Source organism: Anser cygnoides, chromosome 5 (assembly GCF_040182565.1).
Source record: "Anser cygnoides isolate HZ-2024a breed goose chromosome 5, Taihu_goose_T2T_genome, whole genome shotgun sequence".
NCBI classification, from domain to species: Eukaryota; Metazoa; Chordata; class Aves; order Anseriformes; family Anatidae; genus Anser; species Anser cygnoides.
Window position 1 is genome coordinate 23,384,148 of NC_089877.1, and position 70,999 is coordinate 23,455,146.

The 70,999-nt window shown below is 36.7% G+C and overlaps 1 long non-coding RNA gene across 4 annotated transcripts; it reads left to right on the plus strand.

Moving 5' to 3' along the window:
* Positions 1-16,523: 16,523 nt before the first annotated feature.
* LOC106031782 (uncharacterized) lies at positions 16,524-57,749 on the plus strand. Of its 4 annotated transcripts, XR_010831690.1 has the most exons (7): positions 16,570-17,006; positions 17,237-17,536; positions 19,483-19,516; positions 21,473-21,602; positions 24,142-24,263; positions 56,078-56,164; positions 56,360-57,749. It is a non-coding gene; the product is annotated as an uncharacterized lncRNA (long non-coding RNA). The 4 variants fall into 4 exon arrangements; XR_010831689.1 differs by having other exon boundaries at positions 16,524-17,006; positions 21,473-24,263; XR_010831691.1 differs by lacking the exons at positions 21,473-21,602; positions 24,142-24,263 and having other exon boundaries at positions 16,577-17,006.
* The last annotated feature ends 13,250 nt before the right edge of the window (positions 57,750-70,999 follow it).

The following is a 70,999-nucleotide window of genomic DNA, read 5'->3' on the forward strand; positions in this document are numbered from 1 at the left end:
TAGACGTGCCGAGTTTCTTTTTTTCCAGTTTGTTGTTTTTTTAGATGTTTTCAGGGTTTTGAGTTTTATTTTATTTTATTTTTTTTCATCTTGAGTCAGGCTGAAAATTTTTGAATAAATTTCATCTTTCTTCCAAAAATAAAGGAAATATTTGATATCCAGTTCTAATCAGTTCCTTTATATATATTTTTTACACTTTAAAAGACTCTAATACCTATAATTCAATTGCTTAGCTTAACAGAAATTGCAGACATCAGAATGTAAAAATAACTTATTTTATAAATGTTTTCTTTTCAGCATTTTATTTTGTAATTCTGACAGTGATCTATCTGCATTAAGCTCTAAGCATTCTTACAAAATGTGATTTCTTTCTGACCATATCTGTGCTGAACAGTGCCATATGTTATGACATATATGACTCAGTCGAACCATATACAACATTTATATTTTATAGCTTCACTAATAAGAAAACTTCAGGGAAGCCAGTATCAGATTTAGCTGAGATTTTCTTTTAGGTACAACTACAGAAACCTTGTTTCATGAAAAAAAAAAAAGTTGAAGGCAATCAGAATCTCTATTCAGTATGTATTTTGCAATACAGATGCTTAGTTTATCTGCAGAATAGGATTTCATTTTATTTTGAATTAAATATAGCACAGATGTAATGAAAAATGTGACTGTTTTGTTATTGCTTTCATTAGTTTCAGATATGGATGAAAATTATTGAAAAAGATTATATTTCAAGAGTACCATTTCTCCTGAAAACTTTTAAGAAAAGAAAAAAAATACCCTATGACTACAGAATCAGTGAAAATGAAAGAATTTGAAATTCTGTACTGAAAGAGACATTTAGCACAAAACAAAATGTTATCATCATTTTGCCCAATTCCAATGTAATTGGTAATTGTGAGTATATTCCTTTTACATTAGCAAACAAAAGCATAAATGATCCAATCTCTAGAAGTTTTCTTAATAGCTTGAGATTGGAAAAAAAAAACATTTTTAGTTATAGTCAATAATCATCAGAAAAAAATTATTGACAGTGTACCACAATCTGCAGTCTTGAAAGCAAGATGGTACATTTGTTTTGAAGGTATGCTTTAGGTAGAGAGAAATGAAAGAAACATACTGGACTCTACTCTGGATGACATCCAATAGGGCAGCCAAAGCAATCTCTTCTGCGTTCAGATTCTGAGAAACTGCAAGTCACACTTGATTCCCCCCTGAACGATAGTTCTTGTATATCACAGTTAGAGACTCTTGTGTTATATTATTTCCACGGCAGAATAAAACTGAAAGTGTTGCATGACACGTACTAAACAGAATGTGTTAAGATGTCTGTCTTAGTTACCCAGAAAAAAATCTGGAGTAACTCAAGATTTTGGCTCATTGATTTTAGACTTTACACTTAGCAAAATGTAAAGGCAAGTGTAACTGAAGAAGTATCAAAGTCACTTGGAGTTAATCTGTTTTAGGTAAACTGATACAATGTTGTTAAATCATGTTTATAAAAGAACACAAAGGGCTCAAGAGAATTGGTAGAGAGAGCCTAAAAACATGTTTTTTTTTTTTTTTTTTTTTTTAATGAGTCAGAAGAGCTGTCCTTTCTAAATATTCTGTTGCTTCCAACTGCCTAGCTTAGTGCCTACTGACGTGATGCAGAGATTTGGCAGAGCATAAATATTTTTTAAAGCTTACTCATTAACACCTTGGGCCTATCCATCAGCATGATTGACATCAAAAGACAAAGCAATTTTTTTCTTTTTTATAGGACACAACACGTACGAAAGGCTTTCTGTGGGCTAATGCAGCACACCTGACAGATGTGTGAGTCATTTGACACAATGGGTGATATTCATGAACACTCTATCACCTCACAATCAACTCAGTATAGCATTCCTCCATATTTTCTAAATTCCTCTTTCTTCAAAATAAGGAGAATTTAGGAATAACTACACAGGATTCATAGCAAAATCATTTGCGTGCTCCATCTCTGAGATGCTACTAATAATGTTGTTCATGACATTATCTGAAATGTTATTAGGAAAATAATAAGGACTTCCTGAACTGTGTCTAAGATATATGCTTCATGTGTTCCATGCCACGCACTTTATATTATTACACCAAATGAATCCATAAAGATTAATTGTCGTCAGTGAGTTACATAGCAGTTCAATAAAGATAACTTGTCACCTTTTGCTAGTCTGCTCAATATTGTCTCTAATGGGTAATAGGCTTCATTACATCCTGCTGTATTTCATGGAGACTCAGCAGACAATATGCAAAAGTGAGAGAGCCAGAATGGGTTTTAAAGTAATATTACCTTTATGAGGGAAGAGAAACAAAGAAACACCCAAAAGAAAATTTCTTCCAAACAGGGGGTTCCCTGTTTGGAACCCCCACCCCCCCCAAACAAACAAACAAACAAAAACCAAAAAACCACCACAACAACAAAAAACAATCTATGAGAAATAGGCACTAAGAATGTGGAAACTTTAAAAAAAATCAGTCTTCTTTTAAGTGATCTGAAAGTCGTTTGATAAATATTTCATAGGGCTCCTCAGCCTATGTAGAGTAGCAAATGTGTCTGTATTCTGTGGCTTGACCTGCGAGCTCAGACCTCAAGCCAGCCTGATTCACACTCATATTCATTGTATTTGTTAAGCCCTGCTTCCCATCTTCCATCATGTGCTTTCTGGATTTTTTCCACAGTGTTTGAATCTTATATTGAATCTTATTTTGATCCAAACAGTGGCATGTTTTCTCTTACTCTGTAGCTCTGAGATAACTTTTTGCATTGGTTACAAACCCATTTCTTTCTAATGACCTAAGCATTTGGAATGAGTAGCCAGTTTATTTTGAAAGACTAAGCTCTCTTCTGCTGTGGCTAATGAAATCCTGTCTGGACAATCAATATATGGCTGCCCAGAGCACTCATTTATACTTGCAGCAATTGAGGAATGAGAATGAAGAGCTTATCTGAAGGAGTGAAGACTAGAGGACACTACAAATTATTTAGCTATCAGTCTTGCAAAACACTGTACGGGTGACTGGTGCCTGCTGTGTTCTCAGGCTCTTGAAGTGGAATTGGTATATTGATGAATGCTTTAATCAATTTGCAAAACCAGAAAGTATCCATGAAGGTGATATGACCCCCAAAGTCCAAGGAAGATATGGAAATTAGGAATGATTTCTGTTATCACATAATAGTAGTCACGTTAAAAACATGTGAGTAGAATGCCATAACAATGGTGCTTTATTTAGCACAGTTTCCAAGCAAAGTCAAACGTTCAGAACAATACCAAAATAGAAAGAAATTTAAAATTGCTAAAGCGGTGGAGAAGGTGGAAGACCACATTTATGGTTATAATATCTGAATCCTGATTTGTCCTCTTGTTCTCCTTTCCCCTTCTAAGTCTCTGAGCAGGTGCAGTTTAATCCAAGAAAGAATGAGGGGTGGCTGCCTAGATCTTTAAAACTTCTGAGCTGTTGAATTCCCAGTTCAATCACCTTTAATATCTGCAGGCTGTAATAGCTTTCCAGAAAAGTTTGAGAAAAAAATGATACGAAGTCTTAATACTTCATTTTGTAGCTGGGAAGCTTCAACACAATGAAAGGAAAGTGAACTTTGTCCACGGGGGACAATCACTGCACAGCGGTTCCTGCTATCACCTCCAGTGGAATCAGCACGTGCTCATTGTTTCTGCAAAAAAAAAAAGGCTTTGAATTTCAGAGTCTTTTGCTGGCATTTCAAAAATGTCATTACCCAGTTCCATGGCATCTCTTTCCACTGAAACTCTCTGAATTTTGCTGTTCCCTTCTCCATTCCTTCCGTGTGAGGAGATTTCTCTTCCCACAGACACAGTGCCAGTGGGAGTTCCACACTTGGGTGTTTCAGGCTCAACTTGTAGCCTGATTTTTTTTTTTTTTAACCTTATTTGCTGGATGGCTGGTTTCCTGTCTAGATGTCAGGGGGAAATAACACAGTCCATGTAATATTTTTGTTTCTTGGTGTTTCTTGGTGTTTCATAACCATATGGGCAGGAGTTTTTAGAAGCCTGAAAACAATCCTAGCAAATTAGAGGATTTTCTCATTTCTATAGATAGTATACCATAATCTCAGCAGAACTAATCTGAACACTTAGTGTCCCTACTACAAGAAAACTCTGCAAAAGGATGTTAATGGGACCTTTGCAACTCCCACTGACATTTCAGTGCTTGGTATAGTACTAGAGTGGATTCAGTCGCATAGGTCATGTTCTCATTGTGTCTGTTGCCAGGATCCAGTTTTTGACTGCTTGCATAAATGGTGTTCATCCCCTTCAAAAATGCTCAAAGACAGACTTTCCAGGGCATTTCAAAAAAGAACAGCCCTAAAAATCTGAATTAGTTCAGGTAACATTTTTATCTCATCCATATTTCCTTCCAACAAGATGCTACTCGCCACAGGGCTTTGTCCTGTATGCTGGGAAAGACAATGGCAGTGGTATTAGGAGTATGGTATTTCTCAGCTTCCTTCAAATACCATCCACTATTCTTTAGTTAAAAGCCTTACAAAGATGTGGGATACCCTTTATTTCAGAGATTGATGTGTGGGAAAGAACAGAGTAAGAGGGATCAGCTGCAAGAGGGTTTGATTCAGTTAGAGGTGGAGAAGCTAGGGGTTGGACTTTTAGCAGTGAAACCAGGCCTTTAAAGCCTTGTGTTGTTTTTGGCAGACATCCTCCTCCTCCCCATCTTATTTACACTCTCTGTTCACGTCAGCTTCTCTTTGCAGCCTGTTATTTGCAGAGCAGAGCTTCTTTGCACTTCCTTCTGCCAGCCTCCAGCTGATCATGAGCTACAGAACAGTCACCCAGAAACCTGTCACCACTGGAAGGGTGCACCAGAACGGGGGATATGGAGTTGGATTGCAAACCCTGTGCGACAGGCTGTGGAAGAGGCTGAGTCAGCCCCTTGCTCAAAAGGCCATTATAGCATTCAGTCGCTGATCTACTTGCCATGTGTGATTGCACATTGCTGTTAAAATGGCATATTGGCCCTAATCCTGAAAAGCTTTCAGACATGTATGCATTCAGTGAGATAAAGGACTATAGGGAGATGTCTACATTTCCAACAAGGACATCATACTGTTTTTTTTTTTTTTAAAGGTGGGTGCAGTGATCTATAAGCATTTTGTGACACACAAGTGTGGGCTAAAACATAAATGTACATATATGTGATCTGCACATATATACAGTATATCTCTGTATCTGAGGGACATTACCACATGGATAATAAGGCCTACAAATAGCATAGTCAACAAATTTAGATTGCTATTTTTGTGTCTTTCATTCGTGAACTGCCAAGAAGTAGATTGCTATATCCTCAAATTTATCTTTGAAAATCGTCTACAAATAACACGTCTGTGAAACTTGTTTGACAGGGTGCCTTACGTGATCACCTCTCTATCGATCCACTGAGGCTGTGAGTTTGTTCTAGTCTTTAAACTAGCAAGACTAATTCTTTAGCTCAGACTGTAGCAGTTAATGCTCTCAACTCAAAAAAAAAAAATAAAAAAAATCCAGAGTTCACTTAGCATTGTGGCCACTGTGCAAAATTCTTACAAACCTAAGAATTTTTATTCTGCAACTTCCTGAGAGTTTGATATCAAATTTCATAGAATATTATACTTTTCCCACTGCTTAATATATAGCAAAGTATAAGGAGAAAGACTGGGAACACAAGGCTCATCACAGCTCGACGAGCATGCTAATCATACTGTGCTCCTCTTACAGACTTTGCTGTCAATATGAAGCAAGTATGTCAGTGATAGACTTGCTCAACCACAGTACCCAAACTACATAAATATAAATGAATTACATATACTTGCCTGTTTACTATGCATGAATGTATATATTTATATTTATATACACATATATAGATTTACTGGCAACAACAACATTTTTATTTTACTAGATTATCAGTTCTTTACTTGAACTAATCCAAGGCACAAATACTAATGTTTTCTTGCCTAGTCTCTCTCTCTCCCTCAGTTCAAAATATTTCAGTGAAAAAGAGGGAATTCCAAGGTAAAGATTTCCAAGAAAAGTCCTTTTTTTTTTTTTTTCAGTTGATGAGTCTCATAATTTGGGGCAAAACAATGTTTCCTGAAAGAGAGGGACCAAAGGGGTTGTTACCTCATTAATTTTACCTTAACAGCAGCTGATGCAGTATGTGCATTACAGTCCACATTTTCTTTATTGCAACACAGCTGGTACACTCTGGACTGCTTGTCTTCCCACACTGAGTCAAGTTTGTCCATCTCATTAACAGTTATGTACATCTCAATGCTTGTTGTAGAGGAAATTCAACAAAACTTTCTGAGGTAGTAGGTACTCCTGGTGCTCAGGGCTTAGTCGCTTCAAACATGCCAGGGTTCATTGCCTAGGGAATATGGAGGGAAGTTCTGAATCAAATCTCTCTCCTCTTTTTTTTTCTTTTTTTTTTTTCTTTTTTTTTTTCTCTCCCCTCCCCCCCCCATCCTTGAATGCTTTATCAAAGCCTCCAATTCCTTATATTTTATCGTTTCTTCAAAGACAGCCAATCTTTTTTCCTTCTGACTGATCTTGAATGAGTGTGGCTATTGGGCAGCAAAAGAACTGCTCTGGCAAGTCACTAAAGAGGGTTTTTGTGCAGGGCATTAGCAGGCTGGGTACCTCCTGAGGAGCTGAAAACCTACTGGCCTGCCAACTGCACTGTCAGTTCAGATCAGCAGGTATCATGACTTTTTTTCTATTTTTTGGTTAAGTGAAAGTTTAACAATGTTTCTTGACGAAAATGATGTTTTGAGAACACTAAAAGCAAGATGATTTGATATTTTCACCAGCAGTGTGGCTGGTGATACGGAGAATGAATTAGGGCTAGTGCCCCATCACACCTCATCTGTATCTTTGCAACCTCATGCTTTAATCAAATTGTTCTTGCACCCTCTTCTTCATCAAAACCTGTATTCTTTGAAGTGAGATTGAGTCTGAAGCACTCTACAGCAAAAGGGCTATATGTGTAGAAGTTGCATTGAACTCTACAAGCCTATGTTTTGTCCTGACTCAATCAGTCTATTCTGTTTGCACATGAGTGGGCAGTACTGGAAACCAGATTCACTGGAAATCACAAAACAAAAAGAAGCCTGAGATGACAAAATCAGTAGACTGTACCTTGAAGATCACGTGATGTGTCTAAAAATCGTTCAGTACGCATTGAAAGTGGCCCTACTTCGTTATCCCTGAAAGTGTGTAAGGGCAGGCTAGATGGGGCTTTGGGCAACCTGGTCTCGTGGGAGGTGTCCTGCCTACGGCAGGGGCGTTGGAACTGGTGGTCTTTAACGTCTCTTCCAACCCAAGCCATCCTATGAGCCCCTTTTCTTTAATACAGGAAAGATATACACAAAAAAATCTTTAGGAAGATGTTGGATGTGAACAGGCAGTGTTGGATAATGAGAACATCTCATCATCAAAAATAAAGGAAACTTTTCTGACATCCCAGACCAGTGTTTTTTAGCTCACCGTATATTGGTTTTACATACATAAAGCTAAAAGTCTTGCATTTTCTTAGATCAGAAGAGCAATATATATTCATAAAATTACAACATACTTTAAAAAAAAAAAAAGGAAAATGGAAAGGAAAATATTCAGAGATGGAGAAAAAAATTATATATATATATTATATTATGGACATGTATATAGTATATATACTATATATATATTCTATATCATGTAGTCTTGACGTTTCAAGTTTCATGAAGAGGTTTTGCAGGACAACTGAACGAATTGAACAGAGCCCGGAAGGCTCATATTCAGACCTAAAATGCGTTCCTCCCCGGGGGCTGTGCTTCTTGCATCCCCGCTCCCCGCGCCAGCCGGGGGTAGGGGCCCACGGCCGCCCACCCGCGCGGGGCGCCGCCTGCAGTCTGCCGGGCGGCCACGAGATGGCGGTGCGCCCCCTCTTACCGCACCGCGCTCCGGCCCCCCCCGACCCGGCCCCGGCGAGGCCTCGCTGCCCCCCAGCCCTCCCGCACTTCCAAAATTCAGGCGGAACTCAAGCGGAAACACGATTAAACAAAAATACAGTTTCCTTCTGTTGGGTGTGTGATGTTTGTCACTGTGTAGCTGGAACAAAAGGCGGGCGGTGCCAACAGGTATTCGGTGCTCGCGAGGGCAGGGAGGGAGCAGGGCCGCCGACCCGCCGCGTTCGGCTGGGGGTCCCCGGCTGCAGCCCCCCCGGGAGCCGGGAGCCGGGAGCGCGGCGGTGCCCGGCCGGGGGCGCTGCCTTGGCGGCGGGAGCTGCCAGCAGTAAGGCCCCGCGGGGGGGCTGCTGCTCCCGACGCCCTTCCCTCTAGGTCTCCGAGTAGCAAAACGCTCCCCAGAAGTCAGACAGCATCGTTTCAGCCTTTTGGTCCCTTTCGGGACAAGCACAAACTGCAAGCCTTTCAGTCGTAAAGGTTTTACCCAACTTTAGTCGTGCTAAAATCTGAAATTGATTTTTTTTTTTTTGTCAGAGGATTACTATTTGAGTGAGTCTGGCAGTGAGTGGACAAAGTTCTCACAAGCTGCCTCGTCAGGCCTGATGATTCAGCCTGGTGCAACAGCAAACTTGTGATTTGTCTCTCAGTGCTTTGCCATATTGTATTCTACGAACGCATGGAAATTAATCCTTAGTGACAACAGCTTGGTAATCATCAACGGGGATGAATGTTCAGAGTTCAATTCCTAACAGCGTTTTTGTATCAAGAAATTTCACCTTCTAGCATCATTTCCTCACCCAGTGCCCTTGAATTGATCTTTTATACTCATCTGTTTCAGCATCGATATTGTTCAGGGTAAAGGCTGTCTGGTAATTAATACATATGCACAATATTTACACAGTGCCTGGCACGCTTACATGCTTTTACATCATAAAGCATTCAGTAACAGTTATAAGTATGACCAGTGAGCAAAACCAAAGTAAAACCATTAGTTTCATGTGTTTGTCTTAATGGTGGCCTTTGACTAGTTGTGTTCTTTGAATGTGAAACTCAAGGAACGTGAATATAGTAAAGGATTTCAAATGGCCCTTTCAGTTCTGTTTTATATGGCCTGTGTCTACAAGCAAGCTGTTTACACAAACTCTGGAAATTGGGTAAGTGCTTATATAATGGTTCAGGATCTGGTTTCAAAAAGAGGAATGTCTGATTGGGTGCGTAATATACTGCTGTAAATGGAAGTCATACCAAGGGTGAATGTTGGGAAAAATAACTGTTATGAAAACCCCTTCCATGCCCCCATTTTCCCAGAAGTCCTTGGCTTTTTTAGAAAATGTGAATTTCCAAATGGGACTAAGGTAGTCCTCGGTGGAGGAGCTTGGAAAATAAAAACACTGCCTGTTATTGCATGAGTGTTTCTAGTAGATTAAGTGAAATATGGCTGAGACATTTTGTTCTTTTCTACTTAAACAGGCCGTATGAATTTTGAGAAATAGCACTTGGTATTTCACTCCCATGTATTATCTCTGATGTTCTTTTTCTCAGGGGGTCTAGAGATATTAGGAATTATCTACCCAGCCAATTCATTTCCTTTAGAGCCAAATCATTTATTCTGAATAAACATTCTTGTCCTGGATGTATATGTATACTCCTACATATCCACACACATAATTTTTACAATCGAGCTAGTAAAAGAGGCTAAAGAACATATGCAAACAGCTGAGAGTGGGAGGCATTGATTATTAAATGAAGCAGTTGAGTCCAGAGTACAAGTAATTGTGTAGAAACATCCATTTTTATAAGAGTTGGATGACACACTGAGCTTGGCTTGTGAAAAACATTTTAAAGTCATTTATTTTCTCTCTTTAAAAGATAAACACTTTTGTTCAAGGTTCTGCTTATAATAGGAGGTCTGTTCTACCCTGGGTCCACCACTGATGAATGTTGGTTGTTGTTGAGCTGGCAGCAGAGTAGAGAAGTCTTGATAGAGGTGGGTTTGCTTTGGAGATTTACAGAAGTCTCTTTTTTTTTTTTTTTTTCTTTCTTTTAATGAGTGCATGTGCATGATGGTATTGAGAAGCAGGGAACAATTTTAGAGGGAAGACTTTAATCAGTGGTTTTCACCTCAGGAAAAGGTTTTTTTTTTTTTTTTCCCACTTATAATAATAATCTCTGTAATTGCTGGAACAAGATTTCCTGAGTTCAGCCATTACAAATTCCAAAGACTTGGGCTGAGTCTAAGCCTCTTCCCTATGCGTATGCTCTGAGTTGTGGGATGGAGACAGAGTGATTCCTTGCATGTTCCCTGAGCTACAGAGCAGAGTAATGGGGACAGGCAGTAATTTGCAGTACTGGCAAGAGCCCTATTCTCTGCTGTCCCAGAGAAGAGATAATCAACATCTGTCAGATCCCCATCAGGCTTCTGCTGAAGCTGTATATGTCTGCTGAACTTAAGTTATGATGTGTATAAGAAAAAGCAGCTTTTTGTTCAGGTCCCAAATATGTTCAGTCTCTATCATTGCTGATCAGATTCCCATTCCCTCTTTGTTCCCCTCGGGCTTCTTTTGGGTAACAAGGGGCACTGCCAGTGAACAGGGCACCTGGTCTGCCGTGTGTGCTCCAGCGCGTAGTCTCCCATCATGCCTTCAGACTTGCAGCAGGAGCATGAGCTGGAGGGCCTTTCCTCTTCTGATATTTCAATAGGATCAGCCCCAGTCTCCAGTTTCCTTCACAGCAAGCAGCCTTCAGTCTTCTTTGCAACAGCAGGTAATTAACTATCTTGCCACTCACCCTGTTGGAACATGTTGCTGTGTTCCAGCACTGGAAGTCTTAACCAAAACATAAAAAAGCATAGTCATCTATGAGGAAGATTTAATCTGCTAATGATATTACTTCAGTTCTCAGTAGTGAAGATCAAGCCTTTTTGTATTACAACTGAAATTTTATTTATTTATAATCATTACTTTTCTGTGGTTTAATATGAAAATCATTGCCTCAGGAAAAAAACAAAAACAAAAACAACTTTTTTCTTGTTGACTACTAATTTTAAGCAGCACTTCAATGTCTGACAAGGGGGAGTGCTTGATGTTAATTATTTTTTGATGTGAGCATAATCATGTACAAAATTTGCTTTCATGCACAGTCTTCCATGTAAGTTTATGTTTTTGAAATCTGAACCTTAGCAGGGAACAAAATAAACACTTACAGTCTTCAGAGTTATTATAATCTGATTGTCATAGAACAAAATACCTTGTCATCTCCCACTACATGGCTCTTCCATATAACTGTTGATTTGCATCATTTATTCTGTTATACTTCATTGATTACGTTACTTCAAAATTGTTGGTTATTCAGCCTAACAGCCATTCCAACAAGAAAAGGTAAATATGGGATAAACTGTATTTTAGATTCTTACAAACAAAGCCCTCAAAGCTGGAATTCTAAATTCAAACATGTAGTGACATTGATGACCTCTGGGATGAAATAGAACTGGATTCTGGATCAAGAAGGAGGAGTAAATTTGGACTAAAGGAAGAGTTTATATCCACGCTAAGCTGCCACTTAAAACATCTAGATCTGGGGAAATTTTAACAAATTGAATTTGCTCCCTCCACTGGAATAGTTTTGGCACACATATTTTATGGAAGACAGTGTCTAGATATTGATATACAGCTTTCTTACATACAAATGCTTTTAAACTGTATATAATTGTTCTATTTTTAGTAGTAGCTTTCAGAAAGTTATTAGAAGTCCTTTAGGAGAAAAGTTTTACGCCAGTGACCTTAAAATTGTTTTCCAGGTAGCTAGTTGTGTTTTCAAGTCATTTGTGCCATGAGTATCTCTTTAGAGATAAGATGTGTTATATAGGAAAAATAAACTTTGTAAGAAAAGAAAGTAACTGATTTACAAAAGCTGTAGACATCCCATTCTTTTGTAAATACAGTGCAGGTCATAATGCTTAGCTTTACTACATTGTTATTCTTTGTGTGTTTTCTCATTTCAAACCTATCAAGAGGATGAATAAGACAGGAGAAGCAAGAGCTGTATCCGCATGTATGTCATTCAGCCAATATGTGTATACACACACACACACACACATATATATAAAGTAAATGCTTATAATTTCAAAATGATGAAATGCTACAGAGAAATTATAACCCTACAAGTCATTTACAGCTATTGCAATTCTGGTTAATATGTTCCCGAAGCTTTATTATTTTTTTTTTCCTGGCACAGATGGTAACATCATAACTTCAGATCTCATTCCCAGCCATTGCTGGCTGTTCTTGGGTGTGGGAAGAGGTGATGATTAGCTAAGACAAAACTAGCTGTTCACAACATCTTGTTGGAACTTTGTTGTTATTGGTGATAAAAATGGCTTTGGAATAAACTGAAGACTTTCATAGGAAAATGCCTGTTTCTGTCATTTTTTTTTAAAGTCAGCTGTATGTGCAATTATATAATTGATGTTTCCAGTGCTATATATTTCTTTTGTTTACATGCTTTTACACATTAAGGATATGAGAATGTTTCAAATAGGGAAGACAGCAGGCATTACCATGAGAATTTGTAAACATAACAACGTTCTTTGAGAACATAAAGTGTCTACATTTGTGAAGTTCTTAGATACTATTGTGCCATTTCAGCCTTTCCATACAGTTCTTTATTTTTTCTATGACACTTTCAATGGATTTTAGTCCACAGAAAGCACATTTGTATCATTTTCCATTCTGTTACTGAAAGGACTATTGTGTTTCAGCCCATTTACAATGTATTCCTGTGCTTAATCACTGAGTTTAATTTAAGAAAGAACACATGAAAACTGGGTATTTCTCATCCTTCCATAATTAATTGCAGTTAGGCGTTTTGCTGCTTCTGCTTTTTAGTCTTATGTGGAATTGGGTAAGGATCTGTTATGCAGGAGAAGGTACAAACATGGGAAGACCAAAAGAGATCACAAGTGGAATAAATCAGAATAGTGGATTTGTCTTGCCAAATGTTGGAATTGATGTCAAACATACTGCTGCGATTGCTTCTAATTCAGCAGGTCAGTCTTGCCCATGAAATTTCCTCTACATTTCTCAAATTGTTTCAGCTCTTCAGTGACTTTACAGCATCCTTCCCTGACACCTTGACTGATAAATTTATTACTGGCTGTAAGTGTGTGTTGTGAGGTAAAGCTATCCTCTATGTTTACATTGATCTCATGTTGAAAGGAGAAAAGAGAATAGTTCTGAAAGCTTTGGATCTGGGAACATCAGGAATGTCAGCTAATACCTTTCCAAATTCTCTCTCTCTTTTTTTTTTTTTTTTTTTTTAGTAGTCCAAAAAAGGTTTTTAAGGTCTTATTTACAGCTAATGTATATAGAAGGACTTGAAAATTAAAAGCAGCTCTGGCATGCTCACTTTCAATTTTTATGTAATTTCAATAGCCTAAGCCTCTGGCTACTCGGCTCTGCATTTCACCGTCTCCTTACCATCTGGAAGAGCTACAGGACTCTGCATTCTGTGCATGTAATCCAGGATGCTTATGACCCCATTTTCCAAGGTTTTTGCAAGCTCTTTCTGTGTAAAAATATCAGCCTCCAAAATGCTTGCTGCAACTGACATTTCCATAAAGGCTGAAGTATAGGAATATAATGGATTTTCCACATCAGCTGACAATTGAAGTGCTTTATAGTGTTTTCTATAGATATTTTTTCCTTTCCCACTTTATCCATGTTTTTCTACTTTGATTCACTTAGTGGCCTCAGCTTACTGTCCTTGCCAGCCTCCTCACCTGAGGCCATCTTGAGTTCTTCCCTTTGGGGAGTTTCTATGGAATTCCTTTCCCAGCCTGGTCTGGTCCTGTCAATGCAACCAGCTTCCGTTTGCTCTTACATTTGGTCTGTTAGTTCTTTAATTGTTGGGCATTGTGTGTGTTCCCGTGAGAGCCATTACAGGCTGGTTTAGGTGGGTGCAATGTGTGGGATGGAACCCCAAACAGTTCTGGAGGCAAAGACCCTTTCATCTAAGCAGCAGCTTCTGCTTCCAAAGGATAGCAAATCCACAGGATATGTATTAATAGGATTTTTCCATTGTGTCAATAGGATTTTTCCATTCTTAGCCTGTGGAATTCTGATGATTTTTTGTAGGTGTTAGAGCTAGACTGGGTCCAGTTGCTGATGTATCAGCCTCTCAAATTTTCACTACTATGCAATCCACTTTTGCTGGTTCTGTGCTGGATTTCTCAGCTGGCTGGCTTTGATTTAGGCAGTTCAAGTTTCAGGGCATTTTCATGCATGCAGCTTAAAGTGCAGCAGGACTCCTTTACGAGCAGGATACCCCATCATCAAGCTCTGTATATCAAAGCAGCTCTTGGGCCTCTCACTGTAGGCCTGAAAGAAATGTGGCTGCCCGTGCAGCATGCTGCGGGTGGGAGTACTGCTGTGCATGTGTAGGTCCCGACAACCTGCAAGAAAGAATGCTACAGACAAACTGTTTAATCATTTTCTCAAAAAAACAAAAAAAAGTGATATGAATGTGATGGAATGATTAGTCTTAAGAATGTTTTGTTCTGGAAACTAAATTTAGAGCTCTTTTAGGATATAGGACTCCCAGATCTGCAATATGTTTTCCAGGAACCCCAAATTCTCTGTAACCTCATTTTGTTATTTATTAGATATGCTCATACGTCAACTATAATTTGGAAGGACAACAAAATTTGCTTATGTGGCTAATACTGGTAATATTTTGACAAGCAGTTGCATTTTTTTACTTCAAATTATTATTTGTAGAAATAAGAGCTTAGTGTCCAGAATCAGTTTTGATGAATTTCCCAAGAGAAGAAATTGTTAGAAAAAAAGGTTTTAAATAGTCAAAGTACCTGTTGACATTTTTAATTGAGGAAATTGAATTCACTTTATTTTATTTTTTATTTTAGTGAATTTATTATTTATTAATATTTAGTGAATTGGCAGTCACTTTTTTTTTTTTTAATCACCAAAATATTCACAAAGATTCTGTCTCTACTATTTATCTCTACAAATAACATTTTACTGTAATGTATTCAGACTGATTTGTCAACCCCATTGCTCGTAACAGACAAGGTTCACTGAAATACGTGTTTGAAATGGTGGTCCTGTTATGCTCCCCTCTACCATGATAGAATGGTAGTGTGAAAGTTCTGATAAAAACTATTTCATATACAGGATATGAGACTAAGAGTTATTCAAGTAATATACAGATTTAGCTCTTGGTCCTTTCAGTAAAACTGCTAGCAGAGTGTCAATTAATGGTGTTTGCTCTGGTGTATTATGAGAAGTGAATCTGTGCTAATGGACAGACTGGACCATGGCCAAATCTAGAACACCTTGGAGTTGGCAGAAGTAGCAGTACTTGGTCAATTACCAACATGAACTAGTCTCAAACTAGTTCTGAGCTCCTTATCAACCTGATGGGCTATCTTGCCTGCTTTGTGAAGATTTTAGACTTATGAGCAGTTTGGCATGAGCTGTGTCTTTTCATTACTTCTGTTTGATTTACATGCTGCCTTTGAAACTGTTAACCAAAGTGATGGCCTTGAGCACCTTGCAGGACTCTTGGGCTTGCTCAGGACCTGAGACCCGAATGTTTAATTTCTGTGAGCAGTACCGGTGGTTCTTAACAGTCCTCCAACCTTGTTTAGCACGAGTTTTCTCTGAGTCCTCTGGAAAGTCTCTAGATTTTCAGATGCGGTTTGACTTTGCACTTTCAGTGAACTGATATTGATATAAAAAGGATATACAACTTTACCCTTTTCATTTTGCTTAAGACTGTGTGTGTTATATCCAAATGCTTGTCCTCTTCATTTCAGTATTTTCCTAAACAGATTTTGTTAATTTACTCTCCCATTTTTTGTTGTGAGGAGCTTTTGAGGAAAACCTCAGTGTTTTTTAGTTTATGTGATTAAAATTCTCAAACGGCTTTCCAGTCAGCTGTTAGTTCTGCAATAAGCTTTAATAAGAAAACAAAAGGTGTTTGATGTCATCTCAGAATGTCACACAGGAGAAGGAGATGTGAACTTGTGATTAGCATCAGGCCTGAGCTTCCAGTGAGTGGTGTGGGAGCTGCTGCTGTTACACATATTGTGCTGCTGCACGAGTGGGAGGAGATGAAACTTCTGCCATTTCTATGGCATCACTCAGCAAGGTGTAAATGAAGTATGAAATAAAAACTCTCAACCCACTCAGTGCACAGACAGAAAAAAGATAGTGCTTTATACTTGCTGCTGTGATAGGCTATTTGCTGTAATATTAACCTTACACAGTGCCAAAATGCTCTCTAAGTTTTACAATCTCAGGTCAAAAGAGAAATGATTTCTTGTTAGTTCTCCTCCTTTTTCTCTCTTTCCACCAACATGCTACTGCACGTCAAAGCTGGTGATGCAGAGCAGGAGTGAGGTGAAAAGACTGACAAGGGGATTTTGTTCTCAGAGAAAGAAATTCTGTAAGTGAATCAGTAGGCGCAATTTGAAATGAACTTCAGGGTAAAATGATAAAACACCACACACTGGATGCAGCTACAGATTTAGAAACATTTGTTGTCTTCATTTTATTGAGCTCAACCGGGTGATTTGGAAGGAAGGAGCCATAGGTGGTAATGTATCTGTGCTATGTTTAAATTCATTAGCACCAGGGAGTCTGTTTGTGTTGCTAGGTAGCTTATTTGGTGTGGTAGCAGTCTTTGGAAGGAAATGCTTTTCAGGTCCAGATTTGCCCCTAGGTCTTGCCCTCATAGCTTAACAAATTGCTACCTAGATCCTTGTGGGATCCCACTCATTATTTTTAAGCCATAAACAAGTCTCCTGGCAGCCTTCTTTTTATTTGGCTGGAAATGTTCAGTTGTTGAAGCCTCTGAGCTAGATCCTAAGCTGGTGTAAATAATGCATCTTCACTGATGTCAATAAAATCAGGCCAGTTTATACCAGCTGAAACTCTGTCCCTTCAGAAGCAAGGCAGCCCCTAATCTCCATGCCATTCACATAGAGGTGAATATTATATTTTCCTTTTCTTTTTTTTTTTTTTTTAAATCTTTGTATGTCCTTTGTAGAACTAAGTGATTTGTGCTGCAGACACTGCCGAGAAATAGAAAGAAGTGAGATGGGTGCTGATTTAAAATGCTGGACACCTGGACCCCTGTCTTGTTCTGCTAGAGACCTCTGCGTGGCACCATTGTTATTTCTCTTTGTGCTCTCATTCTTCCCCTTTTATTTTCCAGTCTTAGAAAAGCATGGGGATAAAGCTGGTAAATATTGCAGTAGATACTGCAGTAACAGGAGCTGCAGTGTAGAGGGGCATCCAGTACCATCACTGCAGAACAAGCATAAACTGAGAAATGGAGCTTCTGAACAGTGACCAAGACCCTGCTCAGCTACTGGACAGCTGCATAAAGGAAGGGTCATACAGGAAGCATCATATATGGACTTGTGTGCAGAGTCGGGTCCCTGCTGATTACACTGAGTAACAAAGTGACATGGATTCATACCAGGGATGAGCTTTCTGTAAGACTGCACAGAAGGTAAGGGGATGCGAGACACCTGGCGCTGCATTCAGGGTGATTCAGCCTATAGAATCAGCTTTGGGAACAGAGGATAAATTCTGGTGGGAGGGGTTTATGTAAATACCATTCTGATTAAAGCAGGGAGCATGAAGGTAAGAAATTACAGCCTGCTCCGTCTTGCAGTGCTTGCTAGTGATACCATGTCCATAGGGAAAGCTTTGTGATAAGAAATGAAAACAGAAAGATTCAAAGAAAGCCAGGCACCTTTGTAAAGACTTGAAGGAAATTGGGTCATTAAAACACTCTTCAGGCTTTCAAGAGGTATGGGGGAGACCAGAATTGTGCATGTGCAATGTCTGTATTAAGTCTTAAGAAGGCCAATAATCCTTTTGGTGCACAGAAGTGAATATCACCCACCTGGAGAAAAGTCTGCAATACAGTCAGGTGAGGACAAAATTGGAAGGCCATTTGAAAGTAGGACAGTAAGGGTCTTAGGCTGGCTGGTAGAACTATATTCCCCATTATGTTCCTTAATGCAATTTATTACTTAATTTGTTGTGCAATTGCTAGAGAGTGAATTTTCTCTATTTCTGCCCTTCAATAAATTCTAAACAAAATAAAGCTTCCTCATGGTTACACATTGAGAGGGTAGTAGAAATAAGGCTTACACTGCTGCAAAGTCAGACACAGGAGCAGTGCATTAGGTGGGTTAATAAAAATCTCAGCCTAATCAGGTAATAGGTGCCACAATAAAAATTACTTTCCTATAGAATAAAAATGTCTGTGAAAGAATGTTTTAGATACCCCATATAGGATCAATATAGGGCAGGACTTAGATTTATCATGTCTGTATCTGTTTGGTCACAAAAGTATTGCACTGTAATATGTAAGTTCTGGTCAGATGCACATTTATAAAATAATGCTACATTGTTCTTGTAAGCAAGTTCAAAACCTAAACATATCATTTGCATAAGGATGAGTCCTTGATGATCTTACTCTTTATTTATAGTTTGCAAATGAATGCTTACAAAACCAAGAGATATACATTCACTCACTACTAATTTATAGCCATGTTACTTCAGAATTGTCTCTGAAATTATTACATGCAAGTTAAATTCAAACTATTCATTTACACCACTGCTGACAAACAGCATTCTGATTTTTTTCTAGGGAAAAGAATGGATAATAAAGAGAATCAGTAGGAAAGCTTTTTAAAAACTTAATTTTATAATATTTATTGTTGCTTTTACTATATTTATTTATTTACTTTGTTTCTGAAAGAAATAAAACAGGTGATAGAAACCAAACAAAACCACAGAGGATTCTGGGTCATTTAAGTAAGTGAACTACCAGCTAGCAAATGCAGTTTAATGTAGAAAAATGTTAAACAATTCATCTGGGAGGAAGGAATCAGTCTAAGAAATATGTACTAAATATGTAGTCATCCAGCATACTGATTAGGAAAGAGGTAGAATAGTGATGGAGAAATGACTGAAAACATGAGTTCCAGTGCACTGTAGCATTAAGAATTTTGAACAATATATTAAAGAAGAGAAGGCTGCATACCCATAATAGAGGATGAATTGAAATTTCATTTAAAACAGGATTACAGTTCCTCAGATTTTTTTCCTCAGTGGTTGAAGAATAAGGAAAATAGTTACTCGTAGCACTTTTCATATTAATGAAACATTCCCTGCAACTTTTGCAAAGAAACAACTGCTTCTAGAGAGTCTGCTCTCATCAAAGACACTGTTCCAGTTAGAAAACAAATACCAAACCAGAAATTTCAAGCTGTGCAGATGCACGTGTGTGCAAACATGCACCAATGGGTATTGATATTTTAGGCTTATTCTCCTATGAAACTGCAGCGTAATGCAAGGAGTGCTGCACTGAGTGGTTAACTGCCATATATCCAAATTAATGACCAGAATGATAAAGAAATAATTTCTGCTTTTCGTTCTCAGAGTCTGCCCTGCAGCTTCTTCACAGAGACCAGAGGTAAGTGGGAAGGCAGGCTGGATGGCAGGGGCTGTGCATTCAGCTTGCAGGCACGTTAGGGTAATGAGTTTTTCCTGAGTATCAGGTGTTTTCAGATGTGTGTAATTATTGGCAGTACTGCAGAAAATGCTCTACTGATGCTGTGTGGGTATAGCTATTCACATGCCATGCTCCCTTGCTCAGGCTCTTATCAAGCAAAATATTTTTTTCCATGATTCCAGCATGGCCATCTGTATCGACATGACTCCTATATTCCTATTTAAATCCTTCTATGCTGTCTCAAGCCCTTTTTTTTCTATTGGGCTGGGATATACAATCAACAGCTAGAAAAGCGTGATGCATCAGTGCTGAGTGGCCTGTGTGTTTGTATGTGCCTGTGCAGGGCTGCGTGGTTCTGCAGGGAGGGAAGCAGGGCCATGGCACTGCTGCAAAGCTCACACCCAGGGCTCTGAAAAATATCCTGTGGCCAACAGACACGTGGCGATTTCAGTGGTGCTGTACTCACTGTCTGCCTGGCAGGGCGTCAGGGGCTCTGCCCAGAGCTGGCAGGATGGAGTATGTGCCTGTGTCAGCTGCTTCTGTTTGCAGTTCATTGTTTTAGCACTATCCTCATTTACACGGACAATTTAACCTCTTAGACAGGGAACAGGCATCCTTTCCTTTCTGTCAGCATGACTAGAAAGACACTATGCCCAAATGAAGGGTGAGCCGAGCAGTCATGAGTAGGAATATCTCACACTGGAGCCTGATGTAATAGGTGTTTTATGCATCACTGCGTGAGAATGGGAGGTTACCTGGCAGCTGCAGTAGTAGGGCCGAACGCTCTGTGGCATGCAGTCCACCAGTTGTCAAAAGCTGCACTGCTGCAGCAAGAATGCCAAAGAGATGCAGAAACATGCAAGGCGTCCATGCTCTGCCATGCAGACATAGCACATCCTCAGGCTGTCTGTGCAGTCCTGCTTCCCAGCCAGTTCTCTGACAAAAAGCCCACTATCTTGCCGTTCAGAAGAATCGCATTTTGGTGGAGTTGTATGATGTGGTCCATACGTGTGTCAGAATCTCTATAATATTATTCCATTGTCATTTATCCTCATCCCTGAAATGGCAGAACTTTGCATTATGCAGATGCCACTTAACATCTATCACAGCAACTCCCTGCACAGCTAGACTGCAACAGGTGACCAAATAGTTCGGCTTCGTTTTCAAATAAATGCTTATTTATGCAAATGTATGCTTTGAATATGCTTATGAAGAGCGGGCTGAAGAAAAATATCCTTTGCTTTAAAGAAAGAGCAACTGCGGGGATCCTCACTGAAATCCCCTTTGCCTGACTTTAGGTAGAGGCCAGAGACCAGTAGATGGCAATCTCCGTCTGTCACAGAAGAGCAGGGTTTTAATGCAGGGGCTCTTGTGTGCATCTTCCCTTTGCTTATTACAGTTTACTTGAAGGTCAAAATGACCTGAAAATCGTAGGCAGCCTTTGTTAGGCTCAGAATGTCAGAATCTGGAAAAGCACAGCTGAAGTTCTGCATTATGCAAATCCCAGCTAGCTGGATCTGTAAAAAGGAAGCTAACCTAATGGCATGAATTTGTGCTAATCTTTTTCATTTTTAAGTAGAAGACAGAGAGTTATTTTACAGCATTGTTGTGCTTTTCCTCCTGTGGGCTGCTAATCTTTTAATGCACCCTTTAGAAAAAAGAAAATGGCTGTTTTCTCTGCACCCCACATTTTTTTCCCCCCGTGTTTAAAATCAGAAGAAATAACGTGATCTTCAGCTGACTTAAAAAGGAGTCAAGACACAAAAGAAAAGCATTTACCTGCTATAGTGACAAATCTGCCATGCTAGAGTAATGTGTCCAAGCAGCAATGTGATAGTCTAGTTTAGCATTTGAAATAGAAAATGGATGGTATTAAAGCTATCACTGTGTAATTTTTATACATTTTTTTTATTGCAGAACAGAAGATTAATGCTGCTAATTTCAGTTATGTGAAAACTGTGAGCTGATAAAGGACCTGGATGTTTTTCTAAAGCAAATATTAATAGCAGAAAAAGGAATATTCCTATCCTGTGGTGGAAATAATTGTGTCAGTAATCTCACCATGCTGCTTTAAATGAGTTTGCATCATTTCATGCAGTATCATACTGCAGACATTTGATCATCTATAACATGATGATGGAATGATGAAAAAGAAGGCTAAATTAATATCCTAGATACAGTGACACTGGTAACAATATAGGAAGGTTTTACTGGGAATGCAGGATTTTCTGTACCATCCTTAAATGCAATTCTTGCACTGCTTTCCCTCTGCTGGCCTCTGATAGTGGATTGCATTCCTGATGCACCCTTTATGTTACATGCTAGTAGTTAGCTGAGTAGCACAGAACATACCTTTACGAGTAACATTCATTAGGGAGAGGAATTAACTGCAAACTGGATCTGTCCGGTGTCCTATAGGATAAAAGATGAGTAGAGAACTACTATGCTAGCTATGCAAAACCTGAATGCTCTCAGTGTGGAGCAGGAGACCTGGAGGTCCATGTGAACATGTAGCTCAAAGTAGCTAAGTTAAGGAGAGATGCCCTAACATGAGTATTGGGGGCAAGACAGATTCTTGCACTTTGTTTCACCCTAATGAAAGGATTTTTATCTGATGATGCAGATGTGGTATGATCTATGAGAGGTAAGACACAAAAGCTTTGTGAGAAACCTTGACTATAACCAGACACTAAGGCATGCGTAGCCTATTCCAACTTACAGGTACTCCATTTTATAGGTCAATTTTTCTTTTAAAAGAAAAATTTTCTTTTAAAAGAAAAGAAAAGGGAGAAGAATCCAAGCAGTGCTCATAGCAACACTGTTTTGAGTGAATGATAAATGATGGACATGCCATAGTAGAAGAAAAACCTCTTATATTAGGAGAGGTGAAAAGAAAATAAATAAGCATGTTTATGGGTAGAAGGCACTGATTTATGAGAAAAGATTATAAAAATGAATTTTTGACATGATAACTTCTACAAGTGGTTGAGTACATGCAAATATGTTTTGGGAAATGTGGGCTCAATTACAAGCACAACAGAAATTGCTGGAATTGTTTTTCGTGATAGAAAAGACTATCTTTTGTAATTACACTAAATAAGGAAAACTCAGATAAAAATCTTTGCTGCAAGAACATTTATGTTGTAAAGCAACTTCCCAAAGAAATAATATGCATCCACTGCTTGAAACAGCTAAAAGTTCATTAAATAATATCAAATGGGAATATATAAACATTTTCCTTCTCTAACACACATGATTAAAGGACAAAAAAGTAGAAATGCTACATGCAATTTCTTCTTCTCAGTGGGCTGAGTGCATGTTTACACTATAGTGGCAGAGGGAGAGAAGTGTTTTCAGTGCCTACAGCAGAAGCCTGTTCAGGTGCCTACACTCAGCACCTCAGTTACACTTGTCCCTGGTGAAGGACAGGGTACATCTAAGTGGTTAATCAAAGGTGCCCATGAAAGGCAGCAGCTAGGTTTTACTTAAATGTTCCCAATCACTCTTTAGAAGCACTTGTTTTTTGTTTGTTTGTTTGTTTCACTGGTTATATGGGGAACCTGCACACCTTTGAGGCCTGGGTTAAAGGCTTAAAGCTATAGGTAGCACCTCAATGTCTTTCTGAATGCACGCGTTTTTGAAATATTTGACCTTATCTCCATAGACAGTTACCTACTTTTATTTTATTCAAAGTCAGCAAACAAGAATATAATTCAAAATTCTTTTTCCTCAGCTGTTGGGGTGATTTTACACCACATTATGTTCATGCAAATAACTACAGAAGGTGCAAAGATTAAAAAAAAAAGTTTGTCTTATTTTCTTCTGCAATTGTGAATCTTTTAAAAGCAGTAGTCTGTGTTCTTTTTTCCCCTTCTGGTAATCAGGGACAGAGAATGCCAGGGCTCCCATACTGGTCTCAAGGCTGACACTGGACCTAGCAGCTGCAAAGGTTTCCATCAGCTGTCCTTGTTTCCAAATTTTTGAAATGCTACCAAAAACAAAACTTCTCTTTTCTGACAAAGAACTAGGGATGGCACTGCATGTCTTTCTGGTATGCTAATCATTTTTGGATTTCAGCACACAGCGATAAAAATTTGCCCAGCAGGATAAAACTAGTCCATGGATTGTTTCATTCCATCAGCCCTGCCATGCATGCTGCGACATAAATGTTACCAGAGTAGTTTTGGTGGGATTTTCTTTGCTAGAACATTAGGTCTGGAACAAAGTATTTCCAACTGTTATCATTGACATTTGTAGAAGAATTCTCAGACCTGCAGTTCCTCTTGGTTCTGTATCAAAAACATGTTTTATGGGATTACCATTCAGTTAGGGATATTTTGGTGCAGCAAAATAAGCTAAATTGGTTAGGTGGCATTGCTTTACTGCAGATTTTTTTTAAGCTTAAATATCTGCTGAAAGGAGGATGAAAGGATTTTAATGAAGTATAGCAGGTAATAGCTACCATGCAAATTCAGTAGTGTTAAGAATGTGTTCCTGAATTTTAGTTATCATCCATACTTTGTACCCAGAAGGAAATTATTCTGAATTGATGTTTTTTTCTTGTTTTTACTCATATTCCTTTTAAGTCCTTTACCAGCAGAGACCTAGTCTAATCAGCAGCACTGCTTCCAGTGAGAACCGAACTCTCAGAAACCATCACATTATTCTCAAAATCTTGTTTCATGGGCAACAAGAAAGTTCACCTAAGGTATACATACGCTTACATGTATATATCCAAACATTTTTTGTTAGATAACTGAAATTTATGAGTCTAATAGTTATTAACCCAGAACTAATTATTACAGAAAAGGAAGGAATAATAAGACAGTACAAATTGCTGTTATACATGTAGTCAGTTTCTAGCCCTTATCCTGATATTATACTCACCTTATCTCTGCTCCTCTGGGTCCTAATGTCAGCATTTTCATTCTGGTTGGGTGTGTTGTAATAAGTTGTCAGCACCATAGCCCTTCACTGAAAGAAATATGATACTTGCGTTGATTTCTTCGCTCTGTGATACTTGCGTTGATTTCTTTGCTCTAGGATCCACATGGGGTTCTTTCTATATGCTTGCTAACACGCTTTTACCTCTTGCTCTTTTTTTTTTTTTTTTTTTTTTTTGGTCCAAAGGTCAGTGTTGCATCAAAATTTGCTACATATGGTGCATTTTACATACTTCAGATAGTACTTCTTTGTTCTTTGTGTTACCACTAAGCTCAGTTTTGGCCATCTCCAGGTCTGCATTTCATAATGGACTGTTGAGGTGTTGTTTACAGTTGTGGGGCCTCCAGTGCCAGTCTGTGCCCCATCTTTTATCATCCCGTGCCTGTGTTCCTCTGTATCTAAACCTACCTCTTCAGCCCTTAGGACCCCTATTTACATATTAGGCTTGTATTTGCTACGCTACATTATTATGCTAGGCTTGTAAAAACTATGGTGATACTAGGCAAATATAAACAAAAGTAAAAAATTACCCACAGACATCTCAACAACTAAAAAAAATTGCTGTTACAGCTAAACCAAGTAAAATGAAGTTGCTGGCAAGTCAAGGAAGTTCAGACAAAGCAGGCCTTGCAAACTTCAGCCCTAAGGCCTTGAAAATTCAGTACAAATCTTATAGCTTGCTACCAGCCATGAGAATAATGCATTACAAAGCTGTATGATGATAGAACAGGTGGCACTGAGCAGATTCCTTGCTCTGATATCCCCTAATGTTGGGGCTGCAGTCTTTTTATATGATTTGTTTAAACCAACTTTCTGACAGAAGACTGTACAACTTATGAGCTGTTGCACTCAGAACTTAAAAAATACAGGAAATAGTGTTGTGGCAGGATGACAATGATAAAAAATGTCTTCACACAGCGCGTTCACACTCCACAGGACAACTGGATGGTGTTTTCCTGTTCAGTGATGGGGAAGAGACATTCACAGCATGTATGGGAGATGAAGTCTATGACTACCCAATCACAAGGGAAAATAGTAGAAATAAAGCTGGAATCTTCCACTTGGGGAAATAAAAATCATTTGCAATGACCAGTAATTCTGTGCAGTTTAATTTGCAGTGGATATTCACAGGTATCTGTGTGAATGAAGTGATTCTTGTTTTGATCTGGCAGTATTCTGATTTTTAATTTGTGTCCTCATAAAGTCTGGTCCTCATGATCAGTTTACTTGCTCTCAGATTAGGACCTGTAGGGAAGGATAATGAGGTCATATGTTATCTTTGCACTATGAGAAAAGAAAGTTGGAGTGGAAAGCAAGGAAGGGAGACTCATGGCTCTATAAGCTTGTCTATGCAGGACCAGGGAGACCTTAATTCTGATTCTTGCTCCCAGCACAGCTGTTTTATTTTGCACTGAAAATGTACCTATATTACACTGCAGAAACATGCATTGTCTTCCTTTTTTTTTTTTTTTCTTTTTTTTTCCCCCCACCACCATCATACATTTTTATCTGCTTCTGGCACAGCTTCAGTAATGAGGAGTAGGGGACTATCTGTGTTTTCTCAAAGGTGAACTCCATAATCTAGAAGTTGAGTGTTTCTGTGGAAGGTGAGAAATATGGTCATAAGACTTTTCCCCAGGGCTCACAGAAGCAATGGACCCATCCTTCCCCTCTGAACAAGCTCTCTGACTACAACATTATTATTTTGTAAAAGTTGATATAATTCCCAGCTGCATTTTAAAGGAAACCCCAAATAATCCTGATAGCTGCATTTTTTCTGGAGTTAGGAAATGCCAGGAAAGCTCTTGGAACACACATGAGATAAGACCTTTTAGAGGACTTAACTGAAAGAAACATGATTACTGATCATAACTGGATGTATGTGTGCTGGTGAAATTGGAGCAATTTTGTTCCCAGCTAGAAGTGTACTTCTTGGCATCTAAAGAAATTTAAACTCAAAATAACTTGATGTTTTGGCAGCAAATGAGCATTTTTTTAAGACTAAAATCTCAAAGAAGTCTGAGTTTACATGATAATGTCCCACTCTGCAAAGCCCCTAGTAACCTTAAAGAAACCTTGCTATATCACATATTGATAACAGAAACAGACTTTTACAAGCAGCCAGGCAAAAGCAAAATATCAAACTAGATGCCTCCTTGCAATTTTTCTTCCCTGTTATGGGCAGAGTAACACGTAGAAAGGGAAAAGAATTAGAGTAAAACAGTCTGTTCTAGCGAAGAGTGTACTGGCTGCAGTGCGTCCCACTGCACTGCAGGTTACCCAAAGGGAAGCACATACAAGTTCCTCAGGCAAAAATTCATCCATTAAACTCTTTTGAGGGGAAAGGGTAGCAGCAGTTGGTGAGGGCAGTACAGGAAAGGGCAAATGCAGACTGTACTAAGAAGAAACTATAAAGGGTAGAGAACATATTTTTAAAATTTTATTATTTTTTATGAAACTTGAAAACAAGCCTTTAAAAAGCGTCTTTTTAAATATAAGATCACTCTGCTGAAAGTGAGCAGGTATGGATCTGTCTCTAAATATTGCTCTGCTTCACATATGAAATGCTCAAACAAAGCTAAAAAGATGACTCCAGGTAGGCCTCTAAGTCAGAGACAACAAAATGGTGAAGGTCCACAATACTTAAAAATGGGTAGGTGCATTCTGTACTACACCAGTATATCTCAGGATGAAGGAAACATACTCATATGTTACATTGTACGGCTGCATTGTGTTTTGGAATTCCTTTTCATGCCTCTCAAACCCACCTCTCTCTTCTCTTTCAACTAACTGCTAAATGTTGTGTTAGACCATGTTGTGGGTATTGTGAAGTGTGTTATCTGCAGAAGAGCAACTTTTTGTTACCTTGCTTAACTGTCACTGCTACATCCATGAGTTGAAATAATAATTCAAGCACAGCTATTATTTATGTAATCCCACTATATTGCCATTTCCTCAAAACAAAAGTATTATATATATATATGCATGCACACATAAATTTGATTTTCACTATTTTACCTGAAAACGATCCAGAGTGGCTCAGGTCTTCATACAATGAAATATACATCTTTTGGGTGCTGGATTTGTAAGGCTATTTGTAGACATTAAAATTAAGATTCTTGATAGTATTCAATTAGATACTTTTTTGGGTAAATGTCACACATATTTGCCTTTTTTGGCTGGTAAACTTTTGTAAATCTGCCCCTTGGTTTATTATCTGAAACGCATCATCACTTAATACAGGTAAGATATTTCTGAAATTTCACCTTATATTTTGGACTCTCACATCACTGCTTTCCCTTTGGGTTACATGTAAGAAGGCAAAGAAGTAAGAATTACTGAAGTGTCTTTGGAAGAACAGCAGGACAGTGAATCAGAGAGATTAGAAACAGAGAAAAAAGTCCTTTGGGTCATCTGGTCTGACCTTTGCATTCTGCGGAATTTACTCATATATCATACTTACTAACCTCTTAATCTAACCTTTTGTTTGACTTTTTAGTTCTAAGTTGGTGAAGTTGTGACATGCAGCTACTTTCAGCTCAAATTTAAGTAGGAAGAAATAGGTATGGAAAAGAGTACAGAAGTTTGCAACTTAAATGCTTAGCAGTTCACACGTAAAATGCTGTTGTAGACATTTGTTTTTGATTAGTGATACCAAAGTTATAAAAAAATTTAAAAACACAAGGATAGTACTGTGGATGAAGTATCCCCAGATATATTCTTTGTTGTTACAGACCTCCCATAGGATCTCAGAACTGATCGAGATTCTTGAAAAATGATAGTAGTATAGCATAGAGATGACAAGGTACATGTGGCATAACAAATCTCTCTCTGGCATAAAAGGGAGTTGCTGTAATTTTTTCTAGGTCTTAGGTCATCATCAGATTCTATGTTATTCCTATTGTTGACTGACAGCAGTACTTCTGGATATTTCTATTTTCTCCATGAACAAAAGTAGGAAGGGGGGCTAGGGATCATTAAAAACAAGGATATCCGGACTTTTATTGTTAAGAATATTTTTTTAATATCTCAGTTAAGCATTTTTTTCCTTAGGTACAGATGTCTTTTTTGTCATCTTTGGATAACGTGATTTACAGGTTTAAGGCAAGAAAGGTATTGTGATGGTCTCTTAGTCTGACCTCATGAGTAGACAACAGAATTCCATCCAGAGATGGAATTCCTTTCCTTCATTCATTCTGAAAAGCTTGAAAATATTTGCAGATTGTGATCTTGCCTTTCTTGACCTTTCTTGACCTTTACTTTTCAACAATATATAAAATTATACTTTCTTGTTGGGTCTTTCATTTTTTATTTTTTATTTTTTCTCCTGTCTTTACATTAAATGTACGAGGTCTTCAGGAAGTGCAGGATTCATCAAAAAAAAATGAGGCTGCTTTTTTCTTACTTCAGAAAATGTATTAATTTTCCTCTGTTTAAAATATAAGAGGATAATAATGCAGTATAATTCTGATTTTTGTAATTTAAAGAAAATGGGCACAGACAAAGACAAATTACAGAATTCAAAATGGGTGAAGAGATGATTAGATTCTTCAGAAGTAATGTGTCAATGATGTGAAATTTTAAATAATACTAATTTATTCATATCCTGGAAATCTCAAAGGAGCAGTAAAAAGCCATGTACAATAATTACATGACCTCCTCTTTGGAGAAAAACAATAATCCAGCAAGAGTCAAGAAAAAAATAGGATTCCAATTTTAATAAGTCTTTGATCTAATTAAGACCTTGCATAACTTTCAATTTGAATTCAACTTACAGGCTATAATACTAGGAGCTATTTTCATGTTGAATCGTGTGAGTTTCCTTTCCAAATACATCTTCCAAATTTATAATAAATATTATTCTAAATTCATATTGTTAACTATATAGATACTATTGTATAAACCTCAGTTTTCTTTATTCTGTATTCTTTCTGATCACTCAATTCATTAAGTCTTCAAGTGAGAGCAGAAACTCTCTGGGACATGAACCAAATCTTTATAGCCATAGATAGGCTATAATGTGTCTAGCACACTCTGTATATAAAGTTAAATGAAGTTTCTTGAAATGAGAATGTTATGGCTTGTATAGCTGTTGCCAAGCCCTACTCATTTCTAGTGAGTTTAAGTTTTTTAAAACAGAGACATGGATACAAACAAAACTACATTTGTCTAAGCCTTTTTTCTACTGAGTGATAATTGATAAATTTAAGCAAAAGAGTCTTTGTCTGTTTAGGAATTTGAATCGTCTTTTTCATTTTTATAATATTCATAATGAATTATAATAGTTATAATCTAAATTAGAAATTACAGTTGTTACAATAAATTTTTATAGTACTTTATAATTGTCTCTGCAAGAGACTCTAGAAGCATGGCACTTCTGTAAGAATGTGTTTGTTTTTATTTTGAGCGTAGACATGCCCATGAGTCCTTGGAGATAATTGTAATGTATGACTTATGAAGTGAGTAAAATCAGCTGTTTCCCCCTCCTTCTTTTCTGTTAAGAAATAGTTTCAGAAGTTTAAATTTCAACTACCTGGAGAACAGTAGTACTTGCTATTTTCTAATTGCAGCAAGCACAAGAACATTGTGTCAAAATGCTACCACAGAAGTGAACTCTATTTAGCAACCTACCTTGATCCCCGCATTGGAAAGCAATCTGAAATTAAAGACCCACACAGTATTTTGTTGATATGTGTGGTTTGAGTAGCCTACACGTACATCATGCCTGGCACAGGCCCATAAAACAAGATCAAGCTATTTTTATACTTAAAACTTTCCTATTTATATTTTTTCTTTCAACAATATGTTTTATTTCTGTTACAAGTGCCCTGTCCTACTAACAACATTCCTTCATTTGGCTTTCTTATTTTTACTTCCCTGCATACACTATTTTCTATACTACTAGCAATTGATAAAGTCTGGGCTGGAGGAGGAAACCATAGCCCGAACAGGTCATGTTCAGCAGGTGATCAAATGTGCAATTCAAAACTGGAACTTTTGGGAGAAGAGAGTGAAGGTTGTGGTGTTCGGTTTATGGTTATACTCATTTAATTCAGCTTTGTTTTGAAAATAAGAGAACTTGTCCTCACTGGAGATAGATATTATTAGATACAATATAGAATTAGATATTGATTGTTCTGGAAGGTGATGTTGCTGGTGCATGCCTGCAGCAGAAGTACCATGAGTAAGAAAGACCACCAACTGCATATCAACCCTGTTTCTCAACCAGTTCAGTGCTGAGAGGCCTGGAGGATCCAGGAAGTCTAAGAGCAGTGTTACGAAGTTCTGCCAGCAGATGGTGATAAAACATGAGGTAGAAGAAGAAAAAAAGCTGACATATTGGCTGATGAGAAGACGTCAGCTATTCTTTTATCTTCTGAAAGCATTCTTTCATTCTTTGGGACATGTAGTGCATTTTGAGGATGGCAGTCTGAGAACCCCATGGAGTATAACTTTGCAACAGCTGCCACTATGAGTCTCTGAAAAGTCATTGCAGACTCTGCTAAAGACCTAAAGTAGGAATATTAGAAAAGATGAAAGGAGTGCTGGAGCTAAAAGGGGAACAGTGCAATAAAGAGAATTTGAGACTGAAAAAAAACAACAGTGAATTCAAGCTGTAGGGATTAGCAAAGCCTTAAATAGTTTAGGATAAGGGAATTAGGGAAAACGGAGAGAAGGAAGTTGATTAAGGACTTGGTTGGTTTGCATGTGGAAGGCTGGAAAAGCTTTTGAAGTTTGTCTCTTGTTATTTGCAACGTGCGTCACATGCCTAGCAAATTATTTAGAACACTATAAAGTGTTTGCAGTGTACTCATATTACAGTCACGTACTCTTTTCTTACCCTTTTGCAGTCATGTGCATTTCTCATAAAAGTTTGTTAGAGCAAAAATACCTTTGTTTGTACCTTTTGGTAAGTGCCTTTCATGCCTGATATTCATTCAATGCCTGATAAGTATTTACTACTTCTTTTGCTCATTTTGTAAATGTCCTCAGATTTGCTAACCTTACATTTTATGCACTTATAAATTGCTTTGGAATGTATGCTTAGCAGTACATTTCTGAGACATCTGAGTCATATTTAGGATGTTACTTATAACCTGCAATGTGCATGCAGTTTGTGTAAGCAAATACATTTTTTTTTTTTTTATCAACAGAGCTAATAAAGACCTAGAGCTTCAGCTAACAGTCTTCAGAAAAGCCCATAGGATAAAATAATAAAATAAATTGCCTTTGTGAATTTTACATTTTGGCTGGCACCCAGGCTAGCAGCTTCAAAGAAACAAAGAGAGTTTTAATATATCTGAGATTTATATTGTCGTAGATACAATTGCATAATTTGCTAGACATTTCTGCATAATGGTGCTATAATTCCTGTTGTTAAAATTTGCTGTTGAGTTTAGCCATCATTATAACTAAATTCTCCTGCAGACTATAACAGCAGGAAACACTGGAACAATGTATTAATCACAACAAATTAAATTAGCAAATAGTTTCCAAGATTCTGAGACAGTAAAGATAGAAAAGACACAGCACAATGAGCCACTTTAGGTTTCTGCTGATCCAAGGTTATTCCCTGCAGTGTTTGAGATCTAAGGTCTGAAGATGTGTTCGAGTAACAAATGGCTAGCTAACCCTTACACTACTGCTCACTTGTCTTCTAGTTCCCAGATGGGTAGAAGACAAATATATGGGAATTCTCAATCAGAAAGTAGTATTCTACTGAAAAGTCAAAGTCATTATTATACTGACTAATCTTCAGTCTGAGTTAAAGCAAGCACCTACAAATGAGGGTGCTTGTCCCCACTGTGAACCTCATTCTTACCAAAAGTGATTCATAGAATAAGTACCAAGAACAACTCTAGTCTAAGAAAAAATGAGATAATGAGCCTTCTGATCAAATCCGAGAACTGTACTACTGAACATCTTTAAAATCTCATCTTCAACATCGGTCAATGAGAGTCAGTAGCAATTTTGGCCAGAGTGTTTCATGGGATAAAGATTAATTTCTGTTGGTAGGGTATGGCACATTAAAAAAAAAAAAAAAAAGGAAAAAAATCTCATATTCAGAAAGTTGTTCCTTAAAGTGAGAACTTAACTTTTCCCATTTTAATTCCAGCATTATGGATCCATTCTAAATAATCTGTCTTCTTCCTTCTTTAATATAACTGAAGTTAGACAATAGTGCCTGCTTCCTTTCACTGCTGCTGAGGGATCCCACTGATGCAAAAAATACCAGTGTATTATTAGTCCAATTTTATTTCATCATCAGATAAAAGTTTTTTTTTTTTTTTTTTTTTTTTTTTTTAGTATAAACTGGATGTCAGTTTAATATTAGTTGCATTTCTTCTTTTATATCTTATGTATGGACACACACCTTCTGATCTTTGGCATGATTTGGACGGGAAGAGTAAACAAATTTATATTGGAAAAAATACATACAGATGGATAATATAGGGACAAAACTTCAGATCAATTTATGAAATCCAAAAGAATCTTCTTTCTTTTATATGTGAACAAATTATGCTATCGTTGTGAAGGAACAGTTTGAGATTTCTAAAATTTTCAGAAAATTAAAGATGTGAATTAGATGGGAATGCTTTCTCTCACTCAAATAATGGTCTGTGATAGTGAATATGCACTGGATTTTCTGTTATAATTTTAAGTGATGTCTTAAAACCTTAATAGGAGATACTTTTCATGGAAGATGAAATCCTTGTCTAGAACCTGATTTCTTTATTTGATTTGCAAAGTAATAATGGGACGTTGGAAATCAGGGCCCTTTTGAAAATATTATTGCATATTAAAATTGTTTCCACCTAGTCAAAAAAATCAGGGATGAAATATATTTTTTAGTTTATTGTATGTAAATGTGTATAATTACGTATGTACATATATATATAAATGACTTACTCGATGTACTAAAAAAGTAAAGTCAAGTATATGCTAAGGTTTCTTTTCTCAAGTACCTTCTCATTATAATCATTGTAGAGGTTGACTCATATCACCTGACATACTGACAGACATCCAGGACAAATCTAGAATATGTGAATACTCTTCTAACTCTCTCAAGTCATAATTATTAATATGCATTTTTCTGTCTTTCTAAGTGAAAAGTGTTTGTGGGGGGAAATGAGATTGTGACTTTGGGAAACAATCCTTCTGTCAGATTTCATTTTCACTTGTAATAGAGCATTCTTTATATACAGATTTTAAACTTACAAGGAAAAGGAAAAGTGCTTGATTCGTAGTTTTTTTTTAGTGATTTTAGTTTTTTTTGTTGTCAGTTCCTTCTTCAGAATGTTGTTTTTGTGAAATTTAGTTTTTAAAAAGCCTTGCTTTTTAAAGGGTGTATTTTCTTCATGCAATGCATAATAAATTATAAAATGTTTTGTCAGTTTCCTTATATTATGTGTATATAAATGCACAAAATTTTAATTTTGAGGTTTAAATCAGCCAAAATTAAAACAAAGAAGGAAAGGGCTATTTGAATATAGGATGGTGATCCTTGCACTGGCACATGAAACCATCTGAATGTGAAGTCAAACACACCTTTGCAGCCACCTGGAGCCAACTGATCAAGCCAGACAACTTTCTAGGATTTCTTGTGCTAATAGAGTGGCCTGGCCATGATTAGGCGGATGTCATTTTGCCTCTATTTTTCATTAAAAAAATACAATTTTGAAATATCGGTCTTTAAAGTAGATAGCGTAATGGATGAACTCCAGTAGCAGATGAAAGTCCAGGTGGCCTGAAGATAATTCTGTAGATGATTTTAAGCTATTTTTCTGACTAGTTATGGGAAGGAATCATTAGACAACTTCTGCAGATCTACAGGAAATGAACTTGTTCGAGCCCTTCCAAGTAGGTTTCAGATTTGGAGGGCTGAAATATTCTGAATACCAAAACTTGTTGAGGAAACTCAATCATTTTGGAAAAAACAAAACAAAACACTAAGCAAAGGTTCTCAAATCTATTAAAAAAGAGATGAGACCCATCAACCTCACATTTTTTTCTTCTCAAACCCCCAGATTTCTGCTTACCTTAAAAAAAAAAAAAAAAGTAAAAGGTAAGTAAAAAAGAAAGTTTACCTGGATTTCTTCTTCATATCTTTTCTCAGAATTTGAGAGTGCACTCAGAATTGCTCTACTATACCATAAATAAAATCCTTCCTTTCTGGATATTGACTTTGATAAGAGTTAGTTTTTGGTCCATGAATAATAATTGTTCAAAAAGTGTTATTTTTCTTCTGTAGGTAATAATGAAGAAGTTCTAAAACTTCTTCAGAAAGTTCCATTTTTTTTTTTTTTTTGTGTGTGTGCGTGTGTGTGGAATGTTTTCTAGATGGTTCACTTTCTGAACTAGATTAGGAAGACCTTGAGAATTTTGTACCAAATGTAATTCATATGTCACTGAAGAATGTAAAAACTTCACATTTGAATGAATGTGCTTTTAAAGTGAGGCTATTGTGGGTCCACGAGTATGGTTTGAATTTCAATGAATCTGAACATACAAAAGTTCAGTAGTTCAGAATTGTAAGTAAAATTGGACCTAAGCTTCATAAGAAGGCTCTGATACTGTTCAAAACTCGTTTATTTTCTAACACTGATTTTTAGAAAGGGAATAATTATTTAAATCTAGGGATATATGAGATTTATATGCATAGATTCTGACATGCTTCAAAGATAAGAATGTTAACTCAATTAGAGAACTTCATCATTGACAAACTGATTGAAAATGGCTCTTGCCAATAGGACTTCAAGATCTCTTTGTTAACTCTGAATTTTTTTAGCACCTTTCTAATATGCATCTATCTCAATGAGGTATCTGACTCCCTATAAGATATATGGCTTGATGAGTTGCCTAGCAGAAAGGCCAGTTTGCTGAGAACAGTAATTAGGAAATGGCTGCAGAGTGGGCAGCCTCTTTCTAGACATAATCTAGAGAGCTCTTTCTAGACATAATGAGATTTCAAGCTTACTCCTTTGATCTGAAATCCACCATTCTGAGCTGTGGCTCTCAAAGGTAGGTAAGTGACTATTTATTTTTCATAAAGGAGAGTGATACCAGCCTCTTCAGTGCATTGGTAATTCTGCCTGCCTGCCTCCTAGGCAATACAACACTTGAAAGATGAGAAATATAGCACGAAGTCTCTCTTACTGTGGCAGGAATCAAACTCATACTTTTGGTGCACTCATCACGAGATTACCTTTGAGGGCTTTTCTGTTGGAGCAGTTTCTTCTTTCATGAATAATTAGAAAGAGCAAAAGCAACTATTAACATGAATTTGTAACATCAAGTTGAGACCACTCAACTTATGGAGAAAAGGTTATGTCTGTTTCATGTTATGCAATCAGACAATGTTTATATATCCACTGAAGCACAGGTCAGTACCTGAATGTAGTTCTTTCCAGGCAGGAGCCATTGCAGCTGGAATAAAGAGACATTGATTCATACTTGTTACTTTTCTTCATTGCAAAATGTTTATCTGTTACAGATAACATTGTATTTATACAAATGTTCTATGGAACTATAATTATATAGTAATATAATAGTAGTGTTATAGGGTATTTTATGCCAGATGCGATCTACTAGACTTGTTTTAGATGAGTCTCTCTTAAGTGAGAGAAATAGAGAAATGTTTAGTTTGCAGAGTTGAATAGAATTTAAATAGCAGACACCCAACCTTTTGAAAATGAAGGCAGTCTTGGGCAAATACAGAATTTTATTGCTGAAATCTTAAGTGCCCTGGGATTTTAACTGCCTCCAGAGCAGAACAACAACAAAAGTGATATTTCTTAGGTTTTCATTTCTTTATTTGTGCACATAAAATGGCAGGTTGGTATAGCACAAACCTAAATTCTTATTTAATTCTATCTAGATTTAATTCCATCTGATCTCCAAAGTAATAATTGACCTGTATGAGCTGTCTTGGTGAATCAGACTCATGCTCATGCTTCAAAACTTCAAATAGCAAGTGAAAGCCCAAACAACAAAAAAAGCCAAAAAAATATAAAAAAAATAAAAAGCCCAAATAAAGCCCACAGATGTGAGTTTTCACAGACTTTTCACACTATTCTCAGAGGATATTTTAAAATGGGAAAACGTATGAAATTACCAAATGATTGCTATAATGTTAAGTCCTCCCTAATTATTATAAAGAACAACAACAATGCAGATCTTTCTCTGAAAGTATTCCTAGAAAAAAGTCTGTTTTCTCTGGAGACCATGATAGGTACACTCTGACCCTTCATACTCTCTAGTCTCTTGTCCATCCTTTGCTTCTTTATGAAGACATGTTTATTTACATACCATATACTTCTATGATTTCAGAAAATATTAGAATATATAGGATAATTCATTGTTTTATTACGCCCTCCTTCCCTCCCTCCCTCCCTTTTTCTTCCCTCCTTCTCTCCTTTTTTATTTTCTTGCTGTCACAGTGTTCAAGCATACTAGCTATTCTGTTTACAATAAGAACTTCCTCATATGTTGAATGATTTTTCTGTTTGTTGGCAGGTGGTTATTTTTCAGGTATCATTGCAATCTGTATTTACTAGTTTCTCAAAATAAGGAAGATGGTGACCTCAGTTGCTATAACAAAACTAATGGTCAGAAAACATGAAGGTCTCTTACAATATTCTAAGCATGTATATTTGTGCAACTACTGAATAATATACAAATGTCTTTTTTTTATTTAACTAAGCCATAATTTCAAGTTAATATTAGATCTGAACAGATGTGCACAGTATTTGGAATAAATTGTGCAAGTATTTCAAAACACAGTCACCATAAGTTGAGTTTGTCAGAGCAGAACAGATGTGTCCACCTGTTAAGAGACTAGGGTATCATCTCTGGGAATGCAAGATGTGATTGAAGTCCATAATGAGAACTGTTTAGGAATGCATCCAGGTTAGCAGGAGGTAGTAGAGATTCTGATTACTGAATCATTCCACTTTTTCCCAAAGCGATCAATGAGTTGAATTAGGCAAACAGAATGGCACACCCAGGACTATTGAAGGAGGGGATGAATGTCCCACACTGTGTAAAAACAGTGCAGAAATTATCCCTGTTTTTCAATAACGATGAGAGAAGGAGAGAACAAGAGGTTCCACAGGGACTGCAGAATACAGTGGACTCCAACAATCTTTATTTATTCTGTTTAAATTTGACATCCTGAAGAGCAAGCAAAATCATTGATTCAACTACCATAGCACTGTTAGTAACTGATTAATTTCTCTTTGAGTCACTTCAATAAGCTGTGAGAATAATCATCCAAAAGTGCACCCAATGTAGAATATATCACATTCATTTTAATGTGAATTTTGTTCTGCCAGGATTGGAAATTACTTCTACTTCCATGTATTTCTTAATAAAGAACAGAATTATAGCATAGAAGGGATAAAGATCAAAATCAGATTTTAGGTAGTGTAAAATGCAAAGAGAATGAGACAAGGTTTGTGCTGGGTTTGTGTTTTCTTGATTGTGCAGAAATACAAACCATCACATTTCTAAAATGGTTTAGATTTTTTTTCTTCATAATATGTATATGTATTTAAAAGCTCAGTAATGTAATTTCTTAACACTTGTTTGCCAGCTTATATCTCCTAGGTTTACTGACAACTTCATACCATTAGTACTGTACTCACTGTAGACCAATATATCTGTGGAAGAATAAACTGTAGATTTGTTTTACTTTTGCATTTTCTTATTAAGTGCAAATTTTATATTGTTGATTATGAGGTGTGAAACGGAAAAGACATGGCTTGGTCTTCAAATGCTGGCTTAAGGATATAAAAAGTTAACTTCAATGATAAGTCCAATTTTGATTTTCTAAATTGAAATAAATTTTATGTAGAAACCTGTGAGGAAGAATTAATGTGCCAATGTATTATTTCTAATTCTATTGTTGTTGCTATTTAATATTCTTATTAAGATTGATATTATGCTATTCACCTGCAAAAGTCCAAACAAACATGCATGAAATTTGAATGCTTACAGGTATCAAGCAAATTAATATCATATCTAGTAAAAGTCAAATAAAGTTAACGATGAATCTTGCCTAACAATAGAAGTCTTCAAAATTTAGACAATACTTTCTGACATTTATAACTTATGTGAAAAAATACTTTAAAATGCTGTGCAGCTGAGGATAGGCATATAAATAATAGATTTGTGGCAGACCTTGCATTGAAGGATGAGGAATATAAATAATATTCTGGGTTCCCAGTTATTGTTGGGTTACAGATAGTGTTCCATGAGACTACCAAAGTCATTTTCATGTTAACCAGAATGAAACTAAAACCAAATCCTAAAGTAAAAATCCATGGACTAACATTGACAATTTTTAGTTTCAGAGCATAGTGTAAGTGAGTGGATAATATAATGAGCTAGAAAAGGGGGAAAAATATTCTCTGCCCTTAGGTTTTGGCTATGATAATTTCAATCAGAACAGTTGACAGGCTTTTGAGTCAGAACAACAAACATACTGCAGGACCATGGCCCCAAAATGATGCATTTCTGCTGTTGACAAGTGGGTAAACAAGCTGCTTTTAGTAATGTTTTGTCTATTGTTAGAATGAATAAAGCTGTGGTTGTAAACACAGCCGAAAGACAGGATGGGTTTTAAATGATACTTTTGTTCCTGCTGAGCCATTACCAACACCTGCAGTTAAAATAATTATTTCAAATGTTTTTCTTTTTAAAAGAAGGAGTAGTTAGCAGTAGACCTGTCTTGTTATGGTAAATTAACATCTGCAGTTAATATGATTCCCCTTGGTTGTAAACATCCTGAATTAAAGCTTGTTATCTCCTTTAGAAGGTATGTTTTATGATTTCGCCTGTTTTGTAGAGAGATAATTAAACATTTCACTGAAGTACAGGTTGGATGACTATGATCTTATTTTAGCCACCACAGAAATTATGGAATGTTTTTACAGCAAATATTGTGAGTATTTAATTAAAACCTGCCCTGAAGTAAAGCAAGCATAACCAACGATGATAGTGAAAAATGGTTTAGGGGTTCTGAGATTGAAAACAAGACAAGAGCTGAATAGAGCTTTTGCTATCTTGTGATTTTTGTTTTTAAAGAAAATCTTATATTAAATTTTAAAAATATTGTGAATACACATTAAATTCTAGGTGAAATAAGAAAAAAGAGAAAAAGATATGGATTAAACAGGTCATCTTTGAGCCTTATTTTGACATAGGTTTTAAACTGTAGTTAGTAATGGAGCTATTCTTGGTTTATACATCCATGGGTCCTGAGGGAAGGGGTGGATGTAGTTTCTAAGCTGCTATCCATCATATTTGAGAAGTCTTGGCAGTCCAGTGAAGTTCCTACTGACTCCAAGAGGGAACATAACCCCTATTTTTAAAAAGGGAAAAAGGAAGACACAGGGAACAACATGCTAGTCAGTTTCACTTCTGTGCCTGGCAAGATCGTGGATTAGATCCTCCTGGAAACTGTGCTAAGGCACATGGAAAATAAGGAGATGATTGGTGACAGCCAACATGGCTTCACTAAGGGCAAATCGGGCCTGTCAAATCTGGTGGCCTTCTATGATGGGGTTACAGCATTGGTGGATAGGTGAAGAGCAACTGGCATCATCTACCTGGATTTGTGCAAAGCATTTGACACTGTCCCGCATGATATCCTTATCTCTAAATTGGAAAGACATGGATTTGCCAGATGGAGGACTCAGTGGGTAAGGAACTGGATAGATTCACAGATTCACAGATTCACAGATTTCTCTAGGTTGGAAGAGACCTCAAGATCATCGAGTCCAACCTCCGACCTAACACTAAGTACTCCACTAAACCATATCCCTAAGCTCTACATCTAAACGTCTTTTAAAGACCTCCAGGGATGGTGACTCCACCACCTCCCTGGGCAGCCCGTTCCAATGCTTAATAACCCTTTCGGTAAAGAAGTACTTCCTAACATCCAACCTAAAACTCCCCTGTCGCAACTTTAGCCCATTCCCCCTCGTCCTGTCACTAGGCACGTGGGAGAATAGACCAACCCCCACCTCTCTACAGCCTCCTTTCAGGTAACTGTAGAGAGCGATGAGGTCGCCCCTGAGCCTCCTCTTCTCCAGGCTGAACAAGCCCAGCTCCCTCAGCCGCTCCTCGTAAGACTTGTTCTCCAGACCCCTCACCAGCTTGGTCGCCCTTCTCTGGACTTGCTCGAGCACGTCCATGTCCTTCCTGTAGCGAGGGGCCCAAAACTGAACACAGTACTCGAGGTGCGGCCTCACCAGAGCCGAGTACAGGGGCACAATCACTTCCCTCGACCTGCTGGCCACACTGCTTCTTATACAGGCCAGGATGCCGTTGGCCTTCTTGGCCACCTGAGCACACTGCTGGCTCATATTCAGCCGACTATCCACCAATACTCCCAGGTCCTTCTCGGCCAGGCAGCTTTCCAGCCACTCATCTCCCAGCCTGTAGCTCTGCTTGGGGTTGTTGCAGCCCAGGTGCAGGACCCGGCACTTGGCCTTGTTGAACTTCATGCAGTTGACCTCAGCCCATCGCTCCAGCCTATCCAGATCCTCCTGCAGAGCCTTCCTGCCCTCGAGCAGATCGACACACGCACTTAGCTTGGTGTCATCTGCAAACTTACTGAGGGTGCACTGGACGCCCTCATCCAGATCATCAATAAAGATATTAAAGAGGACCGGCCCCAGTACCGAGCCCTGGGGGACTCCACTAGTGACCGGCCTCCAACCAGATTTGACTCCATTCACCACAACTCTCTGGGCCCGGCCATCCAGCCAGTTTCTAACCCAGCGAAGCGTACGCCAGTCCAAGCCCCGAGCAGCCAGTTTCTCGAAGAGAATGTTGTGGGGAACGGTGTCAAAAGCCTTACTGAGGTCAAGGTAGACCACGTCCACAGCCTTTCCCTCATCCACCAAGCGCGTCACTTGGTCATAGAAGGAGATCAGGTTCGTCAAGCAGGACCTGCCTTTCATAAACCCATGCTGACTGGGCCTGATCGCCTGCTTGCCCTGCAAGTGCCGCGTGATGACCCTCAAGATAATCTGCTCCATGAGCTTCCCCGGCACTGAGGTCAAACTGACAGGCCTATAGTTCCCCGGGTCTGCCCTCCGGCCCTTCTTATAGATGGGCGTCACATTGGCTAGCCGCCAGTCAACCGGGACCTCCCCCGATAGCCAGGACTGCCGATAAATGATGGAAAGCGGCTCGGCCAGCTCCTCCGCCAGTTCTCTCAGTACCCTAAAATTTTGAGATGGTTGCACTCAAAATTTTGTGGTTAATGGCTTGATGCCCAAGTGGAGATCAGTAATGAGTCATGTTCCTCAGGGGTCAGTACTGGGACTGGTGCTGTTTAACATCTCTGTCAGTGACATGGAGTGGCGGTTTTACCTTGTTAGGCAGCTACACTCCATCACAATTGCTCTCTCAGTCCCCCTCCTCAGAAGTAGAGGGGGAGAAGAAAGTATGATGAGAAGAAAAAAAAACACAAAAGGTTCACAGGTTGAGATAAGGATAATTTAATTAGAGGGAAAAGGAAGAGGGGAAAAACCAAACCAAACCAAACCAAAAAAACAACAAGCAAAGAGCACGCAAAAACACAGAGAGAGAGAAAAAAATATCTCTCCTTCCCATCAACAAGCGATGTTCAGCCAGGTCCTGGGACACAAGGTCTTGATATGTGTAGCAGTTTAGGAGGACAGATATTTTCATAACAAAAACCCTCCTCCTCCTCCTTCCCCTTTCCCACCTTTTATTGCTGAGTATGACATAATATGGTATGGAATATCCCTTTTGTTGGTTTATGTCAGCTGCCCTGGTGATGTACCCTCCCTACTTCTTCCCTACCCCTAGCCTACTGGCTCTGGGGGTTTGGGAGGGGATCTTGATGTGCCAATATTGTTCACCAATAGACCAACCCTTGGTTTAATATCAGGGCTGTTCTAGCTACAAGTGCAGAGCGCAGCACTATATGGGCCTCTACAAGGGAAAGTTAACTCCATTCCAGCCAGACCCAGTACACATGGAGAGTGGCATTGAATGCACCCACAGCATGTCTGCTGATGACACCAAGCTGTGTGGCGCTGTCGACACACTGGAGGGAAGGGATGCCATCCAGAGGGACCTGGACAGGCTTGAAAGACATGTGAACCTCAAGAAGTTCAACAAAGCCAAATACAAGGTCCTACATCTGGGCTGGGGCAATCCTAAGCACAAATACAGGCTGAGTGGAGAATGGATTGAGAACAGCCCTGAGGAGAAGGACCTGGGGGTGTTGGTGGATCAGAAGATCAACGTGAGACTGCATTGTATGCTTGCAGCCCAGAAAGCCAACTGTATCCTGGGTTGCATCAAAAGAAGTATGGCCAGCAGGTCGAGGGACGTGATTCTTCACCTCTACTCTGCTCTTGTGAGACCTCACCTGGAGTACTTTGCACTCTTGGGCCTCCAGTCTAAGAAGGACATGGAGCTGTTAGAATGAATCCAGAGAAGGGCCATGAAGATGATCAGAGGGCTGGGGCACCTCTCCTGTGAAGACAGGCTGAGGAGTTGAGGTTGTTCAGCCTGGAGAAGAGAAGCATCTGGGGAGATCTTATACTGGCTTTCCAGTATGTAGAGAGGGCCTACAGGAAAGCTGGGAAGGGACACTTTGTCAGGAAGCATAGTGATAGGACAAGGTGTAATGGTTTTAAACTAAAAGGGGAAGATTTAGATTAGATATTTGGAAGAAATTCTTTACTCAGAAGGTGGTGGGGCACTGGAACATGTTGCCTAGAGAAGTTGTGGATTCCCCATCCCCGGAAGTGTTTATGGCCAGGTTGGATGGGGCTTTGAGCAACCTGGTCTAGTGGGAGGTGATCCTGCCTATGGCAAGTGGGTTGGAATTAGATGATCTTTAAGGTCCCTTCCAAACCAAACCATTCTATGATTCTATACGGTCATCAAAATGGCAAAGAAGGACTTCTGGGTTTAAATGCAAATTAAAAAAAAAAAAAAGAAATAGGAGAATTGTTTTTAGAGTGTTATAACTTCTAGGTGTTTCTATATGTTAAATATTTGACCATGCACTGTAAGTTGACTGAATCAGTCTTCTGTCTAAACATCAGGAAGCACTTTATTGTGTGGGTAAGGGAGCACTGGAACAGGTTGCTGAGAGAGGTTGTCGAGTCTCCGTACTTGGATATTTTTCAAAAGCCATCTGGACATGGCCCTGGGCAACTTGCTTTAGATGTTTCTGCTTGAGCAGGGTGGTTGGACCAGATAAACTCCAGAGGCCCCATCCAAACTCAACAATTCTGTGATTCTGTGATGAGAAATACTTGAGATCTCAGTCCAGTGGTGTTTTCTCAGCCTCTGTCAGAATTCAGCTCTATCAGAATAAGCTCAGTATAAGCTCTTTCAGTTTGTATATTGGAATAAGCTCTATTAGCTTAAAATCTGGGGCAAAATAAATTGAAATCCTTGGGTAGTCTCAGGCTACAGTGATTTACATCAGCTGAAGGAACTGTTCTGTATTTTAAATTGTTTCCTAGGCTTCATGACTTTTTTTTTTGGGGGGGGGAGACTTTGTAATACAAAACCTACAGCACTCATGTTTGCTTAAGGTCATGTTCTGCCACATCCTGCAGCTCATTCCTGTACCCATACTGTGGAATATCACTTCTGCATATCTGTGACTGCACAGATATTTATGGGTCAGGGTGTGAACAAAAGTACCAATCTGTTGTAAAAACAACAAAAAATGTGGGTAAGAATATCTTAAGGGACACTTCCAAAGTGCTGTGTCATGCAATCATGACATTATTACCTGTTTGTCCAATTTTTTTTGAAAAATACAAATCCACAAGTACTTTGTGGAATAAATAAAATTACTAGAATCAGTTTCCCCTTTAAAATTTTTGAATTTATGTCTGGATAACTATTTCATAAAATTTTACTAAGTCTGTGAATATTCTCACCATTAGATTTTTGTATTTATTTTCTGCAGATACCCCAATGGCTAAGAGTTCACCACAATGTGAAAAGTAGTCACCTCAAAAATTGAACATTCAGGGCTATTGGTCCAGCACAAAAAGATCTTTTCCTCTAATGGTTTGCTTAAAACATCTCTGTTTTGGAAGAAAAAAGATGTGAGAACTGCTGGAGCCAAATTAATATCCATGTTTTTCTCCTCTGTGAACTTGATTTAGAAAAAGCCTCCAGCAGAGCATAGACAACATTATATGAAATGAAACAGAGAACAGAATGCACATTTGCAAGTATTGCTGTTTCCTTATTTTTTTTTCCCGACAGTGATGTTGTAGTAATTTGGGGGTGGTGGTGGTGGAAATTGCAAGAGGTATCTGGACAAGTTTCTAATCAAAACATCAAGCATTTAATGGATTTCCCCAGCATCAGTCAGCTCTGAAGAAGGGCAGACCATTTCCTGACCCCTGCATCGAACTGGCACCCTCCCATATTTAATCCTGCTTCTTATTCTTACATTCATTTAACTGGATTGTTCAAGCTCATCTTACCTTTGCAGGAGTTTTTAGTTTTCTTCAGGACCAGAGTAGTACTGCACACTTGCTCCTGAAGAGTGCTTGTGAGTGATGCCACACAAATCCGTTCCTCAGAGATTGAGGGCATCACCCCTATTATAAACCAGCTACTGTTGGGGACCAAGGTTAGCTTCCATCACCTGTTGCTGGGTCTCCCACACCACAGTTTGAATACAGCATTGCCAAGACTTGGGGCAGATATATGCTTTTCATGGTTAATTTTGTACTTTTTTTTTTCCCCTCTCAGTGAATTCTAACTTGTGCTTCTTTGAACGGTACATGCTGCAAAGCTGCCACTGTGGGCAGCCAAGCTCTTTCGGTGTCAGCTACAGGAAGGGTCACTATTTCCTTTTAAAGGAAAAAGCACAGTGATGACAATAATTAGGTAGACTGTATTTCAGGGTTGAAGGAAAACAGTTCTTAAACCACAGCTTTAATTTAAGTGCTGAGGCTGGCATTTTTTTTTTTCTCAGCTCATTCAAAAAATGACTGGAGAATAGTGGTGAAGGTTATTAAAAGGAAGTAGTTAAAAGTTCAAGCTGTTAGAATTCATGTCCCCTCTACTGTGAAATAAAGCATTTCTTTCTGATTTTAAGTACTGTTTCAGCCAATTGTCAGTCTGAGAATATACTGATTTTTGAAGGACTTCTGTGATGTCTTATATTAAAGGCGACAGACATTGAATGCTTTCTTCAGCTTGTGTAATAGAACTGTGCTCTCTTTAGTTCACCTGTGATTTATGAGATGTGTGAAGGAACTTTAACTCCTATTGCCCCCTGTAAGCACTTACCAAATAGAAGAAAAGGAAAAAAGAAGGAAAGAAGAGCCTGTTATATTAAAACTTGTGTCCTCTGTAATTCCCTTGTGACTCAGTTGGAAAAGACTGGCTTTTTGGGGGAATTTCAGTTTAGAATAAAAATACATGCCAAGCTTAAACTATTTTAAAATAGTCAATTTTCTCATGAATAACCAATATTTTACATCAATTGGGTCTTTATCTGAGGCTCACTTTGAGCTGTATCCGAACTGGTACAGTTCTGTTAGATTTGTAATAAGTTAGGACATATTCATACCAACATAGCTGAATACTGTAGATCAGAAGTGGGCCCCAGAAATTCAGAATAAGGATAAAATGTGAGAGGAACAAAGTGAAACCCCAATGGAAATGCATGTGCTTTGCTTTACTGACATTTTTTGCAAAGGAAATAGTTTTGCTTCATTTTAGTTTAAATTTAATTACTTTCCAGAATTCTCAGTTAAGGAAATTCAGAGAATTGATTGCTTCCAAGACAGGTAAGCAAAAATGAAGAATTCTGAAAATATTGAATGTTTTGAAAATATTGCCTAAACTTCTTAGATAGACTAAGTTTTTTTTTTTTTTTTTATCAACCTTATCAAGTGTTCACAGTGAAAGATTTACCTTGAACTTCTTGTGCTGTTACAAAACAATGACATCTGTTTAATGTCAAGTACAGAAACTTGTTTTCCTGCTTCATGAATGCTACAAAATCTTTTATAAAGCCTTGTCAAACAGACAGAAAAAATGTGATTAGACAATCCAACTGCATCTTAATCCCCAGCAGACTCAACTTTTGGAGCATCGTTTTAATGAGATATTATTAGCAGCTTGAGAATTGTTTAAATGGAATATTTGCGTGATGCTTAGATCAAATAAAAGTTTTTGATTGTGTCAGTGATATTTATTTTCTACATTTTTTTTAATAAACAACCTCATGGTTTTGAATAGACAAAAAAAGAAAAGGGATTTTTTAGAGAAAAGGGATAAGTTCCTGTCCTTACTAACTCTAATTCATTCTTCATTTGGCACTGTATTAAAAGGCTACAGCTAAGTGTTTTTGTGCTATCAAGAAATCAATTATCCTTTCATGATTTGTACCTTATCTGTCTAGCATCACATACATCACCCTGACTGATAGCTCCAGCCTTCTCCACAAACCTTGCTACATTTTTTTTTCTATAGACCTATATTCATTCCAACATTTGGCCTTAATGAACCCTCTGCATGTAGAGATTTCTGCAAAAAGGCTCAATATGGTAATGCATGGCTGCCATATTTAAGGTAGCATCTGCCTCAAAGTTACCGATCTGCAGTCTTTTGGCTCATCCTGCACAGTTTCATGTAAACTTTGTAGATGTCAAGAACAGTCTGTAGGAAAAGTTTTGTACCCTGTTTTGTAATGCTTTTTTTTGCTGGTTGCAAATATTGAAGTAAAGATAGGAAACACTATGAATTTTAATTTCCTTCTGGTTCTAGTTCTTTTCTGTTCAGACATATGGAGGAGGTTATTGAATTTCTGATTTTGCAAGTTTCTCTTGTCATCACTTGAAAATGTTGTTAGTAATGGAAAAGCCCTGTTAGTTGCAGGACATTCTGCCCAGATCTTTACCTAAGCAAGACTGAATTGATGGCATGCACTTTCCAAATACTCTTACAAGTTCACTTCATAAATATTTAAAGCAGTGCCTTTCTGCTAGTTCCCAGGAGACAGTGCTCCACAGTAGAGTATTTGGAGAACCATTTTTTCTGGCCTATTCCGTGGAATGCTCACAATATATAGTGTGTCTGCACCAGAAGCCAGCAAAAAGAGGACTGAGGTTTGTTGATCTAGATATCAAATTCAGACATTCAGGTACAGAGGATGCACAAAAAAATGCCCTTGAATTCTTGTAACAAATCCGCTTTCTGCAGGAAAAGTAATAAAAAGAGTATCCTTGTAGTCCAGAAATGCAGAGAATATGTTGCTGCTATCAGACCACTGGCTCTGTGTTAAGTGAACAGCAGGCCTGTGGCTGTCATGCTTGCTTTTCCTGGACTATTTTGGCTTGATTGGAATTTGTTTTAACTTTTTTAGTTGTAACAAAATGGCTTAATAATGAAGTGGATGTCATCTAGTTTGTTTTAGTTCTACTTATCTTTCTTTAAACATGTGGAGTAAATCCAATCATTAATATTTTTGATGCTAGTAGTCATAACAACTAATTATGCTCTGTAAGAGTGAATTATTTCTCCAGTATAACTATGATGCTGCATAAATGACTGCAGGCTTGGGTTGAGAGCAGGGGCTTTGTAGCTGTAGGCACAGGCTGATAACAGAGGCTCTATGAATATGCATGAGGTCAGTTACTGAAAGTAATACCAACTTAGTAGGTGGACAAAACCATTTTTGAGTAACAAAAAAGTAGAAGAATAATTATCTAACATTTACGATGCACCATATGCAAAAGTTGGCTGTAACATGATGTTAAAAAAAAGAGCAAGGTCTAAAATGCATTAAAAAACTCCAGAAGTATGTGCTCAAGTGGACACAAGAGTGAGGAGGAAGGGAAAGCTGTTGGTAGCAACATCTCATGTCTCTGTCATTAATATCACCCTCCTGCTGGAGACCCCAGGGTTCTGCCAACTTTCCAAGCCTCTTCCCTTGACATAATCTGTTGATCTTAAGATAAGAAGAGCAGTGGATGGATGAGAATAACACACACAAAAAGAGAGGAAATAATGTGAGATTTTGACGTCTAACAACTTTTAACTGTAGTACCATTAATCACATTGTTTTGTGTTGAGACTGTATTATTATCTCTATAATTGGAGTAGTAGTAATATTTGTTGCATTTTGGTACACCTTTACAGTTTTTTTTAGATTTTAATAATTTAGGTTCTTCATTTGACGTATAAATTGTGCTACACTTTTTGTCCATGAAAGGATATTGAGTTTAATGAAAGACATGAGAAGTTAAATTCATTAGGACCTGCATTAAAGAAATGCAAAATGCTAATGCAAAACACTTTTGGGCTGTAATCCCACAAAAATAGATTATTTTATCCTTTTGCTGAGGAGGTGTGATGACTGTGTATCAGCATTGCCATCTTTAAGTTTCTTTCTGTCTAGTTTTCCTAAACATGCACTTATAAACTTAATTTCCAAATTTAATTAATGCTAGTGCACTCTTTAATAGTTATATTTAAATTCTTTGGCTTCTTTTGGAGTTAGTGGTGGTGTGAGCAAATATAGAGACATGTAGAAGTCTTGGTAAATTAAGTTTTCTCTATTATCCTTCTAACTTCTGTGAATAGCAAGTGATTATCTTTTGCTGTTAAAACAGCAATCACTCTTTTATTTAAATCCCTGCCTCTTCCAAACAGCAATTAATAAAGCTTAGATTAAACCTGCATAAGCCAATCCTAAGGTCACTGGGATGGTAACCAAACTGTAAAAAGGCATCTGTATTTCCACATACATCTGAGTGAATATACGCAGAAACACAAAACAGTGGGGTTATCAAGCTGACAAGGTCTTAAATTTGTTACGTTTTATTAATTTGGAGGGAAGAAAGTTGTTGTTTACAATACCACAAGACGTGGCATACCCATGTTTCATGAGCATTTGAGAGTATTATAAGAAGAAGCCCTTTGTATTCTGGCAAAGAACACCTGCTTTCCATATTTAAAGAAATCCATGACCTGTTGTTTCAATCAAATGTTCTGTGTCGTGGTCAGAGTCAACACACATATGCACACAAATTCACAGATTTTAAAGCAGTAGGGATAAACAGAGTGCTTTATTTGACAGAAGCAATTATTTATCTGAAGTAGTCCAAATCAGAGAATCCATGCAGTTACTCCACTACTAAATTTAGATAGAGTAATTTATTTCTATAAAATTATGCAAGTAAGAGCTAGATAGAGGAAATAGAAGATTATCTAGGAAAGCAAAAATATGTGTTTAAATATTTTAATAATGAAAAAAACAGTTTTGTTTTGATAATGGTTTTATTTTGAAATTGACACAAGTTTTTAGAAAACTTTGAAAAGAGTAGTAAAGAACATTTTATTTTGAAAAAGCTAAACAAATTTTTTAAATAAAGAATCATAAATTTATTTTAGGAAATTTAGGAAAAATAGTTGTTTTCAAAGTTTTGACAAGTGGAAAATCTACTGCTGTTTGTGATTTTAGTGGTGAATCTTGTTTACCCTTGATATAGAAGGGCTCACTTATCTGATCTGAATTTATCTGATCTGATCTATCTGACATGAGATATATTTGTGCGTCTTTCTACTCTTTTTTTTTTTAAGTCAAGAAAGACTCTCAAGCATCTGTTTGATAAGAGAACCAACTTTTTTTTTTTTTTTTTTTTCTGTAAAGTTGTCTCTCAGCCCTCACATATACTTTTCAGGCTCTTCAGAATTCTCTCCCAGCTTTTCAATATTTTTAAAATCATGAAAGTTAAGACTGGATATGACGTTCCAATATTGATCTTATCAGCACCAAACATGGAATTAAAGTCTCATCTATTTGCTTACTAGCTAGTTTCTTATTTATTTACCAGTCACTTGTGTTAACTCTTTAGTTACAACTTCACAGTATGAGGTCATAGTTACATAATCACCACAAACTCCAAATCCTGGAACTGCTCTACCAGGATACCTCTGTTCTCTGTTCTGACTATATGTGTGCAACTAGACATATGATTATGTCTACCAAGTATCTGAAGAATTTTCTATCTTAGTTTCGAGTTTTCACATGTAACTCATTCATGAAGTCACATTTTTGGTATTTTAAAGTATATTAATTAATATAGTACTTCAGGATTGTATCAGTGTAAGATCAAACAATTAGTAAATGTCAGGCAGAGGAAATGTCTTTGCGACCTTGACTAATTCATTAGTCATTATTCTTCAATCCTTTATAAATTTTGGTGCCCTAGGTTTGGAGTTCAGCATATTCCAAAATTTTATTTTACTGCACAACTTACTGGAGCTGTACAACTTTTTTTTTTTTTTTTTTTTTTTTTTTTTTTTTCCAGTTCAATTATCCTGTATTTGTTCAATTTCTCTGACTCTTTGTGTTCTGATTTTCCAAAAACATACAGGTAGGCTACATTTTTGAACATTGTGAGTAGTTCTCTTAATAGGCTTACACTCTGCTGACTTTACATGGTGGCAGATTTGGCTAAACAAATATGTAACTGTAGATGCATAGAGAGGGAATTTTCTTAAGCATTCCAGTGTCTTCATTTCATTTATTTTTTCTGCTAAATGTGGTTTTATAAAAGGGTGTTGATACCTCATGCACTTAACATCCTTCATTACTTTTATTTTTCTTCTTGCACAGGTGATTTTGAAAGAAACAGTGCAAAATCTCAGAGAGCAGAGGGTCTGAAACATAGATTGCAGTTCTAAATCCATTGCCTTTGAAATTAAGGTTCATGATTTACTTAGTTTTCAGTTCTGATAAAATTTAAGAGGATATGACAAACTTTCTGAAGCATGATGATTGGCCTCTTACTTCAATTTACAAAGAAACCCTTTAGATGTAAGTTTGGAGAAAAAAAATATTTTCATCACAATGCAATATTACTGCATCAATACTTTCAAGTGAGATACCTGCTATTCAAAGTATCTACAACAGAAATGAAGAAAGTTCTATACAAATAACACAATGGAGGATCTGCAAACCGTATAAGGTAATGTTTTGCAGCTATTCTCTCAATGTATCAGTTTGTGTAATAGAGGATCCATCAATGAACATCTTTTTCCTAGTGATCTGTTTTCCTACTGATGAAGAAACATAACTAGCAAGAGTTCAAAACCTACCTAGGTCCCACCCCCTATATATCTTGGAGAAATGATCAACACTCATCTGATTTCTTTTCTCTAAATTAGAGAGGTAAGAGATTATAATACAACTTTAACTTAATATTTATGTTTTACAGAGCATTCTGAAGTATGAAAACCAAGAAGAAGAAAACCTGATTTTCATCTAAGGTTCTATGAATCTGAGTTCTTTATTTACATTTAACAATGATAAAAAATAAACTTTTTCATTGGAAAAAGAAAAACAAGTGTCTAATCTACCCAAAGGATGAATTATTGATTTTTACCTGTCTGACTAATTAAAAAATCAGTTTTCTGCACAGTATGATTCCAAAATATGCCCAGTATGTTCATGCAGTTTACGTCATCATGGCTTCATGTGTAAGTAGGATGTGCAAGGAGTAAAAGGTAACCTCATCTTTCAGAAGGCTGAGGAAGTCATCATAACAGTCTATAAGTGTTGATTTGAACACTGGTTGGTGGAAAAAGCCCAAAGCAGAAACATCTTTCACTTGCAGCATATCTCACTGATAATGTTATTGTATTGTAAATACAATACTATTGTATTTCAAATAAATTTAAATAAATAAAATAATATTGTATTTACGATAGTAAGTATCGGGTCTATAGTAAATTACTGCCTTTCAGAATAGTTCACTGATTAGGATTTGATGTGGGATTATGAATGGGATTTATATCTTTCACAGCTTCTGAGAAAATTGCTAACCTAATTAGTTCCTTGTACTTTTGTCCTTTAGCAATGATGATAAAGCTACTCTGCTTAGTGTCACAATACTTTTGTAAAAAAAAAAATTATACGGTTTTCATAATGAATGGATATTCAGATATTAAATATCAAATTTTAAATATCAGTATTCTGTTTAGTACAAGTTACCATCTGCATTGCCTTGCTTGTTTGGAACAGACAGGAAGCAATCAGCTGTTGCAGAAAAAAAACTGCTCAGCTCATGCAGTTTAAAACTAATATTGATCAGAATGGTCCATTGATTTATCAATGACATGTAATTAACAAGCAGGTAATGAACTACATATTCAGGTTCAATATCAGCAGTACAACAGACAAATCAAAATGCAACATACTTACAAGGCATTTATAAACATTACGAATTTCTAAGCAATCTTATAAACCTTCTAAACAACCATCTAATGCCATCATATCACCTTCCCTGTCACCTCTCTCCATCATTGGTGGTGTGGGCTACCAGCAGGCCCACTCTCCAGGCTGGGCACCTTACCCTCCTTTCAACACCCCTGCTCTCAGAGATGAGTGTGCTCCTGTTCTCTGTTCCCAGCCAATATCCCGTATGTTGTGCAGGCACACCTGGTTGCGGATCCTCACATGTCATGCCTAGCTGGGTGCCAACTGCTGCCAGTGTCCCATGGGGACAGTGCTCATCTTGGCACTGAGGGGTGGCTGTGAACAGTGCTGTTTTTTCTCCTCAAAGTTCTCTTTCTACTGTTAAAAATTTTCATACTGTTTTATGCTTCTTTGAAACCAACTCAGTCTTTGCTTCAAAAGTGTCCTTGAGGTTCTCCAGTTATGTTTAAATCCAGATGATGGTTCTTCAACTTGATCAGTACTGAACAAAAGAGTTCTGGGTGCTCTGTTTGTGTACTCTGCTCATGCTCATATTTCTGTCATAAAAGCTGTTCTTGCACAGTCTGTTTTGCTGAGTTTAGACCATAAACACTCCCATGATCAACTAATGTATAAAATTGAGACAAAATGTGTGAAATGTGTGTGTAGCACAAGGATAGGCTGACACTGTGGGCCAATGTGGAAAATATGATCTATCTGTTTTGGTGAACATTAACTGAGAGTTCATCAAGCACAAAAGCTGTGATGTATGAATTTGAAAAAAAACTATTTGTGATGTATGAATTTGAAAAGACTATTAACTGCAAAAGAATGGTCAGTATCAAAAATCTTCTAAAATACCACCTGATCAAAACAAATGTGATTCGACAGAGTCTCTTCACTTAGTTGAAGTGAATATGGTCCTTATTGATTGTAATGAAATCAAAATGGTGGATTTATTATATTATTTGTATGAGAAATTATCTTGAACTTGCAAAGTGGAAACAGACTTCATGACTATATAAATAATGAGTAACCACTCTGTTCTGTCATCTTTGGTTCTTTTTGTTCCCAGTCTTTAATATTTTCAAGCAATTGTTCTTATACAAAAAGAGAAATAGCTGGAAAGAATTTAAAGTTAGCAGAAACTTCAATTTCGTTACTCTACTATTGCTTCTTATTCCAAGAAAATTAACAAAATTCAACAGTGTCCTTTATCTCTTAAATGCAGGCTTCATTAATTATCCCTTTTATTGGTGATGCTGACAAGTAAATCTCAGGCTGAACTTTAGTACATACTTGAAACAAGTCCTGATTATGCTTCTACCTGTGCATTCTCTCCTCTCTTTCCCTTTTGTTAATTCAGGGTATATTCCTCTACATTTGTGGTAATGAAATTTACAGGTTGACTGTGTTTAATACTTTTACCATTTTACTAAGCTGCCAGGTTAGAAGATGACATAGAAGATATAGAGCATATACATGTTGAGTCACATTTTCAAAACAGTGAAAATGTAGCAAAATCCTGCTCTATCTCCTCAGTTCTGAAGGGAGATTCTTCAAAAGTACAAATAGACTTTCAGACAGGATATCAATTTCCAGTTCTCAACGTATCTCAGAAATGTTCCTTCTAAAAGATTGCTTGAGCTAGCTAAAAGTCTGAAAACAAACAGCAGGAAGAAAACTATGTACGTATCTTTATACCTTACTCATAAAAGTGATATAAAGACTAGACTGTGCTCAACCAGTGGGATCAACTATATTTCAAGGAGTTAATGGCAGACTCAGAAAAGAGGAGGGAGAGAAGCAAGGCCTGGGCATAGCTCTCCCCTCACATTAGTTTATTGCTTTGCTACTCTCTCCAGCCTGGCTTCTTCCTTCTTATGAGCCTTAGTCCCTGTCTGCCAGGGCTCAGACAGTCTTGCTTAAAACTCATCCTGTCTCAGACTGTGACCTGTGCTGTGTCATCAGCAGCACAAGGTTGGAATTGGTAGAGATGTGACAAGGTAACTGGCCATTGTCATCTCACCGGGAATTCACAGTGAAGGTCACACGTCTGCAATCTTCTTTGTGATATAGTTGATGTCAACACTTCTCACCGCTGGTTTATCTCATTTAAAACTGCAGTGTTTGGCCTCCCCGAGGACTCACAGCAAAGTAGCTAATGTATGTATTATAGTGTAATCTCACTTTTTTGACAGCAGAGACAAAGCTTGGAAAGTATCAATTTAAGAGACTAGAAGACGCTTGAACTGCTGTCCTTTCTGGGAGTTTTAACTAAAGTAGAGGATCATTCATTTTTTAGCCAGTGTTAAGAATGCTGTGGTAAAGGCTGCCAGGAAGTTACTTGTCAACTATTGGGAAAACTCTTTCTTGCAAAAGCTGGCAGTGAATTTGGCTCTGTAATTAGAAACTATTCTAGTTGCATATCTTGCTGTTTCTGTAACATTTTCTTTCCTCAGACAAGAATCTTTTTTGTCTTCAAAACTAATCTGTTCTGGCTGCTTTATGCTCAACTGAAGTCATAAAACACTGAGATGCACCACAATTGTCAGCTGAGGAGACAGTTATGTTGTCATTCTTTCAAGCTTAGACAAGGGCCAAAAATTCTTAAGTTTTGAATTTGAGCAGAATTGTTTCCAAACTTTTATTTTTTATTTTTTCCCAGTGCTCCATGGGACATCAACTGCTCTTTTGTGTTGCTCATGAAGGGACATGCCAATAGCTGTGTATTCAGAAGGAACAGATAACAGAAAAAGATTCAAGTTGCATGAATATTTACTCATTCCCACTGCTTTAGTAAAATTGACAGACATATCACATTTTATTGTGTCACATCAGGTTGTGTCCCAAAACTAAATAAAACATCATGAAACCCAGGTCAAAGTACCTTTTCATGTACAGAAACAAATGTAAAGAGATATTGCTTGCCTTTGAATGGGGGGGGGGGGGGGGGGGGGGTGAGGGCGGGGGGGAGTTGGGTGGCAAAGGCACCAGTATCTCTCTTCAAATTTGCTTCTGTAAGAAACACCTTACAACATTTGAATTATTTTGAAAGTTGTATGAATTTTTACTATATTTTGCCTGTTTACTTTTTCTCTTTGTTTTTCCATGGTGACTTGTATTAACTTTATGTTGTGATACAGTTCAGCCCAAACTTATGAGTCTACTCAGAACAATAATTAACACTGTTCACATTAGTATAACTCATTATTATAAAAATCTTAGTAAGAGGGATGTTTTCAAAGGAATAGGTGGGTGTTATGTAACTAATTTACTTTGATACTTTGATTCCCAGGGGGAATTATAGGCTTCTTTTTACATTTATCCAGGACTATGTCCAGACCTCCAAGACCTCCAAGAAGGGAGACACCACAACCTCTCTGGGCAACTTGTGCCAGTGTTCTATCACCTGAACAGTAAGGAAGACTATGCTGATGTTTAGATGGAACTTCTTGTGTTCCAGTTGGTGCCCATTGCCTCTTGTCCTGGCACTAGGTCCTAGGTCCTAGGTCCTAGGTCCTAGGTCCTGGGTCCTAGGTCCTAGGTCCTAGGTACTAGGTACTAGGCACTGAAAAGAGTCTGACTCCATCTTCATTGTTTCCTCCCTTCAGGTATTTATGATGAGATCCTCCCTGAATCTTCTCTTCTCTGAAAAGTTCCATCTCTCTCAGACTTTCCTAATGGGAGAAGTACTCCAGTTCCTTAATCATCTTTGTGGCCCAACATTGGATTCTCTCCAACATGTCTGTGCCTCTCTTGTACTGAGGGGCCCAGAACAGGACACAGCACTCCAGGTGTGGCCTCAACAATGCTGAGTACAGTGGAAGGATCACCTCTCTTGACCTGTTTGCAATACTTTGCCTAATGCAGCCAAGAAAACGAAGAACTGTAATTCACTAGAGCTATAAACATGCTGGTGACTGTTACGTTAGATACGTGGCACAGTCTGGTGTCTTAAAGATAGATTCCTATCACTAATTGTAAGGTGAGGCCATACAAATCCTTTAATTAACAACAAAATACATGGTTTGTCAGAATCACAGCCTGAGGTTATGAGGAGTGTTTTCTTACAAATGATATACATTTCACCCTTTCAAGAACCACAGGTGTGTCCTATGAAAGTGGGTACCTTATTTTGCAGGACACCTTTGGACTATATTCAATCCCATAACGCTAGGCGTAAGGATTTTTTCTTCTATTTCTCGAAAATATAATAATATTTGAGAGTCTTGCTAATTTTTACTTTTTAATAATTTTCAAGTACTTTTTTTTTCAGCATAAATATTCCAGATAGTTTTATTTCTATTAATTGAAATGGAAGGTGAGATTTGGCAAATTATAGCACATTTAATGTTTAAATATTTGTTTAAAATGTAGACTTGCTGTTTGATTCTGTGATGATCTGTCTATATTTCCTGGGAATGTTCCTCTCATTGTTTCACAATGCGATGTGAAAAAACATTCCTCCATAATTACAAAACTGATATGAGAACTGCATTCCTCTGTTGTAGTGATATATCTTTTCTCCAAAATGGCTGCCCACTCTTGTGAGTATTTGAAAATATTTTTGGTTCAAGGTTATTATTCAGTATTTCTACGTCATACTTTCCTATAATGAAAAGGGAGTGGAGGAGGCCTTGAGACTATTTCCAGAAAAAATTGCCTTCAAGCAACATCTACCAAATGTTGAGCATTTGTTCTATATGTAATTAGTAGGAGGGAGGGGGAGAAGAAAAGTGACATTTTTCTTTGAGTGTGGATTATTTACAGACATTCTGTTTCCTAATTCCAGGGTCTTGTGGTAGCTCTTTTTTCCCACTACCCCACAGCTATTCATTAGCTGATGTGCCAGTGTCTGTCACAATTTATCCTGTGGGACAATGGCATCTTAATATTTTAGCAAAAATACAGCGATGTAATTATCTGTAAATAATTTAGTATGTATTTCATCCATGTGGAAGCTATCCAATCAGTCAAAGAAAAGAAAAAAAAAAAACAAAACCTAAATATTTCATATCAAACTTTGAGCCTTCTGCAATATGCTTTTTGTCATCTGTGGCTTCTCAGAAATTACTCATTAGGTATTTTCTTCCACTAATATTTGGAACATCAAAACCATCTTATATTGTTGGGGATATGAACGAGTGACTCCTTGGAAATTTGTGAAATTCATCTGTATAGGTCCTATATGAATGTTGTGGGCCTTGTTAATATTTTCTTCCTATATTCAGAAAGAACATATGCAACTATTAATTAAAAGTCTTTAAAGATAAGATGATTAATTATGCTGGTTGTATTTTTCCTTGTCTCTGATAAAGCAATCATTCAAGAATTGATTTTCATGTACTTTAATTTCTTGTTATTTTCCACTTTTAGCACTTTACTGTGAGACTTTCTTGAAATGGGAGTGAGGAAAATAGTTAAAATATTCTTCACCACATGGAAATCCAAAAGTAAAATGGTTTGTTTCAGCTGAAGCTGACTTCCATGGGTTTCGAAAGATCTGGATCAGGTCTGCGCTGAACATTAGTGATAGCTTATTCACACATTTATGTCTGCCATCTGCTTGTGGTTTACCTAGACTCTAAAACTGTTGTGGTTTAACCCAGCAGGCAGCTAAACACCACACAGCCGTTCACTCCCCCTCCCCCTCCCTCTCTAGGATGGGAGAGAGAAACGGGAAAGCGAAGCCTGTGAGTTGAGATAAAGACAGTTTATTAAGACAGGAAAATAATAATAACAATAATACTACTAATAATAGTGATAATAGTATTACTAATAATAATGTGTATGAAAGAAATGATGCACAATGCAATTGCTCACCACCCGCTGACCGATGCCCAGCCTATCCCCGAGCAACCTGTGCCCCACCCCGGCTAGCCACCCCTATATATTATTTAGCATGACGTCAGATGGTATGGAATACCCCTTTGGCCAGTTTGGGTCAGCTGTCCTGGGTCTGTCCCCTCCCAGTTCCTGCTGCACCTCTAGGCTGCTCATTGGCAGGACAGAGTGAGAAGCTGAGAAGTTCTTGGCTTGGTGTAAGCACTGCTCTGCAACAATTAAAACATCAGCGTGTTATCAGCACTCTTCTCATCCTAATCCAAAACATAACACCCTACCAACTACTAGGAGGAAAATTAACTCTGTCCTAACTGAAACCAGGACATATATATTCTGCCTAAAAATAATTCAGTGCATGTGAGTAATCCCAAGTAATATAAAAGCATTATTCCTCTTTAGGAAGACTGGCATCTATGTAGTTCTTTCAAGGACAAGGGTTAGAATAACACTCTGAATGGAAGCTTTGTCTTGTATACAAACAGTATGTCATTCTCTGGATAATAAATATATGTATAAATGACACTTTTTTGACAAAGTTTGACATAAGAATTTTCCAACAGATATTATTTTTGGTTAGAAGTGGAGCTGGCTTCAGCTGTCTTTACAGTCTTTGAATGGGACCACAACTTTAATTTAAACTTGTGAAAGACTGCATCTTTACCTGAATATGTTATGGACAAGTTATGCATAGTCTCTCTTTACACTGCATCCTCAAAAGTCTACCTGTGGTTTTGAAGTCAGAATGATACAAAGAATATTCTCTGCAGTCCTCAGAGTGAAAATCTGTCCATGTACACATTGCTATAACAAGGTCACTCATTACCTAGAGCTGACATAAGCCATGAAAATATATGCTTAGGAGGGATATACTTGACACATTGTAAGTCTTAGCTACCTTTGCCTAGGGATAAGTGATTAAGGAGATATCAACATGTTTAAATGTATGAGTTCCATTCACATCAAATGAGGTGGGAATAATAAACACAAAAATATTTGTCTGCAATCTGCTTTTTGCATTTTTGCTCCGTCAAAAGTGTAAAGTATTTGAAATCAAGTTTTCTAGTTAGTGATATGTGAGCACTATTAATAATCATTTAATGAATTTGATCTGCTTTGGTATTGTTGCTATGGAAAAAATAAAAATTCTTTCAATGACCAAATGATAAATTGAACTGTCTGAAATGTATTAAGCATAAAATAATTTTTCTGAATATAACACATTGAAAGACAAAGGACAATTTTTTTTTTTCCCCACAGATTTTAATCTTACAGTGGATTCCCACTAATTAGAAGCTATCAAGAGTCATTTCCTAAAAAGCTGTTGGAACAGAAACAGTAAAAAGTCACAGAGATATGAATATGGTTCTGCAGACCACACTGCAGACTTGAAGTCATAGGTTTTGTGCAGGGGCTTTTTTTGGACATGTTTGAATAATATTTGTGAATAATATATGAAATCATTTTTTTTTTTTCCAGTGAATCACTAAATACATTATTAATGAACACATATTACTCAATCCACTTTTTAGAAGTTCATGTAATACAGTGCAAATCATTTATCAAGATTTTTCTTTTTGTCCAAGGTCTTTCCCTTAAAGACAACACCTACTGAATTTTGTTTTACCAAGGGAAGGATTAAGTTCAATTTGTTCTTATTATATCATTATTATGTATTCCTAATATCAACATGGGAAATCATTGTGGAGTAGTTGTGTGCTGTAAATTCACACGAGCTTAAGTTACAGTAATGTGGCTGAAAACAAGACAAGTAAGTACATGTTTGTTTCAAAGAAGATTTAAATTTAAACTATGGATACTTTGGTTACTTTGCTCAAAAGAGCTATTCTGCTCTAGGCATATACTTTATTTTAACAGCCAAGTGAGGCATGATTAGAATAGAAAGCTGAATATGGAGTTCACTAGACTCTTGAGGGTATATTAATTATTATTTTTTAATTATTATTTTACTATACTAACTCACAGTATATACTAGCAGGTAGTCTTCAATAAAAAAAAAAATGTTACTTAAGTGTATAGCCTATAAAAATATGCATCTTGATCTGGTGGTTTATGGATATATGGATGGGAGTAACTTGCCATGTGATGAGTGTTGATTTAATGAGGAACATAGATTTTTATTTTTTAATAATTCAGAAAGCATCTCCTCTTGTCTATTACTATAAATAGAAATATAAGGATTCGAGATTAGAGGACATATTTCCTTATGTGTGGGTTTATTGACAAGTGCAGTGGAGTCCTGGCAAATTATATGCCCCCAATAATCTAGTCTAACTGACATCTTGGACATTTTTGAATTTCACCGTTGATGGTCATATTGTCAAGGGGTTGCAAAATGATAACACGCAAATCTTGTTTTCACAGATCAACTGGAATAGCTAATCTGTACCCTAGAGTACACTCTGAAAGGAATGAAGTCTTACTAAACTGTGGAATCTTGAAGCTCTGATACAGTCAGTATTGGGTATAGAACAAATGACTGGTGGGATCATGTCATCATACAGTTCTGCAGTTGTGTTGTCCTTTGTAGAATATATCTTCAAAGAAAAGCAATCCCTACCAATCCATTCAGTAAACTGCAGAAATAACAAAGCCTAATTCCAGTTAATGGTTGTCTTTTATTGTTTTTCATTGCAAAAATTCTGGCCTCTCCCCCAGCTGCTATCTGCACAGTATAAGTGGGAACATCCTAGAATAATGTGCTTACTTTTGTTTTATAGTGTCATAGATATGCTGTAAAATGAAATTGTATATCTACCTGGTTCCATACAGGAGACATTGTCTTTATGCTGCACATACATTCCAGGTGCATCATATTGCAGTGACTATATTATTCAAGGTATTGTGGATTGCTGGAATAGTTCTAGCCCATTTGCTGGAATCACTGCTCTTTTTAAATCTACTTAAAGGACAAAAGCCGAATTGTGTGAGGATTGAACAGAATTTCTAGTAGACAAAATACTTAGAAACTTTACAGCCTTAGTCATTACCCGTGTTTCATACTTGTCTGTGTCCACAACCTAATCCAGGGCCTACTGAAGTCAATATACTATTGCTATAGACATTAATAAGTGAAGTATTTCCTCTTTATTGAAAAAATTTTATTTCACACAGAAAAAAATGGCATTCAGCAAATGAGAAAGTGAGTTTCATTTGGAAAAATGAACTGGGTCAATGTGCCTTTGAAAATCCCATTTTCAGCAATGAGTAACTGCAAAAAATATCTAAAAATGACTTTGTAAATTACATTACTGGGAATAAAATATATATTGTCAAAACCTAATTAAAATAGCAACCGTAGTAGAAATATAACATGCAGCTGATGAGAACTAGGTGTACCTATACAGATGTAAGTGAAAAGATATAGGTTTACTTTTTCTGTCTTTGGTTTTTTACCTCAGTATGTAAAGTTAGGAGTGAAATTTCTGAATGGTTTAAATAAAGTGATATCATTAAACCTTGAAAGCAACAACAACAAAAAAAGTCTCAGTAAAATCATTGAAAAGAAGATAAAGCTTCTTGGGAACAAAATCTAGTACAACAGAGCTGTCAGTCAAAGTAAGCAACCTTATTAAAAGTGCAACAACAAACTTTCCTAGTAAAGAATATACATAGAAAATATATTAAATCATCTATGTGGCTACATCAAATCTCTTTTAAGAAGGAAAGAAAAAAAATGCACAAGAATGGAAAAGAGCTGAATGTAAGGTAATAGAATAAAAACAGTAGAACAATCAGACAAAATAAGTCAAAAGAAGTAATATCAAGCACTAAAAAGTAATAATAAAAATTGTATAAATAAATTGAAAGACCAAAATACATTACTAGAAAGGACAGAAAATTGTGAATAACACAGGGAAGACCTATGTATGCAGTTCTTTTCCTTCCTTAAGTATTTGTAAGAAAAGTCATTGGGATTGATTCTTAAGTTAGTAATTTTAAAGGGTATAATAAATTTAATACAAATACAAAAATACAGTAGGTTAAAAAAAATGCAAGCAAATAAAATGAAGGTAAAAGACAAGGTGAAACCTTCCTCTCATCAGAGTCCATCTACAGCATTTAAAAGCTATCTAAAGGAATTTTGGAATCACGTGGTTTTCCATATAGATTTCAGAACTGGTGATATTTTTTAAGATAGGTAAGTGTAGGATCTAAAGAATGGGTTTGTTCTAATCTAGGGTTCTCCATACAGACAAAAAATTAAATGGTTTATAAGATACTTATTAGGGTTATTTCAGTGATGGGACTTTGTGTCAAGCTGATTCTGAGATGACCATGAGTGGCAAAATAAATAAAGGAAATCTTCTCTGTCCTGGTTCCAGTTAGGACAGAGTTAATTTTTCCTCATAGTAGCTGGTAGGGTGCTATGTTTTGGATTAGGATGAGAAGAGCGCTGATAACATGCTGATTTTTTAATTGTTGCAGAGCAGTGTTTACACCAGGCCAAGGACTTTTCAGCTTCTCACTCTGTCCTGCCAGCGAGCAGGCTAGGGGTGCAGCAGGAACTGGGAGGGGACAGACCCAGGACAGCTGACCCAAACTGGCCAAAGGGGTATTCCATACCATCTGACGTCATGCTAAACAATATATAGGGGTGGCTAGCCGGGGTGGGGGGCCGGCTGCTTGGGGATAGGCTGGGCATCGGTCAGCGGGTGGTGAGCAATTGCATTGTGCATCACTTGTTTCTTACACGTTATTATTATTAATACTATTATCATTATCACTATTATTATTATTGTTATTATTATATTCCTGTCTTAATAAACTGTCTTTATCTCAACTCACCGGCTTCACTTTCCCGTTTCTCTCCCCCATCCCAGAGAGGGAGGGGGGAGGGTGAGCGGACGGCTGTGTGGTGTTTAGCTGCTGGCCGGGTTAAACCACAACATTCTCATATATAGTGTTATGTCATAAGATAAGAAACTAGTCGATGAACAGCCAAAATTTCCACCATCAATAGCTCTGCAATATATTTAGAACAAAATATAGGGAACACAGTGAAGTGTTTCTTTGCTTGATGTGATAAAAGTAGAGATGAAATTGCAGTCTGTATTTAAAAAAGAAAGGACACTGGGGAAAAAAAGAATAATATTTTGCTTTTCTTAGAAGAAAAATGTTTGCAGATTGATGTTTTTAAATGGTGAACAGATCTTGTCTTATATCTCACAATATTTTTGGTTCAACAATATTTCCATTTACTTATGAGCTAATGGTTTGAGCTATCACTAGTATTCAAACACAGGACAGAATTCAATTCTGATCTTTTATTTCCATTTGTCTGACCAGTCCTTTCTGTTTGCAGCAGTCCATTTTATGAGTAAAAGTCTATCATCTATTTTAAGTATGCTGCTTAGAATGATTTCTTTGCATATCTAGAGTAATTTCTTTTGATTACCTGTAGTCTGATAAAGAAAATTTGCCTGTGGATATCATTTAGATATGCAGAAAATGTGTTCGACCTGTATTCTCAGTCTAAAATCCAGAAGATTATATACATTATACTAAGTTGCGTGGGAAAGTAGTTATTATCACTGTCACTATTACTATTAATTACATACCATAAAATATTGAAAAATGATCACTCCAATGTTTATTCTGGGATTATGTATCATTACTAATTTTCCAGGAATTATGCTATTCAGTTTTAGGTCTAGAATCAGGAAACATTTAGCTATTTAGAAAAGCACTTCATGAGAAATGAACAAGCACTTAAAGTTTAGTGTATACTAACATACTATATACTATTTAGTGTAAGCTAGTATACTACAAATATTACTCTCCTATATTCTCTGAATCTATAGACTTAGGTAAATACTTAAGATACTTCAAGTACAAGAGCTAGAGACGTGTTCTTACAGCCTTGTATTAAAACTAACCTATCACATAAGCAAAGACTGACTACCTTCATGAGTTCCTCTATTGGTGTGTATTCACCGGTTATCACATCCTTTTCCTAATAAGAACCATTACTGTTGATCTGTTTTCCCAGTGTCATAGAGTCTACTCCTTTTTCTTCATTTGCATCCACATAGCAATTTATTATTGTTTTATAAAGCTGATTGAAGATGATCTTGCATTCGGAGGCTAGTTTGGTAAGGTACACCTTACCTGAATTTTATTATTATTTTGACATTTTAATGTACCATTTCCTTACTTTATTTTATTATTTATTTTATTTTATTATTCCTTTTCTCTATAGCACATAGTAACTTTTCTGGGGAAACATTTTCCCCAGATGGACTCTAATAGTCTCTTCCCTCTTATGCACCCTTCCCTCTTCCTTGGTCTTTAATATCATAATTCTATGATGCAGAGGCTTTTTGATAGGGGGCATTTGTTAAAAATAAGAGCTAGATCTACAGACTGGACTAAACTGCTGAATCGGACCACCTGATCTTAATTTCAGATTATAAAGTGGGGAACAAAGTACTGTTAGTCAGATAAATGCCCCAAAATGAAAAGTTTGGTTTATCATTAGTGAAGAGAGATCAAAACTAGAGAAATGAAGGAAGAAAGAAGGTAAAATTACCCTGCATCCTCTTCAACTGTATTTGATTGTTATTATTAAATTTTCATACTGTACAATTCTTTGTTGTATCTGAATGGAGTCCAAAAGGAGTGTAGTTATACACCTGTATTACTGCAGCTGTTCCCCAAAGAAAGAACAAAGAAGAAAAAGAACTAAGAAAAACGTATGTACTTCCAAATGTACTTTGTGCTGGTTGCACAACATATGTTGTACTGGAGAAAAATTCTAATCAGTTACAGTTATAACTGGTACCTTGGAAGAATCATGAAAAGAAGTGATGGTCGAAGAATATATCTGGAGCACAATTTCTTGTGTAACCATACTACCCCACACTGTGCTTATAGACTAAAGACACATATCTATTGTACTAATGCAATAAACTATGTATTAATGCAGCTTCATTTTTAATGTAGTTATGTGTAGATCTTGTGACCAAATTTCAGAAAGAAATCTACCTTATAGTGACTGAATTCTTGACCCTTTGAGTAGATAATGAATTTTAATTCATGGTCATTGTACCTCTCCTTCATAGTAATAATGATACACTGATAAATTTGTAAGTGTGGCTGGTAAAAATTATAAAATATTTGTCATATGTGAAATATTTTCTGCTTTATTTATGTTAACACAGTAGGAAAAAATAAAAGCAAATATCAGTTCAGTTCTTTGCTTATGCCACACTCATTGATGTGGTGGTATCTGTGTGCACAAATATCAGTATCAGTGTCTCAATTATTTCATCGAGTTCCAGCTGACTCGTGTCTTATTTAACACAAATATGTGCGTGTGCTGATATTTTTCCCACTCTATTTTTTTTTCTTTTTAATTCCTATGTTTGGTTTTATATTTGATTTCATATGTATGTTCTTATCTTGTCTCATGTGGGAATTTATAGCTGTATATTTTCCAATGGTAAAAAAATGATCTTTAGGGAAAATATATTCAAGAGAATTCTTTGTTGACAACAAAAATAATTAAATGTGGAATTGCTATCATTTCTATTTTCTATTGTAATATTTTGGAGTAAAAGGCAGTATTTACTTACATCCACTTCTGGTGTACAATTAAAGAAGAAGTCATGTTTTTTACAGCAGCTAATATAAAACTGAGACTTCAATACTATGTACCTACATAGTAGAGATAAAAAGAACCTCTCAGGTTACTGTTCTGTAGTTGAACAGTCTTTAAACCCACAAAACTGTCATAGTAATCACAAATTATTTAAGAAATTCTTTTAGGCCATTTAACTGGCAAGCAGATGAAGTCTGTCAATTATGGTGAAAACCACTGTAAGTCTGTCAAATCAAGAACCCAAGAAAAGAACTATTTTACCTGTATACTTACACTGTGTTGATTTTTTGATGTATACATATACAGAATAGAAAGCTTAAGGTAGCTGTGGAAATCATTTTTCTGTTCATTACAAGTTGTCTGGCTTTAAGTTAACTGGACCTCAAAAGAGAAGTAGAGATTTTTAAGGTATTTTTTTTTCCTGTGGTTATCAAAACTACTGTAAAACAGTTTGCCCACACAATACAGAGTCTGAAAAAAACCTAATGTGAGCTAGATCAAATTGAGTGTATAGAGGACTTAATGAAATATGCTGTTAAAGTTCTGCTGTTTTTCTGTTTTGTATTTTCCTCTCTTTTTCTTTCTTTCTTTCTTTCTTTCTTTCTTTCTTTCTTTCTTTCTTTCTTTTCTTTCTTTCTTTCTTTCTTTCTTTCTTTCTTTCTTTCTTTCTTTCTTTCTTTCTTTCTTTCTTTCTTTCTTTCTTTCTTTCTTTCTTTCTTTCTTTCTTTCTTTCTTTCTTTCTTTCTTTCTTTCTTTTTCCTTTCCTTCCTTCCTTCCTTCCTTCCTTCCTTCCTTCTTTCTTTCTTTCTTTCTTTCTTTCTTTCTGTCTTTCTGTCTTTCTGTCTTTCTGTCTTTCTGTCTTTCTGTCTTTCTGTCTTTCTGTCTTTCTTTCTGTCTTTCTTTCCTATATTTATTTATTTATTTGTTAACTCAGCATATTAAATTCTCAGGGGGTCACCCTGTCAGCCTCAGTTCTGTGGCCTGGATTTAGTTGAATCAATCCTAATTGAAATTCTGCACAGGTCTGGTATTCTGTGGAGATTGCAGATGAATGACAGTGCAGTGGCAGGAAAGATAAATATGCTGGCAAATGAGATCCAGGCTCTCCACAGAGGATGGAATAAATTACTTTACCAATACAGTAGAGGTAATATGCTGGAGAAAGAAAGTGAAATTGAAGCTAGTTTAATAGAAGATTTGTTAAAGAAAACAACAACAACAACAAAAAAACAACTCAGTTGAGATTTACTTAAAATACAGAATGCAGCATGTACTGCATTTAGACTACTTCTTCATTTCTTTTGTATTGTGAATAATGACCACTACATACGCTTTAATTTCATTTATGCAAACAGCAGCTTGCACAATTTGAATTCACGTAGCATTCTGTGTGTAGCTCAAGGCCCAGTAGTAACTGTGGTATAGCATATTGATTAGTAATTTGATAAATACATAAAATGGCACACTGAGTTTAAGGTGCTTCATGCAAAATGTATTTAAATGACCTCGGCTAATTAGTATGAATAGCTCTGAGGCACTGCTGCCTGAATGAGAGACGTTTTTGGGTCCAGATATTTAAGAGGTGTCATGACTGGATGAGCAAAACTTAAACCAAGAGAAAAGAGCAAACATTAATTTTCATAGAAATTAAGGTGAATTAGATGACCTGATAGTGCTTTTATCAATTCTCTTGCAGGTAAAGTACTGTTTTTCCCATCTTATTTTCTGTTACTTCTTCCAGTCTAATTGCTAAATTTCTTAACCAGTCAGGATTTCAATAGTCTCCTTTATTAGAGTCTAGTGGATCAGAAAGTATTTTCTAATGTATATCTGAAATTACCATTTTCTTAATGTCAGCTATTATGTCTTCAGGTGTTTCTGGTCTCTTGTGCCACCTGAAATAATCCCTTTCCTTCCTCTGTGCTTAAATCCACCTACAATACGTAGTTACAATATTCTACATTTTTTTCCAGACTAAACACTTAGAAAAATGATATGAATTTATCTCCTTTAATCTCCTCACAGAAGTCAATTTCGTCAATTACCTACCAATAGTATTTGTTTTTTCTTCAGCTAATTTGTGGATATTAGTGATGTGTCATGGTGCTCCAGACTTGAGTACTATCCCAGGCTGAGATAAACCCTGTCATCCATAACTCTAACATCCACAGGCAATTTTCACTGTCTGTTTCTGACTACTGTTTTATCCTGTAGCTGAATTTGTTTTCTTTTATCACATTTTAAACCTCTTCTTGACACTAGTATTTTCTTCCCAATTAAGTTGTTTTTAATTCTTAATTTCACTGAAAGTGCTAGCTCATGCTTCTCCAAGCTCAATCTTACTTTATTTTCAGGCTATGTTATGAAATAGATGTTCAGAGATAATTTGGCATAACCTAAGTGGGCATGAATCAATGAAATCACTGGAGGCTGCTTGCTAATAGTAGCAGTACAATTTACTTAGTAAGTAACAGAAAGGTGTTTGGGATAGAATTGAGAATGGTAAATCTGACTTGAACACTTTCTTGTGTAGGAAATAAAATTCTCCTGATGGTTGGCTAGTGAATACATGCAACGCAGTACTCTCCTAAACCAGATAGTTGTAGATCAGTGTGGCTGTTATCTAGAGTGGCAAGAAGTACTCTAAGAGGGGAAAAATTCTACAAATTATACAAAATAAGGTGAAATTTAATTCTTTAAATTTAAGTCTTTAATTTTGACTTTGGCTAAATTACACTATTTTTACTCATACTGACTAGTACTAATTATCCTGTTTAGGAAGCCCTGAGCTAGTCTTGGTGTTTTAGCTCTTGTACTGTATTATTCCACTCCTGTTTCTGCATTTATGTGATAACTGGTAGAAATTATCGGCACAACATTATTACAAAAATTTCCCCCAGAAATGATGAACTTCTAAAGAGAAAAAAGAAAATAAAAAGAGTGAAAGAAAAAAGAAAAAAAAAGAAAAAGAAAAAAGAAAAAAAGAAAAAGAAAAAGAAAAAGAAAAAGAAAAAGAAAAAGAAAAAGAAAAAGAAAAAGAAAAAGAAAAAGAAAAAGAAAAAGAAAAAGAAAAAGAAAAAAGAAAAAGAAAAAGAAAAAGAAAAAGAAAGAAAAAGAAAAAGAAAAAGAAAAAGAAAAAGAAAAAGAAAAAGAAAAAGAAAAAGAAAAAGAAAAAGAAAAAGAAAAAGAAAAAGAAAAAAAAGAAAAAGGAAAAGGAAAAGGAAAAGGAAAAGGAAAAGGAAAAGAAAATGAAAAGAAAATGAAAAAAGGAAAAGGAAAAGGAAAAGGAAAAGGAAAAGGAAAAGGAAAAGGAAAAGGAAAAAAAGATAATACACCATGGCAAGGCTTTTTGATTAAATAATTTTCAATGGGAATCTCCCATATAGAAAAAAAATGAAGAAAATTTTCTGAAGTGAAATCCCGCAATTTTTAACAAATTGCTTTTCTTTGACTTTCTTTCTCTTTATTTTATTTTATTTTTTGTTTAGCCAATTTCAATACAGGTTTTCTAATCATTACTATTGAATATAAAGTACAATGGGTACAATGCTAAATAATTCTTTTCCTTCTGCTCATCTTAGCTTGTTGACTGGAAGAGGCACCCTTACATTGTCATCGTTCTGTTCTGTTTTTTATCCTCACAGAAACATGTCCATTCATTGGCTTCCAGAAATTATGTACTCCTATTTACCACAATAAAATGCTAAAACTGTGATCCATTTCAGTTTCTCATTTGTTCCTTGCCCATACCTAAAAATACGATGTGTGTGTATATATGTATATAGATATTTTTTTTTTCCATAAACAACCCTGTGAGATTTTTATTCTTTGAGGAGACTATTTCATTACAGGCAAAGAAATCAATGGGCATAAACTAGTATTTTTTTCAAAAACAAACCTAGTATTGCTTTTCACTACAGAAAAAAACGCTGACTACAACAACCACTTGGAAAGTTGTATTATAGGTGAGCATTTTACTATATTTTGTATTGTGATCATGTACTTAATGTATGAATACTGATATTCTGCATGTGGGAACAGAATAAAAACTGTGCAGGCTTATGCAACATTATGGCAACATAGCTGAATCTGTACTGTATGTTTTTCAGTGAAAAAAATCACTGCTAAAATAGCTATACTTGCACAAAATTTTTTTTTTCTGATTTATGAACATTAGGAACATAAATTCTTTCATCTTTTAATGGAATTAAAACTGTACAGGTGTTTTTGAAACCCTGTATGTTAGTTTCATCATGAAAAATGATCACAAATGAAAACTTTAGTAAAGTTCACAGCTACACTGTTTAGTTGGTGCATTTTAATTTTCTAAAACTGGCTTGCTTTGATCATGTCTTGATTTTCAAGCAAACTTTTTGCAATACTGTCTGAGAGATACTTATTTGTGATAGCCAAATCTATTCACAAGCTATACATATTAGTGTTATTACCTGCTCTTGCATAATAATGCTTGAAGTAACGTTTCTCCACCTAGATATAAGGAATAACTCAGAAGTAAGTTTTTCTGTTAATTTACTATCATGACATTTTATCACTTAGTTCCACATTATGAAACATATTTTGCTCATTTTTAATGTGCAGTGGAATCAATTATTTTGTCATCGATTTTAGTTGTGGTTACAGTAAGGCTTAATGGTTTATTTTTCATAATTTGCTCTGAAAAGACTTCAAAGTTCTTTCATGGGATCCCCTGTAAACATTTATTATTAATGGAATTGTTAAATACATCCTTAAAATAAAAATGTAACGATTTAATAAATTTAACTCC